Below are 72,089 nucleotides of genomic sequence, written 5' to 3' on the forward strand. Positions count from 1 at the left end.
TTCCCACTGTACTTCATACGGAAAGTCCAGGCACCTCTCCAGCGTCTTGTGTGGGTTTGGGAAGCACACCTTGATCAAATTTCTGGCTTCTACTTAATTCTCAATTTTATATTCTAGTATTGTACTTTTTCTCTTTGTTTTTTTTTTTTTTTTTTTTTTTTTTTTTAATATCTCCAAGCATGAAAAATCTCCCTTTCTTCAGACCCCAGAGCCACTGGTAATACTACTTTAGACAAAAGTGTTTCACTAAATATTATAAAATAATCAAGGTAAATTTTAGCACAGCACAGAACAGGTCATAACTTAAAAGTGACTACGCAACTCAATGCTTCGGCCCCTTGGCCATACCTGCCACAGTTTTCTGTCCATCCCTTTCACAAATTTTTTTCACAGCTACATTCCTTATAGCCCTGCCTGATACCATGTTTATTTGACCCACTCTCCCTCTATTTTTTTCCTATTTTTTTCTCTAAAACTCCAAATGTCTGCTATTTGTCATTCGTGACATTTTATTGATTTCTGTTGCTCCTAGCCCCTTTCACATTTTGTAGGAGACAAGACAGGATAATAATCACCTTGTATAACTAAGTAGCAATCCATCTAGGTGTTTTCTACCCACTCATACAGTTGTATTGATATATAATCGACATATAATATTGCATTAATTTGATTTGTACAGGTGATGAATTGATCATGTGTATATGATTACCACCAAAGACTAGTTAACCCATCTATCACTTCACATAACTACCCTTATTTTGTTTTTTTATATAAATTATTTTTTTAAAAAATTAAAGTTTTTATTTGAGAGACAGAGAAAGCACAGGTTGGGGCAGGGCAGACACAGGGAGAGAATGGATCCCAAGCAGGCTCTGAGCTGTAGGTGCAGAGCCTGATGTAGGGCTCAAACCCACAAACCATGAGATCATGACCTGAGTTGAAATCAAGAATGGAATACTTAAATGACTGAGCCACCCTGGTGTAGCAACTACTCCTTTTTTGTAGTGAAAACATTTAAGATCAAGTCTCTTAGCAACTTTTACATATATAATACAATATTAACTTTAGAAGGAAATTTTTTTAATGTTTACTTTTGATAGAGAACAAGAGAGACACAGAGTGTAAGTGGGGGACGGGCAGAGAGAGGGAGACACCGAATCTGAAGCAGGCTCCAGGCTTTATGCTGTCAGCACAGAGCCTGATGCGGGGCTCAAACTAACAAACCATGAGATCATGACCTGACCTGAAGGTGGCACTTAACCAATTGAGCCACCCAGTCCCCTTGTATTATTAACTTTAAACAACATGGTGTACATTAGGTCTCCAGAACTTAATCACCTTATCACTGGAGATCTCTACCCTTTAACCAATATCTCCCCATTTCCCCTACCGTCTTGCTGTTGAAAATCACCATTCTACTATTTCTATGAGTTCAGCTTTTTTGTTGTTGTTGTTAAGATTTCAAATATAAGTGATATCACACAGTATCTGTCCTTGTCTGACTTATTTCACTTAGCATAATACACTCAAGATATATCCATACTGTTGCAAATGGATGTATTCCTTCATTTTGGCAAAATAATATTCCATTGTTTATATATGCCACATCTTATTTATCCATTTATTCACTGATGGAAACTTAGATTGTTCCCATGTCTTGGTTATTGTGAATTAAGCTGCAATGAACATTGAATGCAGATATCTCTTTGAGATAGTGATTTCATTTCCTTTGAAACACACCCCAAAGTGTGACTGATTGCTGGATCACATGGTAGTTCTATTTTTGATTTTTTGAGAACCCTTCATACTATTTCCAGGAGGTTGTAACAACCATTTGGTTGGTTACATTTCCAACCAAAGATGCACAGGTTTCCTAGACATCCTCACCAACAGCTTTTTTGTCTTATTAAGTGAGTGTGATGTGTCAGGTCATTGTGATTTGGATTTGCATTTTCAAGATGATTAGTAATGTCAAATAGTGTCAAGAATGGGACACAAACAAAGGAGGTTTTATTTGGTCATCTTGCTGATGTCACTACATACCTAGGTATCTCCTTAAGGAACAACTACTTACCCTGGTAACTCTGCTCCTCTTTGAGAATGCAGCTAGGTAATAATTATATTTTTATAGTTATTTTCTTCCTTCTGGTATAAAAGTTATGTATTAAAAAGTAGATCACCAGTTTTGGATTATAGAGTCAAATGTTCTTCAAGTTACAAGCAGCAAAATGTAGGTAATTTTACTTTGTGGAATTTGATTAATTACCAGTCAGGAATCTGGTACTCAGAATGAGAAAAATTTGTAAGCATCTTAGGGCTGTAAGAACATATTACAAAGTTTGCCAAATTTCACATTTATTATCATTGGGAAATATTTTTGGTGTCCTTGAGGGTGGCTTTTGTGCACAGAACGTAAAATTTGTAGCTATTCTAGCATTTGAGGTTAATACTTGCTTTATATTCAAATTTTAGAACCTATTAACCCTTAAACTTTTAGTTTTCACTTACACATGTTATCATTCTATTTAATAAACCTATCAAATTTTAACGATCAGCTTTAATCAACTTTTCTCCTTTAGTACTTCAACTACTTAACAAATAGTACCTCTCCAAGTACTTAAATGAGTCTTATAAATCCAATAGATTAAAGGCATAAGTGTGCTGAGGCACCTGGGTGGCTCTGTCAGTTAAGTGTTTGATTCTTGATTTTGGCTCAGGTCATGATCTCACAGTCATGAAATGAAGCCCCAAAATGGGCTCTGTGCCATGCGTGGATCCTGCTGAAGGTTCTCTCCTTCTGCCCCTTCCTTGCACATACTCTCTCTCTCTCTCTCAAGCAAAAAAAAAAAAAAAAAAAAAAGTTATAAGTATACTAATTTCTATACTCAATACTGTTATCAAATTTAGTAATTCTGTAAACTTTCACATTAAAATAAAAAGTTTCATCATTTACTTAAATATTTTAATTATCATCATATATTATTAGGTGTTATAATGTATAATTTTCTATTAAACAGTAATATATACAAATTTATATATGTGTACATACAGACTCACTAATTGTTCTTAAGCTTAACATAAGAACTTTAAAATTATAGCTCTATTACTTCTAAATTTTTATAATTTAGTTAAAATTAAATGGATTTGCCCACTAAGGAAACATATTTTCCCATCAAGGAAACATTAATATCACTTCAAGCAATTTAAGGTTATTCTCCCAAGAAATGTTGGATTATATACCCAATTTAGCTGGGGTTACACATCAACCAGATATTTGGGAGGAGGTCTGACATCTGGATGGCTCTGCTCAAGACAGTAAGAAATACGTACAGACTTCATTTATAATTCCTATGCATCATGTCCAGCTCCATACTCTCCAAATATCAGGGTCTTTACCTTAGATTCCCTGGATTTATGTTAGCTAATAGATACCTCGCAAATCCTTCTTGAGTCTCAAACTATCCTAGATTACTTCACTTACAGAACGGATTCAAGTTTCTTTCTCTCTCCCTCTCTCTCTCTTTTTTTTTTAACTCCTTATTTCATTCTGAATTATTCCCATACAATTCCCACATGGCAGGGTCATAAATCTTAGGAAGATTAATATTACTTCTGCCTTGATTCTGCATGTCTTGTGGCTTACTCTTGCATTACGGTCAGGACATTAAACCATGACAATGACAATAACAGGCCTAAAATGTGGATTATTAATGCTCTCTCCAAGGGAATTACATATTGAGCCAGAGATATATACTTACCAAATAACATAATATCTTCATTGTATATACTCATATGTATGTGCTAGTTTGGAACAACACTTTATATTTACTGTGAATTCATATTTTTCACAAATTCTCTAATTTTCTTGTGCATAGCCTAGTTAATTTATATCGTACATGTTAAAGAATTTATTATATGTAAAATTTACCATGGTATCTGTAACATACTTTTTAACTTACTATTTTTTTTATTTAAAATTTCATCTGTGTTTGTTAAACTTACTATGAAATCCTCCAAGAAGAAAAATTTTTGAGGAGACCATCCTGAAAATGAATGTGTTTTTCAAGTTATCTTCTTTTCCTTGTCCATGTGTATATATTTTTATGTCTTCATATTGTTTTATACATTCTATATATTCCATTGTATTTTGTTTTAAATATATTAATGCATTGAGTGTAAATTTCTAAAACTTTTATAGCCTGTTTGGCATATTCTCCTTTTTAATTATTTTTTAATTTAAGTAGAGTTGATACACAATTTTAAATTATTTTCAGATATACAACATTGTGATTCAAAAAGTTTCTATTTCATACTAGACTCAACACAAGTGTAACTACCATCTGTCAGCATATAACACTATTACAATAGCTGTACATAATTACAATATGCTATACCTGTTCTACCCATAACTTATTCATTCCATAACTGGAGGCTGTACCTCCCACCCCCTTCACTCATTTTGCCCATCCCCCCATGCCCTCCCCTTTCTGATACCACTAGACCACAAAAGTGGAAGTGGCCTGCATGACTTTGGAGAATATCTGATTATAAAGATCTGGGAATACTGACAAAGGAGTAGAGACTTTAAAGATACTAGATTTCTTTAACTGCGAGTAATGTTGTTTTTCTTTTCCAGATCATTGTGTATCTTTACATTACTATTAAAAATGGAAGGAAAGTTCTTTTTCTATTAACTCAGACATCATTTTCCTCATTTATTTTTATATATTCATTCACCAGTTTAAGAAATATATGACAGACTCTGCCAAAGAGCCTGGAGATATAGAGATAAACATGATCTTTCTCCACAAGGAGTTTTTTTTTCCTAAAGACATTATTTGTAAAGAAACAAATAAGAATAAGATGTACAGAATTTTCATATAGTATTCTTGGAATACAGAGGAAATATAGAACAATACTACTTAGAAGAATCCATGAATCCTCTTTAGTCAGGCTTCATGTTAGTTGATAATATGGAGGATAGTAGAGCATTCATTTATTTGTTTATTCATTAAATATGTGTGGTTCTTATGTGTTAGAAACTGTTTAGACTTAAAAAATTAGACAGAAAAAATTAGAAAAAAAAATTTCTTTCCCTCAAGGAGATTTTATTATAGAGGAGACAGAGAAAGAGAGAGAGAGAAATCACTAAATAGGTAAATTATAAATTATATCAGATGGGATTAAGTGCTGAACAGAAAATAAATCAGGGAAGGATGAAAGGCAGTGCTCACCCTAAGGTGAGTTGTTTTACTGCCCATGACACCTTATGATTATAGTCTGCGGAAGAGGGATACTCTAGGCTTCTTTTGGTGACTATTGACTGTTACAGGGATTGATGTCATAATGAAAATTTCCAGGCAGAATTAATGGTGGCAAGAAGATACATTTTATGAAGGAGGAAAAGGTGGAAGTCTTGACAGAAGAACATAAAGTTCTGGGGCTTCCCTTCCATGCTGCCAATGGTGGTGTGAAAGCCAGGGAAGCAAATCTTTTTTTGGAACATGTTGGGGACACTGAGTTTCCTCTTGACCACTGTCAATGGAGACAAAGAGAATGGTAGAGGGAATCTTATCCATATATTTCCAATTATACTCCACAGTATATTTTAATTTTCATGGACATTCTGATGGACTCCTCAATTGAGACCACATAAAATAAGGATTAATCAATAAATGTCTCTCTTTACTTTTACTTAAAGTGAAATACTGCCTTTAACTCATAAAATTTTTTTTGAGTTGTACCTTTTCTATGCTAATTCCTTACACCTCAGCCACTCAACCAATTTGTCATGACATGACAAAGCTACCCTCTCCCTCCCTCATATTGATCTTATCATTCCTTCTGCTTTCCCAAATCCTGTGGTAAAATTTTATCATTCTGGAGAATAATTCTAATATCCCATTCTGACAATCAAAGACCCTCACCAGCATGTCCATATAACTTCAATTCTCTCATTTTTGGTTTCCTGTGATGTAGCTGTTTTACTAATTACGTCATTTCTTGGGCTGATATTTCTCCAAATACATATCTATGGCACTCTAGCAGATATAACATGCTCTATGGTCTCATGGAAAAATTTAATGCACAACTGCATATTTATGATTTGAGATAGTTACTATAAATAAATGTATTTAATAAATTAATGTATTAATTACATTAATTAATTAATGTATTGTAATTAATAATTACATAATTAATACATTACATATTACATATTATTACATATTACATATTACATATTACTATTATATTTACATATTATAATTATATATTATATATTAATATTATTAATATATAATTAATTAATTATATATTAATTAATATAATTAATATTATAATTACATATTATTACATTAATAATTAATGTAATTGTAATTAATTAATGTATTTAATGTATTTAATATTTAATGTATTTAATATTTAAATACATTTAAATTAAAAGTTTATTCAAACATTTGACCTGAGGTCAAATAAACAATTAAAAGTTTATTCAAACATTTGACCTGAGGTCCACCACTTCCAATTTCCCAATACTTATTATTAAGAGTTCACGGCAAAAAAAAAAAAAAAAAGTCTATAAAAAGTCTACAGCATCGGGGCACCTGGGTGGCTCAGTCAGTTAAGTGTTTGACTTCAGCTCAGGTCATGATCTTATGGTCTGTGGGTTCAGGTCTCGCATCGGGCTCTGTGCTGACAGCTCAGAGCCTGGAGCCTGCTTTGGATTCTGTGTCTCCCTCTCTCTCTGCCCCTCTCCCACTCAGACTCTCTCTCTCTCTCTCTCTCTCTCTCTCTCTCTCTCAAATATAAATAAACATTAAAAACAATTAAACAACAACAAAAAGCCTACAGCATATATCTTATTTAATAGTAAAATACCAAAGGCTTTTACTCTGAGATCAGAAATAAAAGTCTTGGGGTGCCTGGGTGGCTCAGTTGATTAAGTGTCTGATTTTGGCTTAGGTCATGATCTTGTGGTTTGTGAGTTCAAGCCCTGTGTAGGGCTCTGTGCTGACACCTCAAAGCCTGGAACCTGGTTCGGATTCTGTGTCTCCCTCTCTCCAGTACCCCGCACTGCTCACACTCTGTGTCTCTGTCTCTCAAAGAATAAACATTAAAAATAATTAAAAAATAAATAAATAAAAGTCTATTTACAGATGATGTGATCATTTACCTAGAAAATCCAAAATAACTAATAAGCAGTTTTAGAATAAGTGAATTTAATAAGATCACTATATATATCAAAATTCAAAAATAAAATTGTATTTCTATATTAAAAAGAATAGTTCATGGTAGTATTGCAGAAAACATTTATTAAAAAATTCTAACCTAAGTAATTATATTTTCCCCTTAGACACCTCTTTATGGTTTATATGGTTTCTAGAACTGAAAATTATGATATACTTGACACGGGAGAGCTAAACTTTCTATGTACTTTCTAATTTAAATAAAGGGGGGACAAAGCAGTAGATACAATCATGTAAATTTTTCATTATCTATCCACATCTTGATTTGATCTCTACCACAAGCTGTGGTGGTGCTAATGGTTTCTGATTCCCTATGTCTAATAGTCATGGGACTGTTGGAGGGTTCATCTTTTCACATAGTATGAATATCTGACTAAATGGCTAAATATCCTTTTTGGGGAGATATGGGGGAAACATTACTGGATATAATTGCATGGTGGGGATTCCTTCTGGATAGCTAGCCTCTTGTTTAGTCGGTGTGTTCCAAGTCTATGAACTGACTCACATCAAGAAACTGCAAGACATCGTTACTAAGGTAGCTATCCTTAGTCTCCATATTATCCATCTTTGATCTCTTTTTATTGTATAAATTAGGCAGTATATTTTTTGGCTATCTTTCTCCCTTATTCTAGAAACACTTTGTTATTACTGCTATTTGCTATTAACCATCTCCACAACATCCTTTGGGTCAAGAACTCCTACCTGCTATCCAACCTTGTGCAGGTTTGAGTCCTTACTGACTAAAGACGAATATTAAAAACAAATAATTTGACTCTGCCACAAACTTGTCCTGTGGTTTTGCGAACAAAACTACTCTATGAAAGTAAGAGTATACTTGAGGGATAGATTTTTACTTTCCAGTGCTTTCAACTGAAGATGCTATGAATATGCCCAAATATGCGCTACAAATATTAGAAATTCTCATATGAAACAAACCTTGCTGGGGCATTCAATCTTTGGGATGAACCTCATTATACATAAATCTGTCCAAACATTTTTCAACAAGGTATTGGTTTGATTAGATGAGTAATTAAGTTGACAGAGTCTATCTTTTAAAATTCAATGTAGACTCAGAACCCAGATGTGAGAAGAAAATGAACACTGCCTTCCCTTCATGGATTTTTAATTTTTTTCAGGTGATTAAAAAATAATATAGGTGAAACTTGCTCCTCAGAGAGAAATTTTCTCTTTAAACACAAAATAATGACAATAACCATAAGTACTACCATAGAATTCTAAGTTGAATGCCTCATAATAGATACAACCTAATGAGAAAAGGTCAGAAAGAATAAGAAAGGAAGGATCATCTACTTGATTGATGTCTGGATAAATTGAAAGATTTTGTCACTGCTTTGCAGTCAATAGTTGTATGATCTTGAGTTAGTTCCTATTCATTTTGAGCCTCAGTTTCTAGGTGAACAAAGAAGGGGCAAGAATAGATCTTTTCTTCTCTGTTACTTTGTAGTGCTGCTCTCCAACAAGAGGCAACATGACAAAGTGCATACGTGCTTAGATGGATATGGCAATGGACAAGCAAACAAAAGCAAAACAAAAATAGATTTTATCTGGGTTCCACTATGAACCAACTGTGTTAAATGAATAATTCAGATCATTTCTCTAAGTCTCTGTTTCCTCATCGGGAAAATGGGAATAATAATAAATACAAGGATGAGATACAATAATGTGGTTGGCCTAGTTCTTGACACATAGGAAATGCTCTGTGAGAAGAAGCTGCTTTTAGTGCAGTAGTGGAGTTCAGAGTCTAGAGCCCAGCTTATAGTTCATACGCTGGTTCTTCTCATTATCATCTGTGTGACTGTAGGCAAAGACTTAAGGTCTGTATAACTCATTTTCCTTCCCTACAAAATACTGTTTTCATGCACTAGTCGCCTAAGACATTAAGTATGATCCCTGGCAAATAGTAGGTCTCCATAGATGTTAGTTGGCATTACCATTAACTCTTAGATTTCTTAATGATCATAATTCATTAGAGTTTATGAGGCCTTAATGTTCTTAAACATGACAGTGAGTGATCATCTTGGCCATCGTGCCGTATTTTAACCCAATTTTTGAAACCAGAGAAAATTACAGGTGAGATGAATTATTTGAAGGGGTAAAAGGAAGATCGAATGCTGAGCAAGCTACCCAGGTAGTGAGTGCAATGGATTTCCTCTCTCCAAGCTACACTGCCTCTGCATAGATGGCCACTAGACACCTGTACCCTCAACATGTAACAGCAGCAGCAGCCTCGTGGAGACTCAGCTGTTGCCATTACCCAGGCGCTGTCTTCCTGTCTGCAACATCTCTTTGAACAGGTTGCTTGCCCATCTTTTTATTTTTGTTTTCATTTTAGATACTATTAATCTTCAACTTGACAAAATGTCTTGGATTCTTGCTTAGAAATAGTTACCAAATACATATAAAAATGTTTCCCAGATGCTTTTTCACTCCGGGCTTCTACATGATATTCAACTCCACCTACTTTTCTTCTGGATGTCTGTCACAAATCTGGATGGATCTTCACTGGCTAGTATGACTCACTGGAAAAAGGTTTTTGCGGAGCCTATGTGCCACACATTACCACTTCAGGGCTTGCCGTTGCTGTTACCGCTGAGTGTGGAACTCGGCAAAGGTCAAAATCTGCAGAAGACCAGGGAGTAAAAATTTATGAAGCACTGGGAAGAGACCTGGAAGGTAACCGGCACTGTGCAAATCTTGTTCTACCACACCATCAACACTCCCTGACTCTGGAAAAGTCATTTATCTTTTCTTTATTGTACTTGTAATATTTTTACGACAAATGGGACAGTCGCGATATCTGGCAAAAAATAGTTTCCAGGATAATAATATACATGTGACATTGTTTTAGAAAAGGTAAAAGTACCACACCAGGCTGTTGCAATTTTTCTAAGCAGAAAATCGTTTGTAAGATGAGGGCAAAAGTGGAATCCTCCTAACTCATTGAAGCAAAAATGTATATTGCCTGTTGCAGCAGCTCAAGTCTTTCTGTGGTAATAAGCACGAGAAACCACCACAAAGAGGAAAGGTAGCACTTTGGCACCTGAGACACCCAGGTTTAAATCAGTTTATTACTCAGAACATATATATCCTCCGACACATTTCTGAATCCTTTTAATGTTTAGTTCGTCATCTGTGAAATGGGGAAATGAACAGCAATCTCTCAGCAACGTACCGAGGATCAAATTAATTGATGCTGCTTAACACAGCGCTTGGCATATTGTGAATGCTCAAAATGGTCGTTTTATTATAATTAAAATGATAGTATTTAATTCATTGGTGTCGCAGGTAAGAGGGTGAAAAATAATTTAATTTTCTTTCATTTCTATGGGAGCATGAACATACTGAATCACAGAATCAAGAATCTCATCAGTGAAAGAACCCCAAGAGAACATCCAGTTCCATTTATATTCAGGTACCAGAAGTTATTATTATTTCCAGTCCAATCTATATTCAGGGACAGGAGTGTTATTGCTTCTAGTCTGTATATGTAGCCCCTAAGGCTTGCAAATATTTGGTGAGATTTGGTCACATAACTGTAGGTACGAAGAGGGAAACTTGATTCCAAGTTACCTGTCTTTTAAGGTAATGTTTCATACATTTCTTGATGGCATTCTTATTATGTAAATGAGGTGCTATTTTGCTGATGGAGAATGTTGGCAGCAAGTATGGTTAGATGCTGCAAAGTTACTGAAGTGGTTTTTTAAAAAAGATATAAGGTTCTAATGTGTCAGTCAAGTATCACTTATTCCTAGTTTTGCTCTTCAAATGGAATAATTCTGTCTCAAATCAGATGCTGCTGCTCTAGCACTGTCAGTCTTCAGCTGTTGCCACTTCCCTACTGAATAGGAGTCCTCTAAGTAGTTTCAAATATCACTGGAACATTTTCTCTTCTCTCATTCAGGAAACTTCAAGTATTGCATCAAGGTATAGAAAGTATGGTATCAAGGATCCATGGCTCTTCATTTGGATTTAAAACCAAGATTTTAGCTATAAATGGTCTTAAAAGTTGGTAATTTTATGTGAAGTAAGATTACTAATTCTTCTCCAGCTCAAATTCAGAATTGAACAACATCCTCCGTCTCATTTAGCTGAATGTGTTTGATTGCTTGAGAAAAATGACTTTATGCTGTTGCAATTGAGCCTCCATGAAGGAATTACTATATGCACATTAAGATCTGTAAAACTGAGTAGAATCTTTACCTGACAGGGGTTTTCCTCCACAAAGTGATTGTATAATATTTCATCTACTGACAATGGCTTTTATGTGTTGCTAGCAGACTGCATATTGTAATGCTAAATTGAGACAATAATAGAACTACTATTCAGTGAATAGCAAAGTTTCGAGTGTTATTATTGTTATTAAGATTTTATTATTTTGGATTACTAGTTAGCCTTCTTATGGAAAACCAATGGTTTGGTATGAGATCATGTTAAAAAAATATTTTCTTATTCATTCCTGAGTGGTCATTAAAATCATTTCCTACCACTTGCCTGAAGAATTAATACATGTAATCACTTGTTTTGTTTTGTATTTGAAACATACTCTTTTACCTTGTACGATCCTCTGATAACTTTCACTTTCCTGGCAAGGTTTCAGCATAATTAAACATTTCATGATAAAGATCATAAACTGCTGACTCAACTGGACTCTGATGCAATTAGTCTGTACATATGGTTGGTTGCATGGTCCATGTTGTGTCTGTACACTTTCTATAAAGATGAAAACATAGGATCTAGTCAGCTACAGTATTCAGAAATGACATCTGCCCCATTCCTAAGCTTTTTTTAAAATCAATAAGTCATCTGAATTCCAGTAAAAAAAATTGTCTATAGTGCACTTCAGATTTTTCCAGAATATGGCTTTGCATGACTAAAATATAGATGTGACAAAGAATATAAGGCAGTAAGGCTTCTACAACTGAACTTCCTGCTAAATAATTCACTCCATTCCCCAGTATGTTTCTCTACCTCTGATCCTACATTTGTTATTTCTCAGGTAATTTTTCTCCTATTCTACTTCACGCAGCCATTTTTATTTGGGGGAATTCTTCCATTGTGGGAAGTGCCATTATAACATGGTTGTTGACAATACTACAGTGAAATGAAATTAGTAGTATTTGGGTATTTATGTGCAATAAATTTTATTTTATTTTATTATTTTATTTATTTTATTATTTTGAGAGAGAAAGGGAGAGAGAGAGAGAAAGAGAGAGAGAGAGAATGAATGAATGAGAGAATAAGCAGTAGGGGAAAAGAGAGAGAATTGTAAGCAGGCTCCATGCTCAGTGTGGTGCCAGACATGGGGCTTGATCTCATGACCTTGAGACAAAATTAAGAGTCTGACAGTTAATCGACTGAGCCACCCAGGTGCCCTAAGAATCATTATTTTAAAAAGGGCTCAGAATTTTAAATCAATAAACTAAAAATTTCATAAATATTAAAAATGAAAATAGTAACATTTTATAAAACAATCAAAATTAAGTTAACAAAAGTTATATATTCTGACCAATATCTTTATAATAAAACTGTATACATGGAAAACATAAATCAATTGAAGAGTTTAACCTCTGAATAAAGAATATCATTTGAAATTACATGATTTGAGCATTTTAAAAAGGTACAAACAGCAAAGTGTGTCAGTGTTCGATCATTGTTGCATCTGTATAATGTCTCTGCATAATAATTTTCAGTTGGTCAACAGGCTTTCTGATTCTACTCTAGTCAAGAAAATGGTGAAGAGATAGTTGTTAGCTAACTCTAGACTTTATTTAACAAGAAAATAAACTGTTGTTTGAAAACTTTAAGGGCATCATTTTTGAAAAACCATTTTCTTATGGATAGTGAGCTATAGTTCACTTCAGAGATAATATTTCCAGTTCACCTTTGTCCTTCAGTTTAATCATGGAAACCTGGAGACTACAGCACAGAGGTACGGGTATAATTTTCAGTATTTTACTTTTATATTCTACTTGTTCAGAAAAATCTTTGAACTTGGATTAAGCATCATTCTTCTAGAGAAACTGTACACTGTCAATAGCAATTTTCTGTTTCTGCTGAGCATTATGGAGGCAATGAAGGATGCCTTTCAAATGAGTATTTTTTTATTCAAGATATCAATGCCATGTATATCTCTCTGGTTAGGATCCAAAATGTAAATTATTCAAGGTTCACATTTTAAAAAATACTGAAAAGTCAGCTTAAACTGAAAAAAAATTTTAGTGCATATACATACCACAATATTCCATAATAGAAATCACTAAAATTTGGTATCCAAAAGCACTAGAGGCAATATTCACTCTCTTACTTATGATATTACAAAGCAGGTTTCTGCTTTTTCTCCTTCACTTCTGAATTTCTGAGTTCAGGCTGCTAGTCCATGACATAGACTAACTGAATGGATGCTTTTAGATTATTCCTGCCTAGGATATTGACTCTGGTGAGTGATATAAGTATTAAAAAGCATTTATAAGTCATATTTTTGTGGTTGTTGTTTTTTATATGGTGATGGATTAATGATACAGCAGATGGTTTCTGGCTAGATTTTTCTTGCTGCCTAGCAAGGGTCTTGCCAGTTTTCTAAACTGCCTTTTTTCTTCCCTGTTTTCTGAGCTGGGTCAGCCAACTATTGATTACCTCAGTTCCCAATAACTTTGTAATATATTTACTTTTTTGCTTAAAGCTACATGGTCAGTTTATGTGGTTTTAAATCATGAATCATGGCTCATACTCTTCCAACTCTCAAATTCTTACTTTAAGGTCCACATCAAAAGCCATATCTTCCTTGAGGGCTTTCTTCATTTGCAAACTGAAACGTGAATGATCCGTGGTCTGATTTCTCCCTGATTCAGCTGTGCTTGTTTTACAATTTCAAATTATGCTTTGTTCTTACAGATATCTGTTTTCCTTCCTTCCTTCCTTCCTTCCTTCCTTCCTTCCTTCCTTCCTTCCTTCCTTCCTTCCTTCCTTCCCACAATTGTGTTTTAGTGCCTCTACTACACTGTAATCTCTATCAGGGAAGGTATTTTTTTCTCTTACCCATTTTTGCCCCAAACACATACCCAAACTACTCCCTGTTCTGTACAAGCTGGTTTTTAAATACTGTAATTATTAAAATTTAAATTATATACATTTATGGGGCACCTGGGTGGTTCAGTCAGTTAAGTGTCTGACTTTTGGTTTCAGCTCAGGTCATGATCTCATAGATTGTGGATTCAAGCCCCGCATCAGTCTCTGTGCTGACAGCATGGAGCCAGCTTGGGATTCTCTCTCTCTTTCTCTCTCTCAAAAATAGATAAATAAACATAACAAAATAAATAAAATAAATAAATAAATACATACATACATACACACACACACATATATATATATATATAAATTTACAATTAAATGCATTATATTAAAAATCAGGGTAACACATACTTAAAACTCATCACTTCCTAATTATTGCATGTTACTCTATTCTATGCTCTTGAACTTATTAACCACTCTTGTGTCTATTGTGGAAAGACTATATAATGGTGTGTTACTATTGCTCATCTCTTCACAACTTCACATTTAGTAATTGCACCTCAGTGCTTATAATGGGCCATGGTGGGACGATCTACCACAGTTACTGGCAAATACTTTAAACCAGGAGGAGATGGGGAACCCCAGCCGGTTGTCACATATTTAACAGCACATTAGTTTGGATTCTATCTACTAATGAGCCCGATCTCATCTACTATGGTTTATTCTTAACCTTAATATGTGCAATGGTGGCATCCTGACCGTCCATGGTACTGATTGTGTCAGAAGTAGTACCTTCACTGGACCACAGGTTCTATTTTTTTTTTTTTTCAACGTTTATTTATTTTTGGGACAGAGAGAGACAGAACATGAATGGGGGAGGGGCAGAGAGAGAGGGAGACACAGAATCGGAAACAGGCTCCAGGCTCTGAGCCATCAGCCCAGAGCCCGATGCGGGGCTCGAACTCACGGACCGCGAGATGGTGACCTGGCTGAAGTCGGATGCTTAACCGACTGCGCCACCCAGGCGCCCCATGGACCACAGGTTCTATAGTGTTCTGTGTACTTGCCAGAGTCTTTAGCTTTGAAGTTTCTCTGCTAGTCCTTCCAAAGCATGTATAAGCACTATTCTTTTGTGTTAAAGTCCATGCTGCTTAAACGGAGCATATTTTCTGAACTGAGCCTCCACTAATACTGCTTCCTTAGCTTTCACTTTGTTTTTCCTGTTGCCTTTAGAGTCCTGTAGTGTCATGTCACACGGGATCTGATAGGAATGAGGAGTGCTGAAAAGAAAAATTTGCATAACTTGGAAGCTTCAAGCACAATGTTAATTGTATTGATTGTTCAGTTTATCCTGAGATAACAAGTTTCTTAACAAGATTTCTTTGGAGTTCTGTCCACTTCTGGGGCACCTGGGTGGCTCATTCGATTAAGCATCCAACTTTTGATCTCAGCTCAGGTCTAGATCTCCTAGCTTGTGAGTTCGAGCCCCATGTCAGGCTCAGCGCTGACAGTGTGGAGCCTGCTTGGAATTCTCTCCCTTTCTCTCTGCTCCTCACCTGCTCATGCACACATGCTGTCTCAAAATAAATAAATAAAACTTAAAAAATTAAAAAAAAATTCTGTCCACTTCTCCCATTCTGTCCACATGATGGGAGGAAGAGGGCAGGTTGCAAGACAAGTATGGAAGAGGTGCTGGGGCATTATGGAATTAAAACTGCCTTGTCAAAAATGTTCTTTTCTTTTCTGCATGAAGTTTAGATTGGGACACTTCCCGATTGCAATGGGATAGTAGGTTTGTGATTTAAAAAAGTCTCCTAAGATTCTTAGTGGTAAGTGTTCTTTCTAAAGAGCTACAATACTCAACATATTCTAGGTCTTCTCTACAAAAACAAAAAACAAAAAACACAACTAAAAAGGAGAATGATGTGGCCTGGTAACAGTGATATTCTAGTTAATGACTTTTTCTAGGTGGCAGGGAAGGTGTACTTTAGAACCACACTTCTACCTTCTTATGTGGAGTCTGCTAAATGTAATTTATATTTTAAATAATAACTTACTTATGGACATATGGCCATTACAGTTGTGATTTTCTCAAAATTGCTATAATTATACTTTTTGTAGGACTCAGACCTGAATAAATGGTAATCACAATAAGGATCCAGGAAATTAAGTTCTTGAAAGAAAAGTACCTAATTCATCAATTTATGGCCAAATTAGTTATTTTGTGAAATCTAAAAAAGAATCAATAAATGTTGATTAATTATGTTTAGGCTTTGTTATTATAACCTGCTAATAAGGTGACTTCTTACATGTTAATTGTCACCTGGACACCTCACTGTGAATTATAAATGTTTATGATTATTGAAGGACAAGTTCAACAAATATTTGTTGTTCCCTTCCTATGTGCCACACTATCTCAAGGCTTGTGGCATAGAGCACTGAACAAAGTTTCTGTCTTCATGGAAGTTAACTCTAACACAGATAGATAATGTTCAGACAAACAGTGGAAAACATGCTTTTGAAAATATACAATATAAAAAATGGCACATGAAGATGGAATGCGACCAGGTACACTGCTTTGTGTAAGAGGATTAACAAAGGAGCCTTTCATAACATTTTTGAGCTGAAAGCCAAGGAATTTACAATAGTTGGCCATGTAAATGTATGAGATCTTATAGGTAGGGAGATTTGCAAGTGGACTTTCCTGGCATGCCAGTTAAATAGCAAGTGATCACCAAGACTGGAGCAAATGAACAAGAGAGAGAATGAGAGAAGATCAGATGGTGACTGGGGGCTACACCAGGTAGGGTCAGCAGACAACAATGAGAAACAATTAACATTATATAGCACTTCGTGCCAGACACCATCCTAAGAGGTTTGCTGGTTTTAAGTCAATTAACCCTATCACTAATGTTACAAACTTGATGCATTAACATTTTACACATGGGAATTTGAGACAACGAAGAATTAAATAACCAAAATTGTAGGGGGAGACAATGGTACAGCCATGATTTAGACCTACACGTCTGGCTCTAGAACATATATATATATATTTTTAATCAGGGGATGTTTTATGAGAGATATCAAATGTTTTACAGGCTTTTGAGTGGAGGGTTCTCTTTATGAGGATTATTTCATTGTGCTTGCTGAGTCGAAAGTGGACTCCAAACAGGCAAAGAAGCTGACAGTGTAATTTAGGGGGTTATTGCAGTGCAATGCTCCAGGCTATTGACGAAGTTTGCATCATCTAGGATGGCACTGATGGAGTGGATAAAAGTAGTCTCATTATAGATATAATCTAAGGGGTTGGTTGATGGATTGAATGCTGTGGTGAGAAAGAGAGAGCAATTTAATATAACTCCAATGACTTTGGACAGAACAACTAGAAGAATGGGGATTCTATTTATTCAGATAAAGAAGATGGGAGATGAAGCAGGTTTGTAGGAGCAAAAAAAACTTTACTTTGGGGCAAGTTAAGTGAAAATTAAGGACTAGTAACATTAATTAGAAAATTAATGGCATTAGAGACTAGGATTAAAGGTATGAATTTGGGAATAATTCACTCATTAAGGAGTGAATAAGGGTCTTCAGCATTTAGACTTTAGAAGCACAAGAAGAAACTGGCATTTATGAAGTAGGAGAATCAATGAATAGTGTGGTTTGAAGGCCATGAACCAAGTGTTTTAGGAATGAGGTAATCCCTGGTTGAAAATACTACCGATATATTGATAGAGGTGAAGTCTGAAAATTGATTCCAGGATTAGAAATGAGGGGGTCATTAGTGACCTTGACAAGAGCAGTGTCTGGGGAGTTATGTTTGTTTCTTTAATTTTTTTTTTTTTTAGAAAAACCTGGATTGATATAGTGGTAAGAGTAAATAGGAAGAGAGAAAGCAGACCGGAAGTACAGGCAACCCTTTAAAAAAAACTCTAGGGGCGCCTGGGTGGCTCAGTCGGTTAAGCGCCCGACTTCGGCTCAGGTCATGATCTCGCGGTCCGTGAGTTCGAGCCCCGCGTCGGGCTCTGTGCTGACAGCTCAGAGCCTGGAGCCTGCTTCAGATTCTGTGTCTCCCTCTCTCTCTGACCCTCCCCCATTCATGCTCTGTCTCTCTTTGTCTCAAAAATAAATAAACGTTAAAAAAATTTAAAAAAACCCCAAACCTCTATTGTAGGGGTGCCTGGGTGGCTCAATTGGTTGAACAACTGACTATTGATTTTGGCTCAGGTCATAATCTCATGGTTCCTGAGATGGAGTCCCACATCGGGCTCTGTACTGACAGTGTGGAGCCTGCTTGGGATTCTCTCTCCATCTCTCTCTGCCCCTTGCCTGCTCACACCCCCCCACCCCATTGCAAAATAAATAAATAAACTTTATAAAAACCTCTTAGGTTACACAGTTGGTTGAGCATCTGACTTCAGTTCAGGTCATGGTCTCACAGCTTGTGAGTTCCAGCCCCACATCAGGCTCTCTCCTGTCTGTGCAGAGCCTGCTTCAGATCCTCTGTCTCCCTTTCTCTTTGCCCCTTCCCTGCTCACACTTTCTCTCTCTCTCAAAAATAAATAAACATTAAAAAATTTTAAAAAATAGGGGCACCGGGGTGGCTTAGTTAAGCGTCTGACTTTGGCTCAGGTGATGATCTTGCAATCATGAGTTCAAGAGTTCGAGACCCGTGTTGGGCTCTGTGCTGACTGCTCAGAGCCTGGAGCCTGCTTCTGAAACTGTCTCCCTCTCTCTCTGCCCCTCCCCTACTTGTGCTCTGTCTCTCTCTCGCTCTCTCAAAAGTAAGTAAAAACATTAAAAAAAATAAACTCTATTATAAAGGAAAGCATACACTAGGGTAACCACTGGAAATGAATGTAGTAGTAAAGGAGGGAATTAAAATGATTTTAAGATGATATATATCACAGCATGTTTATATACCTATGGAGATTATTTAATCCTGACAAATCCAGAGTGTATAACACAATAAAATAAATCAAGGGGTTTTGATAGAACATGGAATGCTCCAGGAACACAAAGGGGCATGTAACCTGGTCTAACAAGAGGGGAGAAAAAGTAACTAGTTAGAGATTTTTAGAAGTAATACCTGAATTCATTTGTGAGGAACAATGTGGGTTAATCATGCAAAGAAGAATGGAAAGAGCTTTCTAAGCAGAAGAAATCATCAAAGGATATATTAAGTGTACCTCTGATTTGCTTTGTAATAATATTTAATCTTTATCTTTCAGACACATAATAAATGCTTATTCATCACCTTTTCTGCCTGGTCTCGAACTACAGTGAAGAAGATAGCCAAAGCTTGCCTTCATGGAGCTTACATTCCGGGAACAATGAAAAATGAACACGTAGACTGTGATAGCACCACGATACACAGAAACAACTTGTCGAGGTTGGCTAGAATGCTAAAGGAAACCTGATCTGAAGAGTGAGCATTTGTGTTGAAACCTACAAGATGGGACTGAGCCAAACCAGCAAAGAGCTGGATGAGGAGCGCTCACGGCAGGGGAAATAGCAATTGCAGAATCATGAAAAGGGGCTTATTCGAGAAACAGAAAAAAGATCAATATGGCTGGGGTGCAGTGTGAGGTCTGAGAGAAGTTTGCAGCCTCTACTAAGAGCAAAGAAAGCCATTCAATGAGTTTCAAGCAGGCTTATGGCACTTCCAGGAAGCAGAGGCATGGATACCCTCATTGCCCTCTCTCAACTTCTGCCTCCACCATTCCAGCAGAATAAAGGCTGTTTCAGGCAAAACCATGTACCCTGGTTGAAATTGTCCCTGTACTCCTGATTTATTTATGACCATGAATTCCCTCTATACTTAACTATATAACTGATACTAAGTTACATAACCTAAATGAGGTTAATTTCTTTAGTACTATTCCCTAAACCCTAAAAGAGTTACTGTTTTAACAACATGCCATATGTAGGCCTCTTAAGGGTTCTGTTTTACTTATTAGAGACACGAAATATATGAAAATACCACGTTATTAATTATCTCTCTCATGCCAAACACATTGTTCAGTAAACTGCCCTTTCTCAGTTAAAACAAAAACAAAACCAAAAAACACTGTTAATCTGGTTGATGGGAATGATTTTTTGTTCCTATTTTTCCTTCACTTCCCAGCAAATAACCCATCACCTATTTATGCTATTTCTTCTTCCAAAATATATCACAAATCCCTCCTAGTCTTTTTATTTCTTCTGCAACCATGGTCCAAGCCATAATCTTCTCACACAGATTACTGCAAATAGCCTCCATGTGGTTCTCTGCTTCCAGCTTTGACTCGCCCACCCATTCTCTACAAGTGGCCAAGGAATCTTAAGAAACACAAATTAAAAAACCATGCAAATCAGTAGTATAGTGAATACGTTTTATTGGTGTCCTCTGCCTAGAAAACTGCACTCTTCTTTGCCTAAACTGACTCTCACTCGTCTTTTACAACTGAATTCAGATATTCCTCCTAGAATCCTGACTAGTACTTTTTCTCCTTTCTCACTAGACTGGGTTGAATATCTCTCTGTGTTCCTAAAGCATTCTATACTTCCCTCCATCAAGAGCACTTTATTTTCTCTACTGTGTTATGTGTAGACTTCCCTGCATGTCTGTTTTGGTCACTAGACTATGGGACAAGGTCTGTAGCTTTTATTTATATGTGTATCTTACGCCCTGACAAATAATTAGTGCTGAGTAAACAATGTTCTTTCATGGCACTCATGACTGATTGCATAAATACATGTGAATTGTGATGATATAAAAAGGTTTCATGAAGAAGGTGTTACCAGATTCCCCACTACCATTTACTAAAGAAGCAGTCCTTTCCCCAGTGTGTGTTCTTTAGCCCTTGTCAAAAATTAGTTGATTGTATCTTCTTGGGTTTATCTCTGGGCTTTCTGTCTGTTCCATGGGTCTATGTACTTGTTTTTATGTCACTGCCATACTTTCCTGATTGCTACAATTTTGTACTATATCTTGAAATAAGGTACCGTAATATCTCCCAAAGCATGCTGGGAAAACTGAATGTACACACGTGAAAGAATGAAACTTGAACAGTGTCTTATACCACTCAGAAAAAAAAACAAACCCTCAAAATGGATCAAAGACTTAAACATAAGGCCTGAAACTATAAAACTTCTAGAAGGAAAAAATATCCTAGACATTGGTCCTGGGTATTATTTCTTTGATAACACACTAAAAGCACAGGCTACAAAAATGAAAATAAACAAGTGGGACCACATTAAACTAAAGAACTCTGTACAGCAAAGGAAACAATAAATTGAAAAGGCAAATTACAGAATGGGGAAAAATATTCACAAACCATATATCTGATAAGAGTTAATATCCAAAATATATAGAGAACTCATACAACTCAATAGCAACAAAATAAAACAAAACAAAAAACAAACAATCCAATTGAAAAAACTGGGCAAAGGACCTGAATAGAGATTTTTTTCAAAGAAGATATACGGATGGCTAGTAAGTATATGAAAAGGTATTCAACATTACTAATCATCAGGGAAATGCAAATGAAAACCACAATGAGACATTGCCTCACACCTATAAAGAGGGCTACTATCAAAAAGACAAGAAAACAAGTGATGGTGCGGATGAAGAGAAAAGGGAACTTTTACATACCATTGGAAGGGGGGGATATAAATTGGTACAGCCATTACGGAAAACAGTATGGCAGTTCCTCAAAAATATTAAAAATTGAACTACCTATGATCTAGTAATCCCACTCCACTCCTGGGTATATATCCAAAGGAGCTGAAATCACCATCTTCAAGAGATATATGCATTCCCATGTTTGATGTAGCATTACTCAAAATAGCTAAGATACGGAAACAACCTAAATGTCCTTCAGTGGATGACTGGATAAATAAAATGTTATATGTACGTATGCGTATATTTACATATTAAAAGACACACACACACACACACACACACACACACACACACACACACGCTTTATCCAAGTTACCTCCTGGAATAGTTTGGATGAGGCAAGGGAATATTCTGATCAAATAGTTTGGCCTCCTCTAAACCGCACAGTTTTTGTAAGTTTGTATCATGATCTGGCCAAATTTCTGTGCTGTGGGATTTTAGCATCTTAAAGTAATTACCCTCAAAATGTGTTCTACAGAGTGATTTAAATACTCTTTAGAACAGCAACCAGTGCGCAAGAAATCCTCTGGATGGGTGACAGTTCAGCTTTTTCCATGAGAAATTGTGTATTTTAAGCCCTAATGATCAATGAGAAAATAATAAAGTTCTTGAAACTGAATGTATGATCCATCCTTAGAGTAATGAGATTAACTTTGTGTCTCTAATAGAGATTATAAATTATTGTACCATATATATTTATTATCCCTAGAATTTGCTTCACCCTTAGGGAGAAGTACGGGCACTGATGATGCAGGATTGCATAAGCAGAAAGCATACATATCTTAATTAAAGACAGCATTAGATGTCTGACAATAGGTACCTATAGGAGTTTTACAAACACTCTCAAAGGAGAAAAATCTGAAAGTATGAATGTGTATATACATATGCACATACATTCACGTATATGTATCTATGAACATGTGTACGTACATGCATAGACAGATGTGTGTATATGTACACATACATTTTATAATTTTTTCTCTTTTAATTTTGCTGTTATAGTAATAATATGTGTTCCTGATTTACAACTTCAAATAGTAGAAAGGGGTATAAGTAAGATTAAAATGCTTTTTGTTCTTCCCTCCACCCCACTTTCTAGCAGGGCACACTACCCTACTTCTGATATAAGTTTTTAAAAATTAATGTTATGTTTACAACCACAAACTTAAGCGTTATTACACCTTTTATCTTTTTGTGTCACTATTATTTTGTCAGTTGGGTGCTATCACTAGGCATCTTTCCATTGTAGCTGAAATTTAGCACAGTTACATTACCTATGACCTCTATTTTCCTCTCTTTTCCATGCCTCATTTTTGTATAATTTTTTAAAGTTTATTTGTTTTTGAGTGAGAGAGAGAAAGAGAGAGACAGAGCGTGAGTGGGGGAGGGGCAGAAACCTAGGGATACCTAGAATCGAAGCAGGCTCCAGGCTCTGAGCTGTCAGCACAGAGCCCTATGCGGGGTCAGAACTCACAAACCATGAGATCATGACCTAAGCTGAAGTAGAACACTTAACCGACTGAGCCACCCAGGGGCCTATTGCTTTTACAATTTTTTGCCCTTCTTGGAGTTATTTTCTTAACTGTAAAATCATATACAGCTCTCCTTTTAGCCCATAATTTTCAAACAGTGTCTACTAATTCCTTGCTATGTAAAAAGAGGAAGTCAACTAACACATAGGTTCTCCCTTCTGCTTCTCCTGTGTCTGACTTTTATCAGTTATGACACAAAGTAGCCATTTTCAAGCTTCCATGATTTACAACATTCATGTTCTGTAACTAACGTTAACTGTCTTGAATATTTAGCCTACTATCCATTCTTAAGATAGGTTACTAATGAAAACAATATTATGAAAAGGTAAAATATATCTCTAAATAAACAATACTGTGATTTCACAAAAGAAATTCAATTCCATTTCACGAAATCTTGGCATTCAGGTAAGAGTTTACTACATGCCTAGCTAAAGAGAATTCTCCTCTCTTATACTTAAGTATTTGCTCAAAATTATGCCACCTTTCAGCTTATTTCATATTAGATACAAAATTTTATTATTTTTTAGTTTTTTTTTTGAATTTTAAATGTTTCCAGGGTTCTCTTTGTTTCTTGTTGATAAAGGAGACAAATGAAGATCTTTATTTTTCTAATCACCTAATCTATTGAGTAAACCTACTTTATTCCTGCAAATATTTTTGCTGTTCTGATTGTGTAATAATCAGGGCAGGCTAAATATTCACTACATTAAGACCATGAATGTGGGGGCGCTTGGGTGGCTCAGTCAGTTGTGCATCCGACTTCAGCTCAAGTCATGATTTCACGGTCCATGAGTCTCACATGTGCCCCACATTGGGCTTTGTGCTGACAGCTCAGAGCCTGGAGCCTGTTTCAGATTCTATGTCTCCCTCTCTCTCTGCCCCTCCCCCACTCACGCTCTGTCTCTCTCTCAAAAATAAATAAACATTAAAAAAAAAAAAAGACCATGAATGTGTCCCCAGACCTACTTCTTTCCCTAGTCTGATTTTTTAATGCTGGTGATAAACCAAGTCTATTTTTATGATGCATCTTATGTGGGAAATATCTGTGACTCTAGGTATCTGATCATTCTTGAGAAATGACAGCACAGTTAATGCAATATATTTTTTAAGATAACGACTGCTAATTTAATGATTATCAATTGCCATTAAATGAATTGTGGAAAATTAAAAAAAAAAACCCTCTCTTCTTGTAGACAAACTTTACGAATTCACTTTTTGGTCTAGTTTGGATCTAATTGCTTTCTAGGCCTGCCTGCACATTGTCATCTCTGGTTTTAAATATTTAGTCTTCTACTTTAGTTCCTACTGACCTTGTATTAAATATCTTTTTATATCATGGATGCATTTACCATTTCATTCAAATATATATTCAAGAAAACTTTTTGAAATAAGTACCTATGAGATATAAAATACCTGAGCCTGTCTGAATTTTATTATTATTTTTTTTTTTAACTGACAACTGTATGGATTTGGAATTACGAGTTGAAGATCATTTAACTCTGGAGGCTCCTGGGTGGTTCAGTTGGTTAAGTGCCTGATTCTTGGTTTTGGCTCAGGTCATGATCTCACAATTCGTGGGACTGAGCCTCACATCATGCTCTGCACTGATGGCACGGAGTCTGCTTTGAGTTCTCTCTCTCCCTCTCTCTCTGCTGCTCCCCCACTCCTGCATGCATGCTCTCTCTCTTAAAATAGGGACACTTAAAAAAAATCATTTAACTCTGAATTTTGAAGGCAATGCCCCATTATCATCAAGCTTGTCATGGGTGATAGCCAAATGTGATACCAATATGAGTTCTTATTCCTTTGGAAGAAATTGCTTATTTTTTTCCATTCTGAAAGCTTACATAATTTCCTTTCACATTCAGAAATTTTGCCAAAATATTTCTATGTTTAAATATTTTTATCCCATTCTATTTGATGGCTAGCAAATTCTTAATATAAAAAATGGCTTAAGATTATTGGAATTTATTATTTTGTAATTTTATCATTTTTCTCTTAAAATTTCTGTGTTCTTTTATTCCAGAATTTCTATTTAATAGATGTAGGAATGCTTGCCTTGATCTTTTGTATTCCTTAATTTCAATCATTTTTTCCATATTCTGAGAAAGTTCATCATTCTGTCATTTAAGATGAATAATTTGATTTAAACAAAATCTGTTGTATTATTCAGCCACTCTATGGACTTTTATAAATATTAGGAATCATGTTTGAAATTTCCAAAAAACTTTACTTTTATGTAATTATTTTTCTTCCATTGCAGTATTTACCTTTTATTGATAGCACATTCTCTATTATTTCCCTAAGTGTAATCAGTATAATTTTTAAAGTTCTCTTTTGTTCCTTAAAATGTCTCTGGTTCTTTGTTTTGTTTTTATTTTTTTGTTATCAGTTGTTCCGTTGTTTTTTGTTTTTAATTTTTAATGTGTATTTATTTTTTTGAGAGAGACAGCACAAGCGGGGGAGGAGCAGAGAGAGAGGGAGACACAGAATCTGAGGCCGGTTCCAGGCTGTGAGCCGTCAGCACAGAGACTGATGCGGGGCTTGAACCCACGAACTGCAAGACCATGACCTGAGCTACAGCTGGTCGCTTAGCCAACTGAGCCACCCAGGTGCCCCATCAGTTGTTCCATTTATTCATCTTTTCTCTAGCTAGCTGTTGCATCTCCTCAAATGTTTAATGATGTTTGATGATTCTTGGTTAGACAAATTCATAGGTATGAACAAGGGACTCTGCTGAATAGAGACGGCATGGATTTTCCCTGTAGGTTTGTTCCTCTGTTTCTCTCAAGTCCTTTCCTCTATGTGGGAAAGCTGACTAGAGAGTTCGTGTGGCACATCGGATGGCAGGCATTGCAGCAGGGTGACCTGCAATAATGGTTAAGTACATGGGACTCCTGAACCAGACTCTGCTCACATCTCAGCTCTAATACTTTCTAGCTGTGTGAACTTAGGAAATTACTCAACTTTTTTGTGTCCCTGTTTCCTTACATCTTAGATGATGATAATAATGGTGCCCACCCCACAGGGCTGTTATAAGAATGAAATGGACTAATTTGTTTACTTATTTATTTTTTAAAAATGTTTATTTTTGAGAGAGAGAGAGTGAGCGCATGCATGCAAGCGTGAGCGGGGGAGGGGCAGAGAGAGAGGGAGACACATAATCCGAAACAGGCTCCAGGTGTCAGCACAGAGCCTGATGCAGGGCTCAAACTCAGGAGCTGTGAGATCATGACCTGAGCTGAATTTGGATGCTTAACTGACTGAGCCACCCAGGTGCCCCTGAAATGAACTAACGTAATTTACACAAAAGAATTCAGGAATGTACTGACAATGTTTTTAGGAGGCATGGAATGCCAAGAGTAGTCAGATGAGCTGGGGGCTCTATCAAATGTGAAACAAGAAGGACTGTATCAGGAACAGAACAGTCAGCAGCAACGTCTTACCTTTTGTCCTTCATTGCCTCCACCTATGTTAAGTTCACTTTAAGTTACTTTCATCGCTTTTGCTTGTCTCTTAGGCAAAAAGACTAACAGCAGTTTTCCCCCAGGCAAACAATGTAGTTTCTACAGAAAGCAGTGTTACGGGTTTATTATCTGGTACAAAAGCCAGACACCTCCTCCTCTGCGGGTGCCCTTAGGAGGAGAGGAGATGCCACTTGATCAAGCTATTCTATAGACAGCCACTGATTATCTTCATTACGGGCAAATATTTTATTTTTTTCTGTAGCTGTGGTTCTGGGCTTGAGCCTCTTTCAAGCCCCCTAGGGTGAACAGCTCCTGCTTTGGCTGATCATATTCTAGGCTTCAACTCCTCCTGCTTTGGTTTCTCAGTCAATATAATCCCATCCAATTAAAGATTGTTCTAAAGAATCAACTTCTCTGTGCTAATGAGAGATATTTTTGTTTTCAGGATTGCTTATGATTATTTACATCTAGGCATCCTTACTACCATTTCATAGTTAGGAAGAGGAAAAAATAAAAACATAGGTGTAGCGTGCCATCTTTAACCAGAATTCCTGCAAAGACGTACATTTAGGTAAAACAAACAAACAAACAAAAAGGAACATTGCTTCTTAAGGATAAAAATAACATTTTGATCATTGTAGGCCTAATTTTTTCCAGTTTACAGTAAAACTCCCCACATAAATGTATTTATTTCTTCTTTGTAGTTGCCTTTTCAACATACAAGTATGTGATTTTAAGACTTATCTTTCTGTACTCATTGAAATATAGTGTGAGAAATTATGATGCCCTCAAAAAACAACTTATAATTATGAAAATAGTATGTAAAAAAGTCTTGGAACTTAACTGAAAAGATACGTGATTGACAAAATCAGACGTTATCTGTAATTCATTTCATTCTCTAGAGAAGATATTATCATTGTGGAAAGTTTATACAGGAAGGTACTAGGAGAAAGAAAGAAAACCCTGAGGTATCAACCCTTCAAGAGAGGATCCATGATTTCGTATAAGATAAAATAAATCTTTGGTACTAACATAAATAAACAATTAAGCTGAAGATCATGAAGATGTAGAGGGTGGTGTGAGAGGGACCACCAGCAAAGTGACCTTTGCATTTCCGTTCCATGTATGTGGTCAGCAAATATTGTTACATCTGAATCTTACTAGTGAGTCACTGGTATCTGAGTAATGTCTCCTTGTCAACCTGCATCATGTTCTTACTTTAGGAATCAAAGGCAAAGATGGCATGCATTTCCAGGTTCACTGAAAATTACCAAATGTTACATAAGTAGCAGTGTACACACACACACACACACACACACACACACACACCCATTATCACTTAATTTTACTATAGCAAATAATTACACAGAAGTTAGTTTGACATATTACAAAGAAAGAGCTTTGCAATATTCAGGAGAAATTTTCTTGCATGTGTCCCTCCCCTTAGTACATACACATTGCCGCTTAAGAACAAAATCATTGTTCCCATGAAAAATTCAAATGAGATTAACTATTTTTTTTAGATGAGTTAATTGACCATTCCTAGTTCCAAAGGATTAATGGTCCTGGACAAGCATAAAATAGACTCAGTCAGCTGCAGCAGCTTTTTCAAACAGCCCTGCCAACAGAGAGAGTCAGCCACTGACACATCTCCTCTCCTCTAGCCCTTGAAACAACAGCATTGACCTTTAAAGCAAAGACTGAATGGGGTTGGGGGAGTTGATGCATTAAAATTAATTAATTAATTAATTAATTAAAAGAAAAACAGGACAAATTCAACAAAAACATGTCCAATTGTGCCAGATGGTGGGATTTTCATGTCTCTGTGCCATAATTATGGTCAAGTGGTTTAAGTGAGCTTGATGAAAATAAACAAATACCAATACCCTCACATTATCCAAAGTGGGGGAGAAAGAACTCCAGGTGCTGCTAATTATGGTGATATTGCAAAGCATTAAGGCATACAGAAGACTAGAGGAAACAAATTTATCAAGCAAGCATATTAAATGGACAAAGATGTTCATATTGTGTATGCACAAAATTAGATTTTAAAAAATTCTGTAGTGTGTATGTTGTACATTTAGAATCTAAAATGAAATACAAACAGTGCTGTTTTTGAGACCATACTTCCCCACCATGCAAGGCAAATTAGGTATCTTTTCATCGTAGTGCTATTTGTTCTGCTCAAATAAAGTTTTCATCCACATCCATTCATTTGACTTAAACACGCTTCAATGAGCAATGTGAAATGGAGAACGGGGAGTAAGAGGAGGGAAGAGAAGAGTGTTCAAAGAAGTATTCGACAGCTTATCAAGGTACAGGCAAAGGTCCCTCATTTTACAAACACACACACTCACACACTGAGACATCCTACAAAACACGTGTAAAGAATATATAACCTTTTCTTTCTTTCCCTTTCCTTCTATCCTTCCTCCCTCCAAAATAACATTATTATTCCTGAAAACAAATTATTTAAGTCAACTAGTTAGGAACAGCACAGGGAAGCCAGGAAACATAATTTTTAAGTGAATAAGGCTACAAAATGTTATTTTGTGCATATGCACATGTTTTTAAGATGCCCTCTTTATGAGTGCTTAAGGTTTGTACTAAGAGCAAAGCAAGCACGGCATCATCCTGCTTCTGCTGACAGTAGTAGTAACTCTAAACAACACAAATGTTCTGCTGATGTCTGAGAAATCTAAAAGACATTGACATTTTACTCTGGAAAAAAAGGAGGATGTGGATTATTTTTCTTATTTTGTGTCAGCTTATCTGTAGGGAATCCACTTAATAGTGCTCATGCCTTTAATTGCTCAAAAAAGAAATCTGTGTTGTCTGTCACATTTTATCACATATACTGCTATCACTCATGTGGGGGAATTACACCTAGTAAAGATTTATCTGTGGACAGGCTGGGGTAAAATCACTTTCTTGGAGGTCATTAAATCTGCATATGCAAGAGGGACATCCTTAGATGGAATTGCATTAGAGTTATCTGGTTTTGCATATATTAATTTAAAAATTAGCAACAATAACAGCTGATGTTTATTGAGAACTTACTTTGTGTCAAGCATGGTGTAAAGTGTTTTAATGTTTGTTTGTTTGTTTGTTTGTGTGTTTATTTATTTATTTTGAGAGAGACAGAGACAAAATGGGGGTGGGTTAGGGGCAGAGAGAGAGAGACACAGAATCTGAAGCAGGCTCCAGGCTCTGAGCCATCAGCACAGAGCCCGATGCAGGGCTCAAACTCACATAGCTGTGAGATCATGACCTGAGCCGAAGTCAGATGCTCAACCGACTGAGCCACCCAGGCACCCCATGGGTGTAAAGTGTTTTAAATGCATCATGTCATTTAGTTGTCAAATCCATCCTATGGGGCAGATATTATTATATTCCTCACTCCTGATGATGAAACAGACCTAGAATGGTTAGTAATTTGCATGGGTTCAGGCAGGCAGTAACTGGCAGGGCCAGCATGGGAACTTGGACCATCTCCTCCCAATGCCTGCATTCTAATACGTTGCATAATACCCTGTCCTATTAGATTTTGGCCAAGATATTTTACATGTCTCCTTAAACATAATTTTTGTAATTTGTCATAGAGGAATTCTCTGCACTGAGGATTTTGCTGATTCAGTAAGACCTAAGCTACACTGAGTTATCACTACAGAGGGCAGCCCTAAGAAGCTCCAAGTATTGAGAAGAACCTCCAATTCCACGTATGGAATTGTCAAATCACTATGTTGTACACCTCAAATTAATATCTCATTGTATGTCAACTGTACTTCGATAACAATTTTTTAAATGCATCAAATAAAATGAGATTGATCGGTGGGTGGATAGAGGGATGGTTTGATGGAAAGCTGGGACAAAGCAAGTTTAGTAAAATGTTAAGTGTAGGATCTGGATAATGCATAAATAAGTATTCATCTAAAAGCTTTTCAGTTTGAAAACATTCTTAATGCAATTTTGGGAAAAAATGCAGCTCTTGGGGGTGAGGAAGATGAGCAAGGAAGTCATATAAAAAAAAAGGCCCCCAACTTAATGGATTTGATAAAGGGCAGAATGACTAAATGTCAGTAATAGGAGGCAGAAATGTTTTCCATGAGTGAGAATTATAGAGGTAATAGAAACAGAGATCTCATATGGAGAGTGAGGATAATTATAAAGAAATATCAGACAGCCATTTGACAAAGTGCAGTATTTCAAAATAACAAACCCAGTGTTCATTCTATCAAAATATCTTGTCATTTTCTTTTATGGCATTTTGGTTCTATATGCTTATATAGAGATTACATACAGGCTTGTGTAAAGGGTTTTCTACAGGTTTGTATAAAGGGTCTATATTTTATATATAGTTAATATGCCCTTGGATGACACACCTATTGTTATGTGTTACTATACAGGGTGAATATTGGTGAACCATAGGGGTAGTATATAGAATTCTCGTTAGTGATATCTAGAATGTTTTGCATTCCTTTTTCTTAATTTATTCTTTTATTTCTTAATTTTGAGAGAGAGAGAGAGAGAGCAAGCAGGGCTGGGGCAGAGAGAGAGGGAGACAGAATCTGAAGTAGGCTCCACACTGTCAGTGCAGAGCCCAATGCAGGGCTCGAACCCATGAACCATGAGATCATGACCTGAGCAGGAACCAAGAGTCAGATGCCTAACAGACTGAGTCACCCAGGCGTCCTGGAATGCTTTGCATTTCTGAGTAAAAATTCATAATGAAATAATCTGAACTTTGTTACATATGTGTATAAATGCACAGAGCATTATTATATTTAAGACGTGTCCCTCTCTTGCTCCAAGACGATGTTGGCAATTTAATCCTTTCTTTTGGCCATAGTCTTTTCACACTGCATGTGTTTGGATTCAGGATCTTTCTACCTCCAACAAAGCCAGTAAATTATAATGCTAACCAGACCTTAGTGTCTCTGACATTGTCTGCTTTTGCAGACTTGAGCTCAGAATAGCAGTAATTTGCTAACTCCCTGTGACTGGCTCACAAACAGAGTACTTGGCAGGGTGAGTGGAAGTGAGCAGGGGCGGGGTGCAACAATGGAGAAAGCCCAGAGGGAAGAGCTCTTCTCCTGTGACAGGATTCATGACGTGGGAAATTAGTCATTAAACTATGTGCACACTGCATACTTAGGCAGTGCCACACTTCTTTTCAAGAGAATTTTCCTTGCTATTTTGTCTCAAACCATGAGTTCACAGTTAATCTGTGTGTAGTCCTATAGCAAGAAATGCTGGACAAATGGCTGTGTTCTATCATGTGGGCAGAAGAGCTACCAGTAGAATGCGAAGTATTGCTAGTGTCATGGGAGGGACCTGTGGTTTAGTGGAGATAACGAAATGATAAACTCTAACATTCCAGTGAGTGGATCAAAAGGAAAACTTAACACTCTGAACTCACAGAATTACTCTTTGGATATTTGTCATCACGAACGTTGAAGTGATGGAAGTCTGTGCTCCTTTTACTATCCATTGTAAAATACTTGAATACCTAGGCTACTCTGTGATCGCTATAGGCTAATTTATGTCATTCCAATTCCTTAGAATAATCCTGAGATTCACCTATATTTTCCATCGTCTATGAAGAAGTTACCTGATACTCAGAATGATGAAATAATTCGTCCAAGATCAGAGTTACTAGTGGCAATGGGATCCTTACCTAAATGCGTCTGATGCCAAAACCTGAAGTCTTTTTATTATGCCATATTATTTTAGTGCTACAAAGAGGAGGAGATTACTTATTAACTGGGCTAGCTGCTTGTTTTTCCTTTCAAAATCTTCCCTGTACAAATCTTCTGCCTGATGCACTGCATAAGTACACTTTTGATAAATGCTTTGCATTTCTGAGTAAAATTTACCATACTTTATAATAAATACTCTGACCTTATTTGGATGGTGCATATAATGCTAGGAAGCCCAGCTCTCCTAGCTGGAGCCATGTAAAGCTATAGCTAACTTTGTTTCCAATATCTCAAGAACTAAAACATTTGGGACAAATCAATGATGTTTATACATTAACTCAAAATTTTGAAATAATTGGTATTGCATGGGCATGATTTATGTTTCATTATATGGATCTTGGCATATATTTTAACAGCTTTTGTATTATGTACCAGTCTGCTTGTCAGCCCTAAGAAAGAAAGGACATACAGATAAAAGAAAATTTAAGAAACAAACAAACAAACAAACAAACAAAAAAACCCATCACAATTCAGTCCCGGTATTATGTGCCCAAAAGCAACATTGAGCATAAATTCACAAATGAAAACATTTCTAAATGTCATCTTGATGGTGAAATTTGCCTCTTGTGAGATTTAACTGATACTATTCCCTGCTCTTTAAATTTGATTTTTTTCTTTCATTTTTCTTTTATTATGACTCTGTTTCAACAAGAGTTGCGACAGTCGGTTTTGCTATCACTTTCCCTCTTCTTAGGACAGGCAGTCTATGATGCAGATCTCTGTGATCTTCAAAAGGAGAACAAGAACACCAAGAGAAGAATGTGGGGAGGCATCAGGGACTGTGACAGCTCTATGAACTGAGCAAATTGTGACTGAAAAAAATCACAGTCAAATGCTCAGGGTTATTCTATTCTTGTAAGATTAGTCCTTCAGCTTTTGAAATGTGCACTTCTTATCTTGCAAATTGCATGAATACAAAGGAACTAGACACTTGTCTTTCAATGTGACAAGGATTCTGGAAAGCATTACCCCTTGAGAATGCCAAGCAAAATTATTAATATTAAAACAAAACTTTTTCTGAATCTAAGTTTTTCTTTTTTACTGAAAGGCCATCTCCATCCCCTTTTGAAATTCACCTTATCTTGCAAAAACCAGGTACTTCGCTACAACTCCCAGTGTGAAGCTCCCCTAATTTCCATGCCATCCCCACCCCCAGTCTACTTCCCCTAGACAGAATTAATTACAACTTCTTTTTCCTTCTCCCAGTGTGTAACTAGTCCTTCAATTCAGCACTATTTAATTGTGCTCTGTATGATAGTCAATTGTAGGTCTGTTTTCTGTGCTAAACTGTAATCCTTGAAAGCATCTTTTTACCTAAATCCACTTACCCACGAACCTTAAGTACCGGGCACACGGTGGGTGTGTGGTTTTTGCTAACTTTACATTGGATTAAATCAATTTCCAGATAACTCTCAGGTCCTTTTTACAAAGCAGAAAGTGCAGAATGGAGGTTATTTAGCAAATCTGGGAGTTCAAGTTCTATGTTCTCATATGCCCAAAGCCACCCTGAAAATTCGTGCTGAAACCACTTCAAAAGCTGCCTGGCAACCTTTTTAGCAATCCATACTCTTGGACCTCAAACTCCATTGTACCTTCTGTTGCTACTGATACACATCCAGATTTGTCAAACACTGGTTTTAGGTAAAGCAAAATAAATTTTTTTTTAATTTAACGTTTATTTATTATTGAGAGACAGAGAGGCACAGAGCATGAGCAGGGGAGGGGTAGAGAGAGGGGGAGACACAGAATCTGAAACAGGCTCCAGGCTCTGAGCTGTCAGCACAGAGCCCGACGTGGGGCTCGAACTCATGAACTGTGAGATCGTGACCTGAGCCGATGTCAGTCGCCCAACCAACCGAGGCACCCAGGTGCCTCAAAATAAAATAATTTTTAAAAATTATACAAGATAGGGGTGCCTGGGTGGTTCAGTTGGTTGAGCATCCAACTTTTGATTTTGGCTCAGGTCATGATTTCAAGGTCATGGGATTGAGCCCCATGTCCAGCTTCACACTAAGTGTGGAAGCTACTTAAGATTCTCTCTCCCTCTCTGCCCGTCTCCCTCACTCATGCTCTCTAAATATATTTTAAAAAGTATACAAGATAAATTCATTTATTTATTTAAATAATGCACTTTGATCTTCAGTTGCACATAGTGTACAAAATAGTTTATTATTGACTCTCCCATTAAGATGTAAGCTTCATGAAAGCAGGAAATTTCTTGGTTTTCTTTTCCTCTAAAACTCAATGTCCAGCACATGGATAACACAGTCACTTCCTAATTTGTCTCTCTTGATTTCCATCAGGGGCAAGAATTATCTTTCTAAATTAAAAGCTGATCATATAATTTCCTTCCTGCAAGCCTAAAGCCCCCTTTCTCTTACAGTTTTCAAACTTTAATATCCATCAAAATGTCTTAGGGAGCTGAAAATTATATTAGGTTATGAGTTTACCCTCAGTGATTCCCCTCCATTTGATCTTGGTTGGGGACAGCAGAGCAGCTCTAGAAGTAATTCTTAATCACAGTCAGTTTTGAAAACATTCACTTCAATTAAAATAAGATAGTCAAAATATCTTGATATGGCACTCAGGACACTTCAAAATTGGACTCCGATTATCGCTCCGGTTTCTTTTTCCTAAGACATTAAACTCTATGCACAAGTCTGATTAGGCTACTTACAATTTCCTAAACATGAAATAATCTTCATTCTTCCCAGTAATTATATATAATTCTCCTTTCCCAGGATACTCTTGTATCTCATCACCTGTATTCAGTGAAGTTGTACTGAAAAGGAACCAGCTCAAGAGCTGGTTCTAAAGGATACCCAAGCTATAAAGCCATTTCTTTTCATTAGAATTAATTACTTCCTTCATTATGCTCCCAAAGAGTTTATACTTCTTATAGCATCCATCTCATGATATCATGATGTTTTTGTTGACCTCTCCCATTTAAAGATTGTGAACTTGCCACAGGCACCTGAGTGGCTCAGTCAGTGAAACATCCGACTTTGGTTCAGGTCATGATCTCCTGGTCTGTGGGTTTGAGCCCCGTGTTAGGCTCTGTGCTGGCAGCTCAGAGCCTTGAGCTTGCTTTGGATTCTGTGTCCCCATCTCTGCTCCTCCCCACTCATGCTGTCTCTGTCTGTCATTTTCTCTCAAAAATAAACATTAAAAAAATAAAAAAACCCAAAGATTATGAACTTGTTGAAGCACATATACATACATATTCACACACATTTCATCTTTATATCACTATCTTTTTGAATACTAATGGGCACATGATAAATGCTCAATAAATATTTGTTGAATTTCATTACAGATGTTTTACAATCTAGTACATTCACATATTTTACAACATAGTTGACATTATAAGTGCTAATTATGAGTCTATGATAATTAGCAGGAAGTTTGTGAGTATCATACAAATGTAACTTCATTATAATAGTAAGCATATTTTAAAAATAATAGTTTGGTAATTTTTGCATCTAATTTTCCAAAGAATACCTTTATTTCTCTAATTGATTACTTTAATTCCTTGTATAAGTCAGCCAAGAGAGCAAGAACATCTATTTATATCATAAGTCCTCTATGAAATGTATTTCCATAAAAATCAATCAAATTAGAAAGGTGAGTCTAAGTGTTAAATGTTTTAATTGGCACTTTATAAATGTTTATTAAATGAATGATTGAATAAATTATCATTCTGGAACTATGTCTAAACTGATAAATCAGGTAGTTACAAAGAGAAAAGATCAGTTAAGTGTTTTATGCTTTAAACATTTTTAATGTAACTTTTTGTGATATTAGTGTTTTACAAAAATGTGATTTAGAATGCCTTATAATAACACTCCAACATATTTTTGGTAATTTTTAAGGGGGAGAGGAATTCTTATGGCATAATTTATTAACAGTAATGAAAATAGATTATACAAACTATTTTATGATATTAGAAATCTTTTGAGGATACATTACATCAAATGTTTTATAAATGTCTTATATTTAAATGTTTTATAGCCAATGACAGAGTTTTGTTTTATACAGAGATATCATTTACAGTAAAATGCTAGTGAAATTGAATTTAAAATATACACCATTGTTATGTTTAGTTCCTTTGACTCACCATTTAGGGCAAATGTCATTAAGATATTCTTCATCTAAGATCACGACCTTTGAAAGTACTATTTCCAATAATGCCCAAATCTTTGAAAGCTTTAACCCAACATTCAACTTGAAGTAATAAAATTTCTAAAAATCTATCAATCATGAATTCTGAGAATGACCATACTGAGCACCCAGCAAATCCCACTCATTTTGAAAAAGAGGAAATAGAGACCAAGAAGAATATGTGACTCACCAAAGGTCATACAGAAAATCAATGGCAGAGCTGGGACTGGAATTCAGGGTCCCAGTGATTCATGTAATACTCTCTCATTAACTTATGCTGTCTTTTTTTTTTCTACTGTTTGCATGGGAAAACCCATTGATTTGGTTGGTACTCAAATCTCAGCCATAATCAGTGTCTTCTGTAGCCTCAGAGTTTTCTTGAAACTCACTGTGCAAGTAACAAAACTTGTTGACTTATATTGTTATTTTATGCTTCAAAGTTTATGTTTAGGAGAGGGTTTGGAAACAAACATTAGCTTAGGTTAACTCTTAGAATATGCTTGAGAGGGGTTCCACATTTTACATTATGCATATCAGTATTTGTTGCATATTTTGAAGCAATTATTACCATAACTTTGAAATAAAAATATTTAAACTGAGATAAACAACAAAAGAAAAAATGTATTCTTGTTTGGAACCCTCATCACTCTGGGTGGTTCCTGGGCTAATTTTTGTAATATATTAGATGGTTTGTTTCTTGTAGGAACTTATGGGAGAAATAGGAATTTAGGAAGAATCCCTCTGCTTTTGCATTGCATTTTGCTATATGAAATCACAAATACTCCATGAAGTATATAATCTTTCTCCGAAATCTTCAATATGTTTCTCTTTATTGGTTCTTTCCATTCAACCTATAAACATAATCAAGACATTCTCATTCTGGAACAATTAAATGAAACCAGGCACCCATTCCATCTCTTATTTATACCTCTCCCATTTCCTGAATCACTCTGGCTGTCACCTGTTCTGTTACTACCTTATGTATTTATACATTTTTTAGAGCATCCAATGATGCCTAGCACATAGTGGGCAAACAGGAAACACTTCATAAGTATTGTCCTACTGAACTTTAGATTGTTTGATTTCTCTGTGCTGTTCACTCTGCTAATTAACATGAACTTGCAAAGAAACAAAGACAGTGGTACAAATCATCAGAAGTTCCTTATAAAATAAGCATAATTTTCAGATCACTTCTCTGAATTTGAAAGAGTTGTACATTTACTGAGATAGAAAAGTATAATTCCAGATTTCCTATTAGGCACTCTCATAGAACCACGGACTTTCCTTTATCGGAAAATATTAAGCTGAAATTTACAATGTTGTGTAAAATCCTTTGGATGGTATCAGTCTCTCCAGGTAGTATGAAAGCTTTATGAAGACAAGAAAACCACCCAAGTTGTTTCATGGGTGACTGAAAGTTCCCCGGGGGGACAAGGATTCTGTCTGACACAGAAAAGAGGTTCAACAATTATCTATTGAATGAATGAATGAATATACTGAGAAGATTTAAGTAGCTCACAATACTAAAGTTAAAAATTAAATTTAGAAGGGGATATTCAGTATATTTGGCAATTAGATCAAATGTCATACAGGTAATTTAGAGAACTTTCTGATGACTATTGTGAATTGCAAAGTATCTTACCCTTGAAATTGATTCATTTATAAATAAATTCATTAGCAAATAATTTCGACTATCCAAAGCTTTCATACGGAGAGCTCTTTAAAGGGATTGTGTAAGCTTTCCCTTTCTTCATTTCTTTTAAGCTAAGAGCTCAACAGTGACATAGCCATTATTTCCTTATGCCTTAAAATCCAGTAAGTTATATCAAACTCTATTCAGGTTGGAAAATAAATATTTTTGCTCTGTGCTTTGGATTTACATTAAAGCCATAAAAACAGCAAGATTTACTCTGGACCCGTAAATTAGACCAAAAGCTCTTACATCCTGTTTTTAGGGCTAGTGTTTGCATTTGTCATGTTTCAGTCTATTTCATCTCATACAGGTCTACCAGCCTGTAATAGTGAAAACACACAAGCACTCTTTTTGTTTTAGGACACTATTATTCTGCTACAGTTCTGTCAGGATTTCTATGATGTTCCTTTAAATAGAAAATATGCGTACACATAATGTTTCATGTTTTTAAAACTATATTCCCCTTGTAATGCATAGAAATTGTCCTAATATCTTTACCTTTGGGTTTTAGTGCTTAATGTTTACCTTTAAAATACTTTTTTTTCTTCTTATAATTTGTTTTGAAGGGCATATGTATTCATGTGTATGTGGCTCACATATAGTTTTTGTTTGTTTGTTTGTTTTTTTAGTTTTTTTTAATTTATTGAGAGAGAGAGAGAAAGTGAGCGCAAGTGGGCACCCAGGGCTGGGAGGCAGAGACAGAGGGAAAGAGAGAATCTTAAGCAGGCTCCGTGCTGTCAGCACAGATTCCAATGCAGGGCTGGATCCCACATACAGAACCATGAGATCACGAGTCCAAAAATCAAGAGTCCAACGTTTAACTGAGTCACCCAGGTGCCCTGAGAAATATTTGTAATAGTAAAATATGATCATTTTTTAGCTGTGATTCAAGTCTTGTTGGGATCTTAGAATCTGACTAAGAAAATCCAGTTCACAAGCAACACTGATTTCCATAATGTACAAGTGAAAAGAATGCTCTTTCTTTGGCATTTGTAGCTATGAGCCTTGAATGTTTGCAAAAATTTTTGAAGTAATTGATTTATACCTTACTTTCAGTTTTTAGTCAAGTTCCCTTCCTGTAATGCCACAATATTGAACACTAATATAGCTTTTCATGTAAAAGACCCCAATTTTAGTCATCATGGCAAAGTTCTTACACTGATGATTTTTTAACTTGGACAGTTGGTAGCATATTGGGATTATCAAGGAAGATGGTTAAACCCAAGAACTTGGAGAGAAGATTTAAAAAATTCTTCTTGGAGGGGCACCTAGGTGGCTCAGTCAGTTAAGCATCCAACTCTTGATTTTGGCTCCGGTCCTGGTTCTTGAGTTCATGCCCTGCATTGGGCTCTGCACTGAGAGCACAGAGCCTGCTTGAGTTTCTGTATCACTCTCTCTCTCAAAATAAATAAAAACAAACTTAAAAAAAATTCTTCTTGGCGTTAAATAATTTAAATAAATACCTAGAATTAATTGGAGACAAAATTTATACTAGATTGCTTGGAATATTTTCTTGAATTATAGTTTCATCGATGATATTAACCAAGTTAAAGGACACATTTATCAGTGAAGGACTATAGCTAGCCTAGGAAAACATGTTACAGAGAAGGCAATTTCTTTTGATGTATGTGTATCAGGATCTAGGATAGAGAAATATAGGATAAAGGCAATCCTCTACCTACTGTCTTTCATAATAAGTTAATGAGTTGTATCCTGACTGATAGATCAATCTTATGTGAATTCAAGTATTATAAGCACGCCAAAGAGTAATTGATCACTTCTAAATACACTAATACATTTTAGATTCTAGATCTTTAAGGATTGGGCCACTCACTGTACTACTGAAGCATGCCTCCATTTAAAATTAAAGGAGAATTACAGGTCATTCAAGTCCCATTGGATCTTTCATGTTTAAATAGATCAAATTGCAGAATTTAGCATATGAATAACAGGATACCTGTTTCAGTATATCTGCAAGGGAAGTATCCTTTTTTTTAAAAATAAAGGCAAATTATAATGAGTTCCATCCATTACAATGCTCTATATTAAAAGCTAATTTGAATGTAATAAAGGCCACCAGGCTCTAAAAGTAAATAAATAAAATTAAATTAAAGTAGAATTAAAACATTATGTCTCTCTCCTTGCTTTACAAGCTTTTAAAATTTAGCAAGACTGTTTGGCCTAGATTATTCAAATATGTGCATAAATTATTAGTTACATCATTCTTAGAGATGAAGGCTGGCTTAAAAAAATTTTTTTTAATGTTTTTAGTTACTTTTGAGAGAGAGAGAAAGAGAACTAGAGAGGGAGGGGCAGAGAGAGAGGGAGACACAGAATCTGAAGCAGGTTCCAGGCTCTGAGCAGTCAGCACAGTGCCTGAGGTAGGCCTGGAACTCGGAACCGCGAGATCAAGACCTGAGCCGAAGTCGGACACTTAATGGACTGAGCCACCCAGGCGCTCCTGAAGACTGGTTTTGTGGAAATATTTTATGTTTTACTTACACAAGGTGAATAGCGGTCCTGCATTACACAGAAAGATAAAGCATGGACATACAGGAAGTGTGTATAGAATGAAATAAATTGTGAAAACAAGGATTAGTGGGTCACAATGCAAAGTGAAGATAGAAAACCCATATGAATTTTGATGTGGGAAACAAAGGCAGAAGAAAAATATAATAAGTTTCCTTACTGCCTACAGCCCATTGACAAGTCTTTGAGACAGGCAGATTCTGAGCTCAGCTACTTTGATGATGACACTTTGCTAAGGGCAAAAGGGAATCTTAGCTTAACATTATCCTGACACCCCAGGATCCTGTAATTCTCCTTTAATGTATAAAAATTCCTTTGGAAACTTGCTTTATCTCTACTCCCCAAGATATATGTTAGCAATCATACTCCAAGCATATGGCTCCCTGATACACATCTGAAGGGTCTCATGATTGAGGTTTTGCTAGGCAGTAACAAATGACCTTTTCCTAACAATAATAGCTAGTCCCCTCAAGGTCCTGGAAACCTTACTTCCAAAATTCCTTAGAGACTTAGGCTATCCCTAACCTCCTCCCAACTTGAAGGTGTATGATCAGTTACCCTGTCACAACCCCAGCACAGCTCTTTCTGCCAATGGGTCCTGTCCTTGCACTTTAATAAAACCCCCACTTTTGCACCAAAAATGTCTCAAGAATTCTTTCTTGGCCATTGGCTTTGGTAAGAAAGGGGCACCTGGGTGGCTTAGTCAGTTGAGCATTTGAATCTTGAATTTGGCTCAGGTCATGATCTTACTGTGCTGACAACAGAGTCTGCTTGGATTCTCTCTCCCTCTCTCAGCCCCTCCCCTGCTTATGCACACACTTGTGCACACACACTGTCTCTTTCCCTCTCTCTCAAAATAAATAAACATTAAAAAAAATAAACTGGTAAAAAAATTAAAATGGTTTAAAAAACAGAAAGCTGTAATTTTTGATTGAAAGGAAACACAAAGTGAGTTTCAATTTCAACCTGACCTGCCCGAGGACACTTTCTAAGTTATGGCACAAAATTGTGAACCAAAACAGGTATCAACAGTCAATTGAAGCTCAGGGCTACTGAGGTAGGTGGTATTTGTGGGTCAGGGTTTTAGAAAAGAACAAGGGGCTCAGAGAAGTAGGATAAAGTCCGCATGGAGATTTTGTCAGAATACTAAACTGCATATACTTAAGTGAAAATATTTGAGGCTCAGCAAAGAATAGCTACTGGGAATCTTTGAGATAAGCATATATTCTGGAGGTTACTCGGTTCTTAGAGACTTCTCAGAAGCAGAATGTAGGGATTTCAGTAAAGCAAGCTGATAGCTCAAAAAGGCCATGGCTTAGCTATAGTACTATTGCATATATGCTTTAACGAAGTCTGAAAACAATCCTTGGAGGATCAAACCGATCACCAAATTCACTGCCAGAACAAATAAACTAACTGCAATCAGGAAGAAATGCAGATCTACAAGCATGAATAACTTGTAATAGAATAGAATATATGTGTGAAAATGTAAAATCATTTTTCCTGTCTTATTTTTATAAAAGACAATTAACTAGGGGCACCTGGGTTGCTCAGTGGGTTAAGTGCCCGACTTCGGCTCAAGTCATGATCTCATGGTTCATGAGTTCAAGCCCCACATTGGGCTCTCTGCAGTCAGCACAGAGTGCTCTTCAGAACCTTGGTGCCTGCCTCCCACCCTTCCCCTGGTCCTAAGAGTATGCACTCTCTCTCTCTCAAAAATAAATAAACACCAAAAACAAAAGGCAATCGAATAAAGAAAAAATAAATGACAATATGCTGTCAGATTTATAACGTGTATAGTAGTCTGAAAACACAGCATAAAGAATGGACAGAGTAAATGGAAGACCTCTGTTTTCAATGTTTTAATTATACATGATGACACAATGTTCATTCAATATATACTTTAATAAGTTAAGGATGATATAGCAATTCCAGAAAACATTAAAAAATAAGAAAGTAAAACTGAAAAGCAAATAGATGAGATAAAATAGAATGATAAAAAATAAAAGGACTATTGAAAATGCTCTGTATGATATGTTAATGATGGATACATGTCATTATACATTTGTTGAAACCCATGGAGTACACAACTCCAAGAATGAACCCTGTTGTAAACTATGGACGTTAGGTGATCATGATATGTCAATAGGTTTATCAGTTGTAACTGATGTACTTCTCTGAGGGGGGATGTTGATAATGTAGGAAGCTATACATGTGTGGGGACAGTGAATATAAGGGAAATCTTTATACCTTCCCCTCCACTTTGCTGTGAGCCTAAAAATTGACCTAAAAACACAGTCATAAAAATGAGTAATCCAAAAGAAGGCAGAAACAAATGAAAGAATTAAGAAGAGTTGGCACAAAGAATAAATAAAAACAATAAAATGAATTTACACTCAATAATACTAAAGTAATACAGTTGAAAGCATTAAATAAGCTAAACACATACATTAAAAGACAGATTTTCATACTGATTAATAAGAAGATGTAACTACTTCTTAAAGCAGAAAAATTTTAATTATGAAGATATAGATGGCTAAAAAGCAAAATGATAAAAAATAATACTCTATGAAAGTTCTCATTCTGAGAAATCTGGAATGGCTACATCATTTTCAAAAAAGAGATTTTAAGGCACAAATTATTTCCAGAGATAAGGAGGGCATTAGGATGAAGGGTCAATAAATTGAGAATACGTAACAATCCAGAGGCACCTGGGTGGCTCCAGGCAGTTAAGTGTCTGACTCTTGATTTCCACTCAGGTCATGATTTCACATCATGAGATTGAGCCCCTCATTGGTCACCATGCTGAGCCTGCTTGGGATTCTCTCCCTCCCTCTCTCTTTGCCTCTTCCCTGCTTATGCACATGTGATTACACACACTCTCTCTCTCTTAAAATAATTAAACATACTTTAAAAAAGAATACATAACAATCCTTTAAAAATATCTGGTTAATAAAAGAATATCTATATGTATAAAAATAAAACAAAACTAAAGAGAGACATTATTGGATCCTTAGTTACAAATTTTAATAGTCCTCCCTCAATAAATAAAGAAACAAAACAAGCAAATAAAAAATTAGTAATAATATAGAAGATTTAAACAAAGCACACTTAGTATAATCAACATTTATGGAAAATTATAAAGTAAAAACTGAAAAATACACATTATTTTCAAGTTCACATGGATAACCCACCAAAACAGACCACACACTGGGACATAAAATAAATCTATATATTTCAAAGGATTGAATTCATACATGACCATAGCAAAATCAGTAGACAATGACAAAAACATAATGGGAAAAATCACCACATATTTTGAAATTAAGCAGCACATTTCTGCATAAGCCATGAGCCAATGAAGGAATCACAGATGTAATTAGAATATATTTTTAATAGAATGATAATTTAAAGACAACATACCATAATATTAAAATACAGCTTAAATAGTGCTTATAGGTAAATCCAAAGCTTTAAATGCTTATAATAGAACAGAGGGAAGTCTGAAAATCAGCATCTACTCTACCATCTGTAAAAAGTAGAAATGAACTTATTAACCCAAAGCACCTAAAATGAAGGAGGCAGTAAAGGTGAATCTTAAAATGAAAGTCATAGGACTATAAAGTAGTAAAACAGAAAAACAATGAGTAAACAAAGTACAACAGAGGGAAAAAAAAACTTTTTTTTTTTTTTAAAGATCAACAATAGTGAGAAATTCCCTGATTGATAAAGGGGAGAGAAAGAGAGAGAGGGAATGAATATTCTAAGTTACAAATCAGGAATAAATGAAGGGACATCTATCAGCAAATATTAAAGAGGGGACACCACTACAGCTCAAAAAGGTATTAACTGAACAACAAAATAATACTATGAACAAAGTTATACCAAAATTTTTTGACAATTTAATTAAATGGGCACATTCCTTAAAAGGCACAGAGTAGCAAAACTGACTCGAGGAAATTGTAGAGCTGAACAGCCATATATCTATTAATGCAATTATTCAATATATATGACCTTCTTACATTCATACAAAAAAAAAAAAAAAAAAGTCAAAGCCAGATTGCTTCACTGGTGAATTAGCTAAAACACTTAAGGAATAAAATAATATCAGTCTTAAAAAATACTTCAAATAATAGTATAAAAGCTGATTTTATGAAACCAGCAATACTCTAATGCTAAAATCAGACAAAAATATTACAAGAAGAGAAAAATATAGACCATTATATGTGGTGAACATAAATACAAAAATTATTTTAAAATATTAACTTTTTGAGTCTAACAAGTGGGATTCATCTCAGAACTGCAAATTTTATTCAACATTCAAATATTAATTTAATCTTTCAACAGAATAAAGGAGAGAAACACATTAAGAGAATTTAAGTTAATGCAGAAAAAATGTTTCACAAAATCTAACACTACCTACATTAAATAAAGGAAGGGAAATAAGAGAAATCAGACCAGGAAAAAAAACCCTGTGAAACAGAGTAAATCAAAGAGATGATAAGGTGGTTAGGATGAATATATGCTATACATATATCACAGGGAAGAATATGGTAGCTTTTTGCCAATAATTTTAGCAACCTAGATAAAATAGACAAATCACTGGAGAGATACTAACGAATTCACTCAGGAAGAAATAGATAACCTAAACAACTCTATAACTACAAAAGAAGTTAAAGTTCTAGACAGAGTCTATGTTCATTTCTGCCAAATATTTTAAAAATTCTGAAAGTTCTACTAGAAAATTAAAGATAAGGGAATATTTTCCACTGATTCTATGCAGCCAGCATTACAAAACAGATAATTAAAAAAAGAAACCTACAGACTCATATCCTTTATGAACATAGATGCAAAATTCTTAACATATTCAGTAAATTCAATTCCATATATAAACAATAAATAAACTAGTGAGATTTTTCATAAGAATGCAAGATTTGATTAATATGAAAACTAATCAATATAATTCATGTATGATTAAACTGAGGAAAAAGATTATCTCAATATATGTAGGAAAAAAACATTTGATAAACTCTAACATCTAATTCTGATAAAAAGACAGCAAACTAGAAAGGTAAAGAAACTTTCTCAACTTGATAAAGGAAACCCTTGAAAAACCTAAAGCTGACAGCATGTTTCCTTCAAAGATCAAGAAGATGTCAAAGATATCTGCTTTCATATTAGAGATTTTAACTGGTATAATGAGGCAGCAAGAGAAAAAAGTACCTAGGTTGGAAAGGAAAAGTAAAACTATCTTTGTTAGCAGATGCCATGATCAGGGGTGCATTGGTGGCTTAGTAGGTTAAGGGTCCAGCTCTCCATCTCCTTTCAGGTCATGATCTCACACATCAGGAGATCAAGCCCTGCCTCAGGCTCTGTGCTGACAGCATGGAGCCTACTTGGTTTTCTCTCTCTGTCTCTCCCCTGCTCACTCCTACTCTCTCTCTCTCTCAAAATAAATAAATAAAAACCTTAAAAAAAAAAGAAAAAAGGAAGATCCCATGATTATCTATGTAGAAAATCCTACGGAAACTAAATAAGTGCATTTATGTAGATTATAAAATGCAAGATTATTACAAATTCAAATGTTTTTCTACAAGTAGCATCACTTAACAATCAGTAGTTCAGAAATAATCAATGCCATTTACAGTAATATGAAAAATATGAGATTTTTAGGTACACCTCTGTCAAGAGACACATGACCTGTAGGCTGAAGGAAACAGTCATTTTTAAGAGATATTAAAGAAGATCTAAATAAATACAGAGATGTACCAAGTTTAGGGGTCAGAAGACTCAATATTGTAGTGATGTCAATTCTCTCCAAACTGATAGTTTCAAAATAATGCCAATCAAAATCCAATAATATTTTTTTTTTACTTTTATTTATTTTGAGAGAAAGAGAAAGCATGACTCAAGGAGGGGCAGAGAGAAAGGGAGAGGGAGAATTCCAAGCAGGCTCTGTGCTGTCAGCACAGAACGTGACCCAGGGCTCAAGCCCATGAATCACAAGATAATGACCTGAGCTGAAGTTGGATGCTTAACCGACTGAGCCACTCGACAGAGTGGCCTCCCAATAATAGGTGTTTTTTAAGTATGAAAATGTAAAGGGCAATGTAAATTGCCAAAAATAATATTGCAAATGAAGAATAATTTTGAAGACTTAAAATTCTTGACTTTAAGATATTTAAAGCTGCAGTTATTAGACAAGGTGGATTGGATTTAAGACCGACAAAGGGAAGAGACATAGAAGATGTAGAGATATAATAAGGACAGTAAATAAACACATTAAAATATGTTCAATATAGTCAGTCACCAAGGAAATGAAAATTAGGAAAACAATGAGATGCCATTATGTATCTATTAGAAGAGCTAAAATTAAAAGGATTAACCACATTAAGCGTTGTAAAGGATTTGCATTAACAAGAACTCTCATACAATGCTGGTAAGAATGTAAAATGTAAAATCACTTTCACAAACTGGGAGTTTCTTAAAGACTTAAACATGTATCTATTCTATGATCCAGCCTAGCCATCCTACTCATAGCTATTCACCCAAGAAAAATGAAAGTATATATCCAAGCAATGACTTTTAAATTAATGTACATTGCAGGCTTACTTATAATAGACAAAAACTATAGACATTGCAAATGCATATCAGCTGGTGAATTGATAAACTATGGTATATTCATACAATGGAAAATGATCAGCAATAAAAAGTAAACTACTGATATGAATAACAAAATGAATGAGGCTCAAAATAATTGTACTGAGTGGAATACACATTGGTGATTACATGTATAATAATTTCTAAAAATTATCAAATTAATCTATGTAAAAGAAAGAAGATCGATGGTCTCCAGGAGGCATGGCAGTGACATTAAATGGGTAAGAGAAACAGACTTCCAAGGTGTATGAGGAAAGTGGGTTTTATAGATACATTAATTAACTTTTAAAAAAATGTTTGCTTATTTTGGTGGGGGGAAGGGGGAGAGAGAGACTCCCAAGGAGGCTCTGTGCCCTCAGTGCAGATCCCAACACAGGCTTGAATTCACAAACTGTCAGATCATGACCTGAGCTAATATCAAGAGTTAGATGCTCAAGTGACTGAGCCACCCAGGTACCCCAATATATTAATTAACTTGACTGTGTAATATTTTCACAGGTGAATATGTGTATCAAAATCTACCAAATTTACATCTTAATTATGTATAGTTTAAAATTCTTTTTTTTTTTTAGTTTATTTATTTATTTTTGAGGGGAGGGGCAGAGAGAGAGGGAGGGAGAAAGAATCCCAAGCAGGCTCCACACTGTCAGCATAGAGCCCAATGTGGAGCTTGAACTCACTAATCATGAGATAATGACCTGAGCTGAAATCAAGAATCTGATGCTTATCTGAGCCACCCGGGCACCTCAATGCATAGTTTTTATATGTTAATTATAATTGGATAAGGCAGTAAAAATTATACGGTTAAAATAGCAGCAAAACACATAAAATTCTTAGAGATAAATTTAAATCTTTTTAACAAAGGATTCTATAAAATGCTCTGGAATACCATGTATTTGATAACCTCAACCCTATCACACACGTTATATAAATATTAATATGAGGTGGATCATAGACATAACCTAGGAGGCTAAAATTATAAAGTTTCCAGAAGAATCATAAGATATTATCTTTTGGGCTTTGCAGTATGCAAATATTTCTTAAACAGAACAAAGAAAACACTAGCCATAAAAAAATAATATATTAGACATCATACAAAATAAACATTGTCATAAAAGTCATTGTTTAAAAAATGAATAGGCAAACTACAGATTGAAAAAAATGTTCTCAATACATGCATATGACACTGGACTAGGACTGAGGAAAAAAATAAACCTCCTAAATGTCAAAAATGAAAACTACTTTTAAAAAATGGATAAATGTTCGACCATATACTTAACAAAGTACTTCATATGAATGGCAATAAAGCCATGAAAAAGTATTCATTAGTCATTGGGGGAAATTCAAATTAAAATCAGTGAGATATTACACATTTATTGCTAAGACAAAATAAAATAGAATGAAACCCTGACATTACCAAATATTGCCAAGAGTGTGATTGATAACAACTGAAATTCTTATACATCGATGGGTAGGTGTAAGCCAATTTGGAAAAACACTGGCACTTTCTTATAAAGTCATACTTACATCTGTTTCTCAATCCAGGAATTCCTTTCATGTTCATTTTATTTTGGTAAATGAAAATATATGTCCAAAAAACATGGACACAAATTTTCACAGAAATTTGATTCAAAATAGTCAGAAACTGGAAATAATCCATAGGCCAACAACAAGAGAATGGATAACACTGAGGTGTAGTCATAAAAAAAATAGTATTCATCAACAAGATGAGATGAACTACTATTATGTCCAACAACATGGGTGAACATGTCAAACAATAATGAGCCAAATAATCCACATACAAGAGTACTTGTTATTATTTCATCCTTTTAAAATTCTAGAACAGATAAAATTAATCTATGGTGGATATATCTTAATAGTGTTTGTCAGATCATTGACTGGGTAGGGACATGAAGAAAGTTTCTCTTGTGATTTAAATGTTCTATAACTTGCTATGAATGTATGCATTTTCAAAACTGTTTAACTTCAGTTATGGTCTATGCATTTGGCTAAGTATAAATTATACTCCAGGAAAACAGGGGGATTTAAAAAATGTTGCATATTTCTTCTCATAATTAAAAAATTCTAAAAATTCTAAATGGGAGTTTTAAAGATTTTAATCATAAATGAGGAACTCACATATCATATGTTTGCTCCCTAGCTCCAATTTGTATACATCAGTAAGTCTTTTCACACAATTTTGTGCTTCCTAAGTAGAGAGTACAAGTTATTGGAAGTATAAAAAATCATTAGAAGACTGATTTAAATGTCTGTAATGCTGACATGTGTCACCGGGAGAAACATCTTTTTCGTCACATTGACTTGAAAGGTAATTAACCAAAATTCTTTATTATCACCTTTGCTGTTTTGTCTTTTATTTTTATTAAATAATATATATACATATTTAAAGAATTCAAATAATACTAAAAGTCTTCTAAAAAAACTGTGGTCTCTTGCCCACTCTTTCTGTCTCCCAAAAGATGTGTGTATCGCTACGTTTTCAATTATCTACTGTAATTAGATATTGTCTATTATTTTTTTAATGTTTTATTTATTTTTGAGACAGAGAGAGACAGAGCATGAACAGGGGAGGGGCAGAGAGAGAGGGAGACACAGACTCCGAAGCAGGCTCCAGGCTCTGAGCTGTCAGCACGGAGCCCGACGCGAACTCACAGACCGCGAGATCATGACCTGAGCTGAAGTCAGACGCTCAACCAACTGAGCCACCCAGGCGCCCCTGTCTATTATTTTTTTTTAAGTTTATTTATTTTGAGAGAGACAGAGACAGCACAAGTGGGGGAGGGGCAGAGAGAGAGGGAGAGAGAGAGAATCCCAAGCAGGCTCCATACTGCTAGCACTGAGCCTGACACAGAGTTCGAACTCATGAACTCTCAGCATGACCTGAGCTGAAACCAAGAGTCGGATGCTTAACTGACTGAAACACTCAGCTGCCCCTCTAGTATCTTAATGCTAGCTGAGAGGCTCTCTTTCATGCTTACTTACCTAAGCCATCTACACTTCTGCTATTCCTACCTTCCCACTATTCTTTATAACAATTTATTTAATAAAGTGATAGTTGGGACTTAGGGTATTATAATTACACATCTATTTATAACTACTGAATAGTTTCTTTCTTGAATTACTTTGTTCTAGTTACTTATTTTTTTGTTTAGTTTTTTACATACTAGCTAATAATCCCCCCAATATACTTCAAAATATCTTTCAACAGTAACCAATGTTTTTTCTGTCCAACATCCAAACAGGCAGATCAGTTTTTTAAATTCTATTCTCTAACCAACTTTTCGTCCTTCCCCTCCTCTAGCTATCTGCTTTCCAGAAGCAAGTTCTGGAAACACTGTTCTTAATGTCCAGAGTACACCTGCTCTCCAGGAAAGTTGCTGTCATTCTCCTTTGCTGGCTCCCGTACCATGATTGCAGGTCTTTCTCGTTCATCCTCAATCATTACCTTTCCACTCTCTTTGTTTTTGTACATTAACAATTTCTCCCTCCTGTAATTTCCATTTGGCTTGGGGAGGGTAAAAGATAAGCACACACGTGGTCACTATACATTGTTTAGACAAACTTCCTGAACAGGTGTTTTGTATCATTTTCTATCACTGTTCTCTTAATTAGTAATATACCATATCTCAGGAACAGATGCATGAACTATTTTATTGTTTGGACATTTTAACCCAATCTTGATGTATGAAAAATATCAATCAATTAAGGTTACTAAAGGACACACATTATCTCCCAAGCCAACCTAAAAAATGCCCTGAGTCCATTTTTATTTGTGCTTATTATTATACTTTAGTACTTTATATTAAAGGCAATAACCCTTAGCAGAAGTATCTGGAAAGAGTGACCTATCATGTTACTTTTACAGAGAAACACTTATGATTAAAAGTAATTAGGCAAGGGGCGCCTGGGTGGCTCAGTCGGTTAAGCGGCCGACTTCAGCTCAGGTCATGATCTCGCGGTCCGTGATTTCGAGCCCCGCGTCGGGCTCTGTGCTGACAGCTCAGAGCCTGGAGCCTGTTTCAGATTCTGTGTCTCCCTCTCGCTGACCCTCCCCTGTTCATGCTCTGTCTCTCTCTGTCTCAAAAATAAATAAAACGTTAAAAAAAATTAACAAAAAAAAAGTAATTAGGCAATTGCCAGCTACATGAACATGAAGCACATTGTTTGTTATATGCAAAATTGAACTAAAAGTTCCTATATTATTATTTTGAAAAGAGGTGAAATTTTATATGTAAATTATTTTGAATTACAAAATATTACTCAAATATGGAGGTTTGCTGCTGTTCACCACTGAACAAAAATATTACTATCATTAGCTGGAGTGATTTGTCTACACTCCATGGTAAATAACATGGTAAAATGTTTTTTCCCTTTTGGTAGAGAGATGGGCCTAACAGATAAGGCTTGAAAGGCAGATAAAACTGAGCTGCTGCATAGGAAAGTGCTAGCACTTCAACTATGTCCATTTTGACCTCAGTCTGTACTTTCTAAGTGATTAAGTTCTTTCCAGCTTATCTCTTAATGAAGGCCAAAGACCCAGGGGGCAAAGCATCCCATAACTGAAACTAACCCTTCAGGCAACAGGGACTGCCCTGACTCCAGCAAGACCCCATGTGATTGACTTCAAGACAAAGACCGACCTGACATTCACTCCCCACCTGCAGGTACCCACCTATCTTTGTCCCACATTTTCCTCATATTAACCCAGAAATATTTTCAGCACTTTGGAGACAGTGTTTGAGACATTAGTCTTCTGTATTCTCAGTGTTGACCTCAGTGAGATAAATTCCTTTCTTGTATTTCGCCACCAATCTTTTCTTTGTCTTTGGATTTTACCAGCAGAGAATAGCCAAACCTGTCCAGGCACTCTTGTTCCCTTGGGCGCCCATTACAAAAGGGATAAGTGGGGGTAAATAGAAGCTTGATAATCTAAAAAGAAATAAGGGAGGGGAACTTGGGTGGCTCAGTAGGTTAAGCTTCTGACTTCAGCTCAGGTCATGATCTCTCGGTTCATGTGCTCGAGCCCCACATACGGCTCTCTGTTGTGAGCACAGAGCCTGCTTTGGATCCTCTGCCTCCCTCTCTCTGTCCCCCCTCCCCCACCCCATCCCTCTGTCTCTAAAATAAGTAAACATTTAAGTGCTCAATAGCCAATGTGAGTAGTGGCTACTGTATTGAACAGAGCAACTCTAAAGGATTTAATGAGGTTTTTTTTGTTGTTGTTGTTTTAAATAATAAATAAATAAAAAGAAATAAGAGGGCACCAGTTCCAGGTCTTGAGGAAGTTCTAAAAGGAATGGTGGCTGAAACTTGCCAGGAATTAGGCTATTGATAACTACTATAATTTCAATGAATTTCAAACATATTTACATTTTACTTATAAAGACAATTAATAAATTTGCTGACCAAAGATGGTTTTGAGACATGTGCCACGGTCTGAAACATATGGATACATTATCACCAATCTTCTTCATGACCACATGCAAAGAAGTTAAAGAGCTAAATAATAAAAATCTATAATTTGATGCCGTCACACACAATACTCATTGATACTATATGGAAGTGTTATAACATCCATGTAATTTTACTTTTTCAGTAGAATTAATTCTTAGCTCAGACCATTGAAAATGAAGTGTAGGTTACAATGGTAGTGGGAAGGCAAACTGGTGCAGCCACTCTGGAAAACAGTATGGAGTTTCCTCAAAAAATTAAAAATAGAACTACCCTATGACCCAGTAATTGCACTCCTAGGTATTTATCCAAAGGATACAGGAGCGCTGATTTGAAGGGGCACATGCACCCCAGTGTTTATAGTAGCAGTATCAACAACAGTCAAATTATGGAAAAGCCCAAACATGCATCGACTGATGAATGGATAAAGATGTGGTACGTGTATGTATACACACACACACACACACACACACACACACACACACACACACTGGAATATTACTTGGTGATCAAAAAGAACGAAATCTTGGCATTTGCAACAACATGGATGGAACTGGAGTATATTACGCTAAGTGAAATAAGTCAGCAAAAGAAAGACAAATATTCATATGATTTCACTCATAAGTGGAATTTAGGAAACAAAACAGATGAACATAGGCGAAGGGAAGCAAAAATAAGGTAAAAACAGAGAAGGAGACAAACCATAAAAGACTCTTAAGTACAGAGAACTGAAGGTTGCTGGAGGGGTTTTGGATGGAGGGATGGGCTAAATGGGTGATGGGCATTTAGGAGGGCACTTGTTGGGATGAGCACTGGGTGTTCTATGTAAGTGTTGAATCACTAAATTCTATTCCTGAAATCATTACACTACATGTTAACTAATTGGATTTAAATTTTAAAAAAAGAACAAGAAGTGTAGGGGCCAAGGGCAGGGTGCCCCAAGTTGGAGCACTTAGGTATGCAGATTATGTTTGAGTTGAAAACAGTTAAGGCCTGGATGACTCAGGAAGAAACATTGACCATCCCCCACCAACTGTCCTAAAAGAATTTAGATGGAAGACCAGTTCCAGGAAGACAGCTATCTCCTTAGAGAACTGTATTTTAATATGTAATAGGGGTTGGAGACAGGGAGGATTACAGTTTGTTAAAATCCCTCTCCCTACCATTGTTTCTGTATGGCCCAGCAAACATTTGCTTACCAAACATGTACCCTTTTTCATCTTCCTGTGAACTGCATTTCTTCCCTTTGAAGTCCCAGACCCCTACTGTAAGCTGGAAGATTTAGGGGTCCCCAGAAAAAAAAAAGAGGAGTTATTTTAGTCCCCCAGGTATTTTCTGTGCTGTGTGCCTTACTGGCTGTACTTGCCCTAGCAGGCTTCCAGAACTTCCTAGATGTCAGAATTGCAAAGAAACGCAAAACTTCAGCTGTTAAGGATTTTAAGGGAACAGAGGGAATGCAAAAACTAACAGTCTGCCAGGCCAGGAAATGGCCTACCCATATCAGAGACAATAAATCAGTAGTAAAAACTCCCAGTGCTGTTTCCAAAGTGCTGTTTCCTCGTCTGAGATAACAAGCCCAAGACCCCATCCCATTTATATCAGCCCATGGAGCCTGCCCATAGCCCCTTCCCCTTTTAGACAGTTACCTCTGCCTTGTTATAATGTTAAAGTGTCTGCTTTAGGAGAGGGGCACAAGCCTCATTAACCTAACATAGGATGGGTATCCGGATAGGCATGTCTTATAAGTATGCCTGCACAACGTTATGCCTGCCTTTACATGCGATGACACAGCACCCCTTTCTGAGTATTTATCCTAATCCTAAATAAAAGAAACCACTTACCCCTGTTCAGGAGTCACAGCTTTGGAAGTTATTTCCCGTGATCTCCCTTGTTTGCTGTACATAAAGCTTCTTTTGTGTGACAACTCCAGCTGGTGTAGTATTCCCCAAGGAGTAAACTCCTGTTACTTGGTTTACACTACCCTCTTCTCCTTAGTTCAGGATGATATATGCCTCATCTTGCCTGTCTTTGGAATTACATGTCTGTGTGGATTCCCATTATGTGTGAAAAATCACATTTGATTTTCTCCTGGTAATCTGTTTGATATCCATTTAATTTTTAGTCCAGCTACAACTTTGAAGGACAGAGGAAATTCTTCCTCACACACGAAAACATTGCTCCCTGTTCTGCAGAGTTAAAGCAGAGAAACAGAAGAGAGAAGCGGCTGGCCGGAGGACTCAATATGAAGATGAGAAGTGGACCAACATTCAGTAGGTAGAAAGGCCATTTCCAGGAACACATACATAACAAGTAATACTGATAGCATTTGTGGACCGGAAGGATCAAAGGCTAGCTGATGAAAACGGAAATTAAAAATAAAAAATTAAGCGACTGCAAATAGTGAATTAAAAAAATAGTAGTGGGCACTGATGAGGGAGCATGAGGTGGGCTGAGGACAAAGTCCAAGTAGTGCCCGCCCCCCCCCCCCCCACCCCGCCCCAGGTGGGATGTGTGTGATATTCTTCAGGCACTCCTGGCCACCCAAGGACAAAGGAAAGAAAACAAATGGCCAACTGATAGAGATCACAGTCATTCGGGACAGGGTCTACAGCAATTCACAAATATCTGAGTAAATTCCAAGAAAAAGGCAATCTTATCAAAAGCCTAACCTCCAGAAGCTTATAGAGTGTTTCACCCCTCCACAGTAATATGGGGAACAAAGACAAGAAGGAAATAGCAGATAAAATTAATTTTCCTCATAACTTGCAGCCATTGACAAATACTTGAGGCAAACTGTCTCCAGGAACCTCCTACCATCCTAATGCCTTATGTAGGAGAAACAACTTCAGCTTGACAATAGCAAGGCCTCAGGTACCTTAGGAGTCCTCTTTAGCATATCAAAGTTCTCTGGAGGCCTCCCTTTTGACTTTACTTCCCCAACTCCTTAGTATAAAACCAGCCATTCTTCACAACCCCAGGCAGCTCTTTCTGCCCCTGGTTCCTGTCCCTATGCTTTAATAAAATCACCTTTTTGAACCAAAGACATTTTCAAGAATTCTTTCTTGGTTGTCATCTCTGGATGCCCCACCATCACCCCAAAACCTCATCAGGTACCATTATGAGAGGCATATCTAACACAGAATTTTGTAGAACAAACATACCAAAAACACATAAAACACAAAGAATACAGCCAACAAATATGGGTAATATAAAGGCAAGGTAAAATCAGACCAAATGAAATGCAAAAATTCTTTTATTCTAACAATTTCATTGATTCCTTGGAGGAAGAATAGGAATTCCTTTCATATACTGTATTATTGCTTTGTATAAATTTGTATACATTAATTATATCAAAAACTAGATATATTTATCAATTCCTGGATATCAGACATTCTCAATTAGTCCTTAAGTCCATGTTCATGTATTTCTGAGATACTGTTTTAGTTATCTTTACTAGATAGACAGCATATGTCTATTGACATATATAGATTCTGGTACCAAAAATGGGTAAAACTAGATGAGGAATCTCCTCCTATGATAGGAAATTGCTCTGTAGAGATTTAATTCTGATTCGAGATGTTCTATGTTGCACATTCAAAAACAAATTTTTTTAGAGTTAAAATTATAGAAATCAGAAAGCTAGGGTGCTGGGCAAAAATCGCAGGTTTGGTAACAAGTGGTGGTTATTCCCTAACATGTTTCTTTTCAAGTTAGGGCTGCTGAGCTACACAACAGTAAACTCACAGTTGAGCCAGAAAAATTGCTGGAGTCAGACGGCAAAGTCATAATATAGGAGAGAATACTAAGGCTAGGTTCTAAAATGGAAAAACAGAACACTGAAATTGAATACATTCTGTATCTGGGGGAGTTAGATGTGAATTCTGAAAGTCATAGAATCAAGAAATTAGAGAGATAGAGGAAAACTTGACAAAATGGGGGTGGAAACAAGACAGGTGTGTCTAAACAAGTGTCTCAAACCTTGGCTGGAAAATCATAGTTTTCTTACATGACTGTCAAATACGTGTTAAAGGATGTTTTAGGGGCACCTGGGTGGCTCAGTTGGTTGAGCATCTGACTTCGACTCAGGTCATGATCTCACAGTTCCTGGGTTCGAGCCCTGCATATCAGGCTCTGTGCTGACAGCTCAGAGCCTGGAGCCTGCTTTAGATTCTGTGTCTCCTCTCTCTGCCCCTCCCCCACTCACACTCTCACTCTGTCTCTCAAAAAAAATAAATGTAAAAAAAAATTAAATGATGTTTTAAACTAGTTATAAGAAATATGAATTAGCACCCATTAGGATAAATATTATTTTTAAAAAAGACATATAGAAAATAATAAATGTTGGTGAGAAAGTGGGGAAATTGGAAACTTCATACATTGTTGACGGGAATGTAAAATGGTGCAACTGCTAGAGAAAATGGTACGATGATTCTTCAAAAATTAAACAATAGAATTACCACAGAATCTGGCAACTCCACTTCTGGGTATTATATGTGTACAAAAGAAATAAAAACCAGGAATCAAAAAGATCTTTGTAGAGCCAGTCACAAAAGGACAAACATTGTATGAGCCCACTCATATGAAGTACCTAGAGCAGTCGGATTCGTGGAGACATAGAGAATGGTGGCTGTGGGGAGGGAGAAATGGGATGTTAGTGTTTAACAGACATAGTTTTCAATTTGAAAAGAGGAAAAAGCTGTAGAGATGAATGGTGGCAATGGCTGTACAACGATGGGAATGTTCTTGATGCTATAGAATACTTAAAAATGGTTAAAACAGGGGCATCTGGGTGACTTAGTCGGTTGAGTGCCCAACTCTTCATTTGGTCTCTGGTCATGGTTTGTGAGTTTGAGCCCCCAAGGGGCTCCATGCTAACAGTGCAGAGCCTGCTTGGGATTCGTGTGCACTCTTTCTGTCTCATTCTCAAAATAAATAAGTAAAAATAAAACTAAATGGTTAGAAGAGTAAATTTTAAGTTATATATAATAGTTTATATAATGTTCTATATGTGTGTGTACATATATCTATCCATATATATACACAGTACAAAAAAAGAAATAGAGTATTACCAACATTCAAAAAAAACCCCATCAAACAAACATTAGGTAGATCAAGTTTATAGATGTGAGGATTTATAATACATAGTTTAATATTTTAAGTTGTAATACAACATTATGCTGTGATCTTATTCATTGAAGAAAAGACTTATGCTACATATGAGTACATTCTTGTCTGATAGATAAAAAAATGTCTGTAATGATACCTAAATTTAAAAAATAAATTAACAATAAGCTTACTATAAGTGCTAAAAGCCAGATTAAAAAATAACAAAGGAAAGAGAAAAAAGAGAAAGAAGTTATATGAATGGAAGTTAGTATATAAACATTAATTCCAACATGGCAGTCTCTGACCCTCCCATATTCTTGTCCTGAAACTACATGGCAGCCAATTGCCTATGACTCTCTTCCCTTTGACTCTTGCCTACCAATACTGTTCATAGAGTTTATACTTTGACCAAGAATTCCTCTAATATCTTGATTATAACCAGACTTTTCTCTGTAATTATGTAAAGTAACAGGTGGAGGGGCCCCATACAGTGAGATTTGCTCCCTGTTCTGTTTCCTACTAAAGCTGGTTGGGTAGTGCCTGGTGTTACATACAACTTGGTCTATTCAGTGTGTTTGAGATCTGCTGATGACTTCATTCAGAAAGAGCTACCTTGTTTTGCTTTTAAGAGGTCAGTGTCTGTTATTGCCTGACCAATTAGGTGTCCCTGAGACAAATGTAAAGTATCTCTATTTTAGCACACTTTATCCTGGCAATCTAACTCCTCCCAAATGACTATCCATATCTTTTTTCCTTAGAAAGGACTTTGTTCTAAGTTGTCATTACTCCACAAAGTATAAGCAATAAGCACAATATAATAGAGGATTTTGAACAACAAAAGGACTAGTCTACAGTCAGAATTCTGGAACTTCTTGGGTGTGTGTGTGTGTGTGTGTGTGTGTGTGTGTGTGTGTGTGTGTGTCTGTGTGTGACTGTGTGTCTGTGTGGTGAAGGGAAGGGAATGGAAGAGAATGGAAGGGCAGGGAAAGGAAGGAGGTGTACAGTTACTATTGGGGAATTTTGCCAGCCTTTCTCAAGAGCCCTGCTCCAGGTGGATGTGGTACTTCTACATCCTTATGTAACTTCTATGGGATCAATTCTCTCCATTTGACACATAAAAAGCAATTAAGTTATACTGGTGGAACTACTTAGAAAAAGGACATGATAGATACAGTGCTTGAAGCCATATTGAAATCCATTTTATTAATGTGCATTTAAAAACAGATTTTAGTGCTCTATGAGTGATTTCCTGACTCCCATGTCTCAAAAGAGAATTTAAATAGCATTTTACTTTGCACATTAGAGACTTAAGTTATCAATGTGCCCACATTATATACAAATAGGTCCGGTTTTACTTATTTTTTTAAAAAAATATTTATAACATCTGGTTATTTTAGAATTTTCAATGACAGTAGTCAACAATGGATAATTATACCAGTGGGCTTGCACATATATCCTTTTAGAAATACTGGATAGATCCTTTCCCAGATGCTACTAAATTAATAAGTAGTTACCAAGTACTTAATAGTCAGCAAAAGTTCTCTTGGTCAATTCTGTAGGTCAGTTAGAATACAAAAGTAGACAGAGGACAAAGGAGTTGTGCTATGCATAGCAACGAATAAAGATTTAAGGTCCTGACTACATAAAGTGTATAGTCTACTGGTAAGCATGGTATTGAATAGTCATTTACAGAGGTAATTTAATCCCATGAAAGGTAAAGGATAGCATTTGAGAAGAGTACCTAATGGAGTCAGCTAGTTAATACAGGGAGTGGGAAGTGAGTCTATCTGAGGAAATTATGAATTCCACTCAGAAATGGTGCAATCATAGGAGTTAGCCAAGTACGCTAATTGCAGTGGAAGATGGGGACTGTCATAGAGTAACACACTGGCAAGAGCATGTGCAGAGGCATGTTGGCATGTTTTTCACATGGATCTAGTGTAATTACCAAAATTATCCAGGGAGGTAAAGAGAGAAAGTAATAACATGCTATGGAAAATTTCATAGAAATCTAAGTGCCAGCTATACCCGTTCACTCCTGATGAAAGCATCCTGAAGGGTTCTTTCCTCATTAGTTTGGGGTGTCTTATGCCACCGTGGTGTGAGTGACTGGTACTGTGATCAGTGCTAACAGGCACCCTAAGGAAAAGAGAGAGACCAACCAGCTAAACAGTGGTCTGGCATTCTTCCTAATAGAAAGATAGCATTTTTAGAAGCAATTTAAAGGCACTATTTAAAACGGTTCTTGGCTGGAAGGCTCAGGAATGCCTAAAACTCTTTTCAAGCAACACTGGCTTCCCCAAAAAGATCTCTCAGGGAAATACAAGGTAACAATACAGTTGTTCATTTACTGATACAAAATATTTACTGAATTTTCACTATATACCAGATGCTATTCTAGACACTAGGGATAGAGGGCTGAATGAGTCATGTTTGTCTCATTATTCTTGGGTGCACTTACATCCATAACCCAAAAGTGGAACTCTCTGACAGTCTGATGAAAAAACTTGATAATTAAGGTTATTTGGTTGCATTCAACAGAACATTATTCTGATTAACCTAAGGAGGAGCTGAAGTGGACTTATCTGCATGGCTTTCACAAATAAAGAAAGAGATTGACCATCACACCTTGGGGAGATCACAAATTAGACCATCTCCAGGGATCCTATTTGTAGGAGCTTCTGAATTACTTCTCTAAAAGGCTATTATCAGATAGCTGAGTTTAAATTGTGCTATGCCTTTCCATATCTATATTCAAAATTAAATTTTCCAGGGAAAAAATCTAATCGGCTCAGATTGGGTGAAGTCTGTTCAAAAAGACATATCTCTGGGACTGACAATTTCATCAGAATCACATGAAATTTTTAGAGAGCTTTTACCTAAAAAAAGATATGCAGAGGTAAGGGAAGGAGGGAGGAAAGCTAGGCAGATACAAATAACTGATGTTCACCATGAAATAGCAAGCCTAGAGGCCTATAGAGTACTATAGAGTGATGCTTTCCTACTTCACCTCCTTTTTTGTCAAGGCACAAGTATCTAATGGAATCCAGTATATACACGAAAGAGTGAGAAGATTCAAAGCAGACACCAGTCAGAATGGACCTGCTCAGAGAGAGAAAGAGAGTACTCAGGATTAGATTGCCAATCTAGCTACATGGAGAAAAGAAGCAGAAGTTGTGAGCATTAAGTCATATACTCATTTACTCTTTCAATGAATTTATGGAGTGATTAATTTTGGCATTGGGGTTGCATCTGTGAGCAGAATGAAGATGCTCATGTTATAGTGAGCAAAGAGAAGATTCTTGGGCCATCTCCAAAACTTACCAAGCCTTGTGCTCTTATTCTTTTTTTTTTTTTTAATAGTAAAAGGGTAGAAAAAGCAGAAGAGGATGGTTAAGAATGATATCTTATAACCCTCTGTGTTAGCACTGGAGTGAAATGTAAGACACTAAGCAGGAAGAAAAAATATTGTTCAAATGTATTTTCCTTTAGCAGTTAACTCACCTGGTAGTAAGTATGACCAAACCAGCAGAGGGGGCAGAGTGGATATTGACAATGATGGTTATTGATCCGCTTACCTAAACAGATCTTTGTGAAGGGTGGGGGGTGGTTATGAGTGTAAACTATACACAGAAGAGTGAGGAGTGAGTCATTATCACACAGGTTGTATCCTGAAAGCCAAACTCACTTTATTTCTCTAAGAGGCCAATACCTTGGAAAAACAGAATCTAGTGTCTGTAAGGCTCTAGACCTATTTCTTAGGCTATTACACTTCTTTACTCATCATTATGTAACTCAAATTGTTACCAGCGACTCCAGTCTGACCCTGCCAAACATCTCCCAAGCAATTTCTCAGTTTTTCAGATATTGCCTAAAGGCAATCCTAATCAAATCCCAAGGCATCCCCCACTCAGAAACTCATCTGGCTCCTACAAGGCTATTTCTGCCATAACCATAAGTGACTCTAAATAGGCTACTTTTCATTTGGACAATACTGTGTTCCACTGGTCTCCTCTGCTCCTGGGGAACCAGTGATGCCCGTGTTTTCCCACAGAATTAATGAGACCACATTTTGCCTTGTGAAAAGACTAACATATGGTTTAGAAATAACAGAAATATAAACAAAAGACTTATTTATAACTTCTACTCAAAGAGTAAACACTACTCTTAGAGGCCATGAGCTCACACCTGACCTCTGAGTCCTATATCAGGCTGGCTGATTTTCTAGCTTCTAAAATATATCAAATGAGAGAAATCAAGTCACCACCATGAATGTTCCACCACCTCTACTCCCCAGACTCCAATTGGACCCAAAGAGAGAGGGCATGTTTATTCCCTTCAGTCTAAGATTGAGCACTTCTATGGACATAGAATTTACTACTTTCTAGAAGAATGATAGTGGAATCATTAGAAGAAAGCACCATCCCTTATAAATGTGTAATTGCTTCACAAGCCCCAGAAATAGTAGTCTGATACCATTTTTTGTCTTCCTTGAACTTATTGATTGTAAATAACACCAAGAAGAATACCATACAGTATAAATTGCATAATGCTGAAGCCAGTTTCGAGGGGTGACACTAGATAAAGTAAAAAGATTATGAAGTCAAGTTTCTTATGTTTGAATCCCAGCTCTATGACTTACTAAATGTGTGACCATTCAGACCTTACTTCTCAGTTTTCTCATTGTAAATTAGGGATGACATTACCTATTTTATAGAGGTATTGTGAGAATTAAGGGGATTAATGTATGGGGGAGTCTGGGTGGCTCAGTCAGTTGAGCACCTGACTCTTGATGGTGGCTTGGATCATGATTTCACGGCTCATGAGTTAGAGGCCCATTGGGTTCTGCACTCACAGAGCAGAGCCTCCTTGGGATTCTTTCTCTCCCTCTATTTCTGTACCTCTGCTGCTTGTGCTCTCTCTCTCTCTCTCTCTCAAAAAAAAAAAAAAGACTATTAATGTATGAACTTAATGTAATTGTAGTTAGCACTGTAGTCCATCAGTGTTGTTTTATAATAAGCACTATGGAAGTGTTAGCTGTTATTATTATCATTAGTAGTAGTAGTAGTAGCAGTAGCAGCAGTGTTTTCTTCTCTTGCATGAATTGATGAGAAATTGAGGGTTTATACATTTCCTGCTCCTGCTGTAGCCCAGTCTCAGCTCTGATTGCTCCTGGGCAAAAGTTTAGACATAGATTCATTTATATATCCCAGAAACAAATACTTTTCAGGCATAAGAAAATTTAAGTCCACATCTTAGAAAAGAAACACATTTTTTTAAATTATTCAGAAATATTGTCATTCTAATATACCCAAGTTACCTTATAGAACTCCACTTAAAACTGAGCTGTAGCACCAGTACTGGGTGGCTGCACTAGCCTACAAATTTTTCTTGCCAACTGTAAGAAAGAATTTGTCTCACATCTTCATAAATAAAGGAGCTCGGCAATTCAATACTTTTAAGAACCAAGGAAAGCTCTGTCCCACAATAAATTCCACTCTACAGAACCTGCTTTGCAAACATCCACATCAATAGAATTATCCTTATAACAAAGCCTTAGCAGTCTCCCCAGCTTTGAGATAGCTTTAATGTGTAACCCACTCTGGGCACCCAGTGTAAATTATTGAGTACAATTTCCCCATCTTACCACCATCCTTGTATGTCCCTTCCTTGTAACAGAAAAGGCCCTTAAATTTTAATAACTCTATTTACACATAAGGAAAGTAAGGCAAAGAGAGGTTAAAATGAGTTGTTCAACGTTTCACAACTAGTAAATGATGGCATCATTATCTGATGTCTTCTGATTCCAAACTCAGTGATCTTTGTCTACCTGAGTCTCCTTAGGAAGGCTTCGGTTCTTATTTTAAATTGTAACCCAGCTGGGACACTTGGGTGGCTTAGTTGGCTAAGTGTCTGATTCTTGATTTCAGCTCAGACCATGATCTCAGGGTTCATGTGTTGGAGCCCTGCTTTGGGCTCTGTCCTAACAGTGGAGAGCCTGCTTGGGATTATTTCTCTCACTCTCAAAAAATGAACTTTACTAAAAAAATTAAATTGTAACCAGCTGTTTCCTTCTCAGTTCTACATATGTAAAAACGTGAACCTCATGAAAGTAAAGAAACTCATCCAAATTCACTTGGTTGATAAGCCTTCAAATGAAAAGTGAATACACAAATATATATTCTCTTCCAATGCTCCTGAATGTATGTGAAAGTTAGCCTAGTTAGAAGAAAATTATTTGATCTTGGAATAGATTTACTCTTCCCTGTTATATGGGCAAGACACATGATTTTGACCTCATGAGTACAGCCCTCTAATCAAATGACATAATCAGTGAAATTTTTCATTGATCATTACTGGTAGGGAGCTGATATCAATTTATATTGAGCCCAAACCAGTCACAGAAACTGCTTATTAGTTGGGTGACCATATAATTTATCAAATAAACCATCAGGATGCTTTTGAGAGTAAAAGTGATGCCATTAATAAAGATACCAGGACAGCAGAATTAACTGGGACTGTCTACAGCAAACAAGAATACATGGTTAGCTTTCAAGTAGGCTATGAACATGACCATTGGCTTGCAATAATGACATTACTTCCTGTAAGGAAAAGGCATGGTCATTCTAGGACCAAAAAATGAAAAGAATCTTATATTATGGAGGCAGACACCCCCTGGCAAGTTTCATCAAGCAAGCTTTGTTTACAAAAAGAGCAGGCTTCATATTTTAATCATAAGTACTTCCATTCATCACTAATCCCCTGAAGAACAGAAAGCTCCTGAAATGTGTTTTAATAATAAATATTTTCATGCAGCTTCAATCTCCTCACTGCTCCACTTATCTGGTCAGTGGAATCATAATGCTTGCCTTGTTAGACTGTGAATAGATTCTTCTAGCCTGTCTCCAGCTATGTGCTTACTAATTTCTTCCTGCTAGATGGCCTGCAGAGCAGAGCCCTGATTTCAAACACTATCTCCAAACAGAATGGCAGTGGGAGGCCAAAGGAATCTACCAAGGAAAGCATATCTGAAGGATGTTTAAAAAAAATTATAATGGTCTGTCTTGATTTTGATGCTAATCTCATGTTAAACCCTACAGTGTTTCTTGAAAATAATGGCATGGAAATGAATTAAAGGAATTTTACTCTCCCTAGGACTTTCTCTCCCTTGTTAATGTATTTATTAATACTGTACATTTAGGATTTATTAAACTGTTTTAAAATATTAAGCTGAAAAGATTGGTCTGTCAATTAACTGACAACTTGAACAGCAAGCAACTTCTTTTTCAATGTTTTTATCGCTGTTTCTTTTATTCAAGTTTAGCTGGAGGCAAAAGAGTGGATTCAGCAAGACTTTTCTTTTATACCCATGTAACCTCTTTTAGTGCCTGTTTCTTCCATATGTCCTCTAGGGCTCTTACTATTACCTATTACTGCAAGGTCTTGGTCTCTCTGCACTGTTTAGTGATAATCGCATTAGTTCTAACTAATATAAGTCAAAGGTACTTCTCTTTCTTCACTTTTTCGTTGTAGACTCTCAAAGTTTCCCTCTCCCACGAGTGCAATGAATCTGTGAGAGTGAAATTTCTCTAATAGGCAATGCCAATAACTTCTGGAATGCTCTGTTACAAACTATCATATTTATACCATGGAAGCAATACTTGCTCATTAAACAGATTTGTGTAATTTGTGGGCACTGATGACTGGCAGATCAGAAGAGGAACCATAGAGGGGACTTAGATGGCTTTCCACTCAGGGACAAATATGCATCTTCTTTCCCCAAAATGTTAATCAAAAGCAGATATGAGAGACACAAACCAGAGATGAGCCACTCACCATGAGGCTTACCAAAGGGCAGAGGCTGTGTTTTACATTTGCTTTCTATCTGTCCTTGCAACTGGCTCAATGGCAAGCCTGTCCAATTCACTCAAGATTTTTGTTTGTTTGTTCATTTGGTTTTGTTGTGTGTGTGTGGAAAGAGGGACGAAAGGGAAAAAATGGCAGAGCTGGGATGTGAATCAAAGCCTGTGATTTTTGTCATGAAGTCTCCATATAAATTGACTATTGTGGATTGATTGCTTTTGTCTCTTCTCCTTTTGTCATGTCATTACATACTTATGAAAGAAACCAAAATCAAACCTCGGGCAAACTTATAAAAACAATATGAGCTTTTCAAGTAGATGGTCTAAGGAGTTTCTATATTGAATATCAGCTTGAATCTTGAGACCTTGAGCTTTTGAGCATCACAGGTCCAGTGAGGGAGGTCTAAAATGTATAAAGAAGTGGGGGAATGAATTTCTGATACACAAACTCTCCAACTTCATCAAGAATAACTGTAGTTGGTTCATTATTGGCTGATGGTTGAATGAATAAATACATAACAGAAATTGCTATAAAAATGTGATATTCATTCTGTTCACTGGTGTTTGTGTTTTTACTATCTGCAGGTATATTTTAGGATTGTGCTTCTCTACTTCCTTAATGATATGGCATTTTGGCCAGTGAAATGGGAGCTAAAGTGATATGAGTCATGCTGACATAGGCACCTTTAAGATTCACTGTTTCTTCTCGTTACCACAGCATTCAAGAAATGGAAAGATGCCCGTTGGTGGAAAATCTATCATCTCATTTTCCTGAGTGAGGATGATATGAAACAGTCAAACTGTAATGAAAATGTACCGTAAACATGAAAGAAGCTTTTGGCAATTCAAGCCACTGAGATTTGGAAGGTATTTGTTATTGTAGCATAAACTAGTCTATTCCAACATCCAGTATAGATTCAGCAGAAGCCAAAGTTGACACTGCCTATATTATTATTATTTTTTTAAGTTAATTTTGAGAGAGAGAGCGAGCGCACAAGCCGGGGAGGGGCAGAGAGAGAGGGAGAAAGAAAATCCAAAGCAGGCTCTATCTATTCTGTCAGCACAGAGCCTGACACGGGGCTTGATCCCACAAACTGTGAGATCATGACCTGAGCCAAAACCAAGAGTTGGTTGCTTAATTGAGCAACCCTGGTGCCCTGACACTGCCTCTAATGGAACTACCAAGTCATTTCTAGCTAAATACAAGAGGAAGAGAAGTTCTTGATATGATGGGATGACCAAGCAATTCAGTTCCAATTCTCTTCCAAGTGTTACCTACATTATCTTCTTGTATGGGAATTAAAAAAAAATGTAAATTTGCATTTCATCATATATATGTTTATCTTATTTGAATTTTATAGCAAACTTATAGATATTAAACCTGATATTTTTTAAATAAACATCTTAGTTTTAGAAGAATTTTAGATTTACAGAAAACATACAGAACATATAGTTTATAGAAAGTCCTTATATAGTGCAGTACATTTATTTTTTACAATTAATGAACCAATACTATTATATTATTATTATATTTTGTTCAAATTATCTTAGTTTTTACCTAATGCTATTTTTCTTTCTAGGATCCCATCCAGGATACTCCATTTCATTTACTTGGCTTAGGCTCCTCTCAGATGTCACACTTTCTCAGAATTTCTTTCTTTCTTTTTTTCTTTTTTTTTTTATGATCTTGACAGTTTAGGGGAGTCAAATATTTTGTAGAATGTTACCCAGTTGGGATGTCCATGATGACCTGAAGTCCTTCTCATGACTAGACTGGGGTTATATGTTTTGGGGAGGAAGGTTACAGAAGTAAAGTGACATTATCATCACATTATATCAAGGGCACATTCCATTCCATCATCACTGTTTATGTTGATATTTTTCCTTTTTTAAAAAATGTTTATTTATTTTGACAGAGAGAGAGAGAGAAAGAGAGAGAGAGAGAGAAGGGGACAGGCAGAGAGAGAGAGACAGAGAATCTAAAGCAGGATCTGTGCTGTTAGCACAAAGCCCATGTAGAGTTTGAACCCAGGAACCGTGAGATCATGACGTGAGCTGAAGTCGGACGCTCAACCGACTGAGCTCAACCAGGCACCCCTGTTGATGTTGATTTTGATCATCTAGCTGAGGTGATGTTTGTCAGGTTTCTCCCCTTTCTATATTGGAAACAATTCACTATGTATAGTCCACAGGTAAGAGGTTATACATAGCTCACCTTTTTAAGCGCAGAGTTTCTACGTAAATTTGGAACTATTTTGCATGGGAAATCTGTCTATTCTCTCTCAATTATTTATAGATTTATTTATAGAAGTATAACACACTAGAGCAATACCAGAGTAATAATCCAGTATCATTTCGCTTTGTTGTTGAAATCATTCCAGCTTTGGCCATTAGAACTTTTGCAATTAGTTCCTATGTACTTTTACATACATCCACCACTGTGGGGCTGTGGGTTTTGTTTTGTTTGGTGTTTGAGCAGTCTATGGCATCTGCAGGGTAATCGATGCTCATCTTGCACATTGCATGCTCTAGTCCTATAATCAGTTATGTCTCCAAGAAGCTCTGTTTCCTTTTTTGGAGAATGGTGTTAGACATTAGGAACTGATTCCTAGATGTGTTTATTGCCACTGGGTGTAATTGGTGTCAGGTTATCTCAAAGGATAGAGCAAGGAAATATACTTTTGTATACACACTTTTGTATTCACACATATACATAAATATTGCTATTACCATCTGCATCAGCAAATGAATAATCGATAGTAATATTATTACCATCTGTGTCTGCTAAAATGAGTTCATACTAATGTCTCCAAGTTACACCCATTACCAAATGGATAATTCTAGTCCTTTTTACTTGCTTACTTCTGATATCTCACTCTAAGAGTGAGAAACCTGATTCCTAGCCTAATGTGCATTTTTAACCTTGTATTATAGAAATGGACACTGAAGATTAGAGAAACATTATGACTCACCTAGGATCTATAACCGATTGGCACCAGCACCCAAACACAAATGCAGTCAAACTTAATACCCTGAATATCTTTACCCTACATCATGTTTTATAGGATTTGTGGATATTATGGTAAATTGGTAGGTGTCTTTGCTATTAACTCTAAATAAAGTGAAAAAAATTCTTAATCTTTTAAGAAATATATAAAAGATCACATAAATATATATAATGAGGGTATTTAATCATACAAAAAGTACATACTATATTGTGGATGACAATATTCCAGACATTCTTTAAGACACTTGGAGTGCATTTGACAAAACATAAAAAAAACCATGCCCTCATGGTCAGTTATATGTGTTCTAAGTAGACATGTGAAAAAGAATAAACAGATCAGGGTAGATTAGGATGAATTTTATTATGCTGCTTTCCATTTTTGCACTAGCTAAAAAAGAATGCTACCTGGTTAGCATTAATTTTTCTCTTTTAGTTACAAGTTATTAATAATATTCATGAGATCAGACCCTCACTTAATTTTCTGTGCATTGGCAATTTTTCAATACCACATGTTTTCAAAGCCTGACATATGCTACTTACACCTTTTTATCTGTATGATAAACAGACATTTTAGTTTTATTTTCCCTAGAAGATTGTCAAAGCTCTATTGTTTCAGTCTATCTGAGTACAGTTAAGATTTCCTGTGATTATAATCTCCTTCTCATTCTAGTGGCATCTTTGCATAAATTTCAGAGCATCATTTAGATTGTTATATATACAGTCATCTGTCTGGCATGGCTTGAAAGCAATTCTGGCAAAAGGCAGGGAGACTAACCTTTGGAAATCCCTTCAAACTTTAGGTTAATACTCAGAAAAAAATGCTGTGGCAGATTATTTTTAAGGGGTAGTAAATCTCTTTTCTTAAAGTTTATCAAGACCAGCCTATGGATTTAGGTGTCAGCTCTGATTGAATGATACCTGAAGATAAAGGAATATTCCAGTAATCTCTGTTTGCTCTATTTTCAGTTAGTCTGTAAAAGCATGGTAAAGTGCAAACATCCTCTCCATCCTGATTTGTTCTCACACTCCCATTGCTAGGTAATTCCTGAAGTCACCTTGCTGGTCTCCTAGTCTCTCATTTCACTACAACCACACACCAAATTAGTCTTTTAAAATGTGACTTCTGTTGTATTGCATTCCCTTAATAAAAACCCCTATGACTCTTCATTTCCAGAATCTCAACCTCACTTCACTTCAGAGTAGGATTTCTGTTTTCCTCCCATAACTTTTCGTCTGATTCTTTGAATCCATTTAAACGGTCTCTTGATTGTCCTCAAATTTCCCATCTTTCTATGTTCAAACCCTCCTATGTTCTTCCTGACTGTATTGTATATTTGCTGTGAACCCTATCGTTTCTGATTCTTGATCTCTACACTGCTTTGAGAAGAGCTGAGAACATGACAAGTACTCAACCTTGACAATCCCCAACTTAAAAGTCCATGACATTGGTCTTCACTTGCAACAGACTCTTTATTTGCTTCTGTGCCTGAGAAAGCTATTGTGGAAAAATTAATTCAGAGTTTTAAAGAATATCTGGATCACATATTTAGGAAAAAAATAAATGCTTCCCAAGTTATGACATCAATATAAAGACTTCTGGACTGTACTACTTATGTGGTATGTCACATTTCCTCTTTTTTCATTTTTCATAGTGAAAAGCATATGAGTTTCAGAGTCTAAAAGACTTGGGGATAAATCACAAGCCCACTTTGACATTGCATTAAGTTTAGCTAATTTATATCTCACAAGGGAGAATTACTGAGAGTATCAAAGCACAAGCTATTAATGTGTAAGTATTGTTTCTAGTTATCATGTATAATATCTGTCATTCCTATTTTTATTCCTTATGTCAATATGGATACTAAAAAATTCTGAAAAATATTGAAAAATTCATAAATATTATTTATTTATTTATTTATTTATTTTTTAACGTTTATTTATTTTTGAGACAGAGAGAGACAAAGCATGAATGGGGGAGGGGCAGAGAGAGAGGGAGACACAGAATCAGAAGCAGGCTCCAGGCTCTGAGCCATCAGCCCAGAGCTCGACGTGGGGCTCAAACTCAGGGACCGCGAGATCGTGACCTGAGCCGAAGTCCAACGCTCAACTGACTGAGCCACCCAGGCGGCCCCATAAATATTATTTAATCTATCCTCTGTATTTTACAAATTATAGAGTCTGAACCAAGAGAGGTCAAATAACCTATTCATGTTCATAAAAGTAGTTAGCCATCCAGAAGGCAAGCCAGGTCTCTTGAGCCCTGGATCACACTTTTCCTGCCACTGTTTCCTTCTCACCACACTGCTCATTACTCTTCTCCCCATTCCTGTCCATGCTGCTTCCTCCATTCTACCCTCACCTAATGTTGCTGACCAATCTTTTCCCTTGCTTTGGTAGTATTTATAGACAGGATCCTCACCACTATTATTTTTTGTGCTATAGACTGGCTTTGATGTTTTTTTTTTTTTCAGAAAAGTTTCTAATATTGAACTTGGAGACCTCATTTATATAATAGAATTAGTGCTGGACTGTACTGAGAACAAGGTAAGAGAAAAGCATTCGGACAATAAAAGGGCCATTGATTAAAATTATACCGCAGAGCCCCATCTCACAGATAATATTGAGAACAGATCACATAGCTACAAAAGATACTTCCCTAATTTTGTTTTCTTCAGTTGATAATATCCAGAATTAAATTGTGTTTGGCACAAACCTAAGGTAGGAGATCTTTGGCCAATCAGTTCTTTTCTGCAAAAGTATTTAAAGAAAATTTCTCAGTTCCTTGATAAAAAGGGAGATCTACTCAAAAGAGTGGAATTATAGACTAAATCATAGAGAGGAAATTGGAGGGTAAAAAGAGCACACCTAGGATTAGTATAATAGAAATCACTGAACCACCAGC

The 72,089-nt window shown here is 36.2% G+C and overlaps 1 long non-coding RNA gene and 2 pseudogenes across 1 annotated transcript; all 3 read left to right on the forward strand.

Moving 5' to 3' along the window:
- The first annotated feature begins 1,993 nt into the window (after positions 1–1,993).
- Positions 1,994–20,012, forward strand: LOC128311692 (uncharacterized). The gene is made up of 3 exons (XR_008290188.1): positions 1,994–2,110; positions 10,600–10,680; positions 19,505–20,012. It is a non-coding gene; the product is annotated as an uncharacterized LOC128311692 (long non-coding RNA).
- Positions 20,013–24,116: 4,104 nt separating this feature from the next.
- LOC113593830 (uncharacterized) lies at positions 24,117–24,214 on the forward strand (annotated as a pseudogene).
- A 153-nt stretch (positions 24,215–24,367) lies between these two features.
- On the forward strand, positions 24,368–24,476 carry LOC113593832 (uncharacterized; annotated as a pseudogene).
- The last annotated feature ends 47,613 nt before the right edge of the window (positions 24,477–72,089 follow it).

The sequence above is a fragment of the Acinonyx jubatus genome, chromosome D1 (genome assembly GCF_027475565.1).
Source record: "Acinonyx jubatus isolate Ajub_Pintada_27869175 chromosome D1, VMU_Ajub_asm_v1.0, whole genome shotgun sequence".
Taxonomy (NCBI): Eukaryota; Metazoa; Chordata; class Mammalia; order Carnivora; family Felidae; genus Acinonyx; species Acinonyx jubatus.